The sequence below is a fragment of the Juglans regia genome, chromosome 10 (genome assembly GCF_001411555.2).
Source record: "Juglans regia cultivar Chandler chromosome 10, Walnut 2.0, whole genome shotgun sequence".
NCBI classification, from domain to species: Eukaryota; Viridiplantae; Streptophyta; class Magnoliopsida; order Fagales; family Juglandaceae; genus Juglans; species Juglans regia.
The window spans coordinates 20,203,191-20,275,279 of record NC_049910.1 but is presented as its reverse complement, the minus strand read 5'-3'; the positions used below and the strand labels follow the sequence as shown (position 1 = coordinate 20,275,279).

General features: G+C 36.9%; 2 protein-coding genes across 2 annotated transcripts; both read right to left on the bottom strand.

Annotated features, from left to right (window-relative positions):
* Positions 1 to 31,211: 31,211 nt before the first annotated feature.
* Positions 31,212 to 46,372, bottom strand: LOC108991167 (protein LIGHT-DEPENDENT SHORT HYPOCOTYLS 10-like). Its single transcript, XM_018965323.2, has 2 exons — positions 45,681 to 46,372; positions 31,212 to 31,468 (listed from the first exon to the last, which is right to left on the bottom strand). Exon 1 carries the CDS (start codon positions 46,303 to 46,305, stop codon positions 45,703 to 45,705), a length of 603 nt encoding a protein of 200 aa, XP_018820868.2. The 5' UTR covers positions 46,306 to 46,372; the 3' UTR covers positions 31,212 to 31,468; positions 45,681 to 45,702.
* Positions 46,373 to 55,616: 9,244 nt separating this feature from the next.
* LOC118349664 (uncharacterized mitochondrial protein AtMg00810-like) lies at positions 55,617 to 56,066 on the bottom strand. The gene has a single exon (XM_035695180.1). The coding sequence runs from the start codon at positions 56,064 to 56,066 to the stop codon at positions 55,617 to 55,619; it is 450 nt and encodes a 149-aa protein (XP_035551073.1).
* Positions 56,067 to 72,089: the final 16,023 nt, after the last annotated feature.

The window sequence follows — 72,089 nt, the reverse complement described above, 5'->3', positions numbered from 1 at the left end:
TTCCAGTTGGTCGATTCCCGATTCTCCTTCAGATCCTGTAACAAAATCTACCATTGGGGGGAATGGTAGTTGGGACTACCACAGGGAGATTTGATTACAAATCTCAGCAAGTTAACAAGAAACTTCCACACAGGTTAATGATGCATGCATGGCAGTAAAAGCATGAATGCATAATCAAATCATAAGTAATCATAGCATATCTTGACATACAACATAACATAACTAGCATAACTTAATCTGAAACTGAAGCTTAGCATGAACGTGACTTGAAACATAACATGGACTTGAAACATAGCATGAACGTGAACTTGAAACATAGCATGAATGTGAACTTGAAACATAGCATGAACGTGAACTTGAAACATAACATGAACTTGAAACATAGCATGAATGTGAGTATGACATAACATAAATGTGAACTTGGAACGTAATGTAAACGTGAACATAACATAACATGAACTTGAAACATATTCTTGTCTCATGATTGTGTGAACGTAAACCATGATTGTGTGAACGTAAACTTGAATATAACATAACGTGAAACATGACTTGAACGTGAAATGCATGAACTTGGAATCTTATTCAATAGACTTAATCATTAAAGTGACCATATGGGTGCAACACAGGTCCTCTTGAGCCATGTATTCCTGCCGATTACCACATCACATCACAGGTTTCTATACCAGCTGTGAGTGCATTAATACGTACTCCAGAGTTGTTGTGGCCCCACGTATTCTACGTGTCAAAATTGCTGTGTCTCACGTAGTGTATGCTCTAGAGTTGTTGTGGCCCCATACTTCATGTTCCACAATTGTTGTGGCCCCATGACTTATTTGTTTGTGCCACACTTACTGTGAACACATGTAACATAATGTGTGGCACCATCGGCGTTAGTGCCTAGCGCGCTCCGGTGACTAGCTAATTAGGCCCCATTCGCAACCTGTTGACTGTACTTCGTCAACCCAGGGAATTTCACACCTATTTAGACACTCCAGCGTAAACAAAGGAGTTCCACTAGGATATTACCCCATCCTAGCGCTTAGGGTCGTGATTGACATGAATAACTTAACTGGCATACATGACATTTCGTAACGTGACGTGACATGAACGTGACATAAAAGACAAAAGTCCTGATAAACGACAAACATGATATACTTTGAAACATAAATATAACAGACAACATTTTATAACATGACAGACATATAATAGACAATATTTCGTAACATGGCATAACATGTGACAATTAATATTACGTGACATGCAATACATATAACAGATGGCATACTTAACATGACATACTTGCAATGTATAGAAATGTATAGCAATACGTGACAGAATATCTTGTGTAACAGATGAATAATTTGTGACATAATAAATTCTGTGTAACAGATAAATATGTAATCACTTGGCATGGTACATATGATAACATGCTTACATAAACTTTAGTTCCCTTACTTATCACTCATACACATTAAACTGATAGTAAGTTAACAGCTAACTTACCTTGATCTTCACGCTTCAAGACAAAACTCAAGTGCGATCACGAGAAACTGAAAGTAGTGATTTCTAAAAATTAGAACTTAATCAATAATAATTAGGAATATGAAAAAATATCAACTTAGAGTAAAATTACCATTTTACCCTCTACATGTGGGAAAATGACCATTTTATCCCTATCTTAAGGATGTTGCATCGTAACTCCAAAAATCACCAAAATCAACATACCTTATGTAAATTTTGTCCTAAGCTCAAATATCAATTCATAAAAATTTATAACTAAACACAACCATTAAAAATCTATAGGGCCGAAACTTACAAAGGCTATTTCCTTTGATTTTTGTTGTAATTCTTTCAAATCTCAAAACTCATGATTAAACCAAAATTTTTCTTCTATTATACTCATAACATATTCCTAAGAATAATCATGTTTTGAATCATGAAAAAAAGTCATCAAAATCACTAAAACCATACTTGAACATTTTGGTTTTTCTTCTAAGTTCAAAATAGAATTTTGTTTCTAACTTATTTTGATCAACCTCTTGATCCATGACTTGTAAAGAAGTGATCTTCAAACCAAAACATCACATGGTTTAGAAATGTGTGCTAAAACAGATCCAAGCATCAAACTCAAGATCGCATGGTTAAACATCAACCAAAACATAAATTTAGCCAAGAAGATCATCACTTTGGCCTAACCGAATATCTTCTTGCATAAAATTTCATATCTTTGAAACTAACATCAAATATCTTCAAAATAACATTCTAACATGTATATAAGATGCTTAGGATCTTCCAATAAAAATATCAAAGCCATTAGAATAAGATTAAAGCATAAAAGATTTAAACTTTCTCAAAACATAAACTGTTTGTCCTCTTCCAGTTTCTAAGTTTCTAGACCTAAGAAAATATTTCACCAAAACTTTTAATCATGCAACAAATCATCAACCAATAATTATTTACACATGTTAACAGTACTCCATAAACATTTTGGACCAAGATCTATTCATTAACTGGGTCAAAAACTCCAACATATAACACACTCTCTAGGGTCTAAACAACTTTTGACCAATCAAATAATCTCCAAATGAATCGAATAAGATAACCACGTAAACTAGACTCCACAATAAACAACTTTCATGAAGGAAAATTTGCGAGAAAACACTTACAAAAGCTTCGAAACAGGGGTTCAAAAGAGGTACGAAAAACTGTCCGAGAGTGTCTTTTGTGCTCTATGAAGGAAAAGTGTAAAGGAGAGTTGCTTTTCATGGGAAGTGGACTGGAGAGCCTCTTACACAAGTTATGGAAAGTGATAGAACTGAAAGGAAGCTTGAGTGTTGCCCTTTTCTTCTCATAAAAATCAGTCCAAGATCTTTTCTCAAGGTGGAGTGTAAGAGTGAAAGAGTGAGGTGGCCCTTTAGCTTTGTATTTCAAGAACTTTCTAGGCCCTTCTTGTACAGATCTGGCCAGCCAAGTGGGGGTACAAAACTTAGCCATGAAGCAATGCTAATGGTGACAAATTTTGTGGGCCTTAATGGGCCTAAACCAAATGGGCCTAAATTTTGGGGTTTAAAGAGGGTTTGGTTTGCTATCAAGCCCAAATCCAATATCACTTGGTCCAATCAATTTTTCAAGGTTAACAAGGTTGGATAATGATGTTCTAACACAAATTTGAAGGATTAATAGCATGTGGAAGTGATTTAATCAAGTGATTAAAGACAATGCTAGAAATCGGATTAGAAAATGTTTAGAGGCCAAATTTAGGGTTTTGGGAAAATCGTTTATGGTTCCGAGTTCAACAATGTTTTTGGGCTTTCAATTGGATTCCCACCCTTTAGCATTTCACTAAGATTGAAAACCTCTTTGGTCTGGCACAATTTGGTTGATCAGATGAAACAAAGTTTGCTTAGGTGGCATGATCTCACACCTTGATTCCTTCAAATCCAACAAACGTTCCTCATGGTGCCAAGTGTCTAATATTATTCACTAAGTGTGGCTAAGATCTTGCCAAGTGTCCAAATAAAATTTATCTAATCTAATTTGGATATTCCACTCTGTGATTTTGAAACACTACAATTGCTTACCGAGGTTACTATTCACTCCGAAAATGTGAATCATAAACTTAGCACTAAAAATTCCTAAATATTCATATTAACCTATAGTGAAAATATTTTACCGAAATTCAACCTCGAAGTGCCCCTAAAAATAATTTCACAATTTTCAACAGACGTTTCGTCCGGAATTATGAAAATAGGATATTGTGCCATAAAATCCTAAATAATCCACTGAGTCTAATGGCGTAGACCATAATGCATTATGACACTTCTAACCACCTGAAATAAATAAAACTCATATTTCTAGCACTATAGTAAGTGATAACACTGATTATGTTGACAGAGTAAAACTTATGCGATTGGTCGATTCGTAAAAACTTATGGAGATTTTACGAGATTCTTAAAGTCAATAGAAATTCCACCAATGAATTTCTAGCGGGCTGTTACGACCCAATGCCAGGATAGGAGAATAGCCTAGTGGAACTCCACTGTCCACTCTTAAATAACTAAAAATGAAGTGATAACTCCTACGTTGACGAAGAAATGGCAATGAACTACGAGTCATTCTACTTTAAAGGATTTTAGGGTGTTGTCAGATTATGGCACCTAACGTTGGTGGGTGCCCATGTTATGAAAAGTTATGATCAATGTATTGAAATTTATTTGCACTGCTCTGATGACATTGTCTCAACTAAAAGTGGACAGTGGATATGGTAACCATTGTCTCAACAAAAAATGTAAGAAAATGCTATGGTAACCAGCAGGTACTCACGGTGCAAAATGGGAAGCCGTGTTGATACCATATGTTAAGTGAAAAAAAAGTGAGAACTGGATTGATAAAAAGAGGAAACATGTTAAATGTTCTCTTTAAGAAAATGTGGCTCTAAGTTTCTAAAAGATGTCGAGGAATCTGGATGGGAAAAAAATATAATCATTTTCTCTACATCTCATGCATTCATCTCATATCTATTATCTTTCATGTTTAGATTATCTCCATGAATGTTAATTGTTAACTTATTGAGATTTTAAGGAATCTCATTATATTAGTTTCAACTACCATTCCATTCGGGATGATAGAAGTTGTAGCTGGACCCGAAAATGGTGACGAATGCCAACCCCTGGCTGAGAATGATTAAGGAGGAGCTAGACCCAGACCGCCAGTTGGAGTTGATTATGATGTTCTTAGAGATGGTCCTACAAGCCATTCAGCGCATCTGAACAATGCTTTTAAAAAGTTCTGTTTTAAAACACCCCATCAACCATGACCTAAATAAGGAGATATATTCTCCATTTGTTTTACTATGTACCCACCTTATGTTACGGACTTTGAAATGAGGCATTAATGAATGTTAATGAAGTTATGTTTGTTTTTAGTTATTCTAGTGTAAAAACTTATACCAATCACATTTCTGCTGCGATTATTACATATTGTTAGAGGAATTAGGCTGCATTGCATGTTATTTGTCATGAACGAGGATATGTGACCATATGTTACATGTCTTGATGCTCCAAATCTCTGTTCCACCATTAGCGGAGGCCGGGGGTGTCATAGGTATTACCACTCCACCATTGACGGTGATGATTTGGGATGAACAACAATGATAGAAAAGTCCATAGAATAACTGGACTCAATCTAAGATTTGAGGTAAAACTCTTCTGTTGTACTCTGATCTAGAATTTTAAATACCTACACTGTAACACCTCGCCTAAAAAGCTCCTTAGGCCTTGACCTTAGTAACCTTAATCCTAGTTAATTAGGAGTTGAGTTATTCTAAAATAAGAATAATTTTGGATATTTGAGTTGGTAAGAAGACCTTATATTTTGGGTTTAAAAGAATTATTAGAATATTCTAGTGCAATAGTGATTTTTGAGGAAAAAGGAAAATTTTGGAGCTTGATATTATTTGGAGAATTTTTAGTGCTTATTTAATTTTGAGGATCAATGCTAAGAGGCCCATAATGGAATGATACATTGTGGCGCCCCCGACCCCCATGTATGGGAACATGGGAATTGAGACACCCAGATGGTGACAACACGATCACGCATCCCAACGATAGTGCAAAATGTGTGTATATGCAACAGTGTACAAAAAACAACGCAACAGATAATTAAAGTAAGCCAACTAAGTACCATACTTTTTAAACACAATTTAAACATCAGTAAAAGTGGTTTTAAAAGAGTTATACAGTCATCCCAAAATAAAATAAAATACAAGTCCAAATACAATACGAGTGATCTCATATCACTCCTCCGGTAGAGTCGAATCCTCAGGCTTGCCCTTGGCATCATCTTCATCGAAATCTACGTTACCATAAACAGTACTGCAGGTAAGTATAATCCAAACAACCACGAGATAAAAATGCATTAATGCAACCAACAATTATGCATGCATATGATGAAATATGCATTATGCCCAAAACATCATTATCCCCAAAAATGAATATGTTCCAACGCACGCCAAAATCCCATTTTGGCCCAAACATATCCGTAAAACATTTTCCCACATGCATATGATGAAATATGCATTATGCCCAAAACATCATTATCCCCAAAAATGAATATTTTCCAACGCACGCCAAAATCCCATTTTGGCCCAAACATATGCGTAAAACATTTTCCCAGAAAATGTTCCAAAACAATAATCCATCATTTTCCCAGAAAATGATTCACACAAAATCCTTATTCAACACACGTTATTTTCCTAGAAAATAGTTCAATAATCTATTTTACCGTATGCACCATGATCTCCCCTAGGGACCATCCGCACACCCTGGCTCCCTTCGCCACGCGAAGTAACAAGCGATGCCCAATTCCGCGCCCAGCGCATACATGGCCAAGCATCCTCTAGCCCCCGCCAGCAGAGGGGCATGGAGTCAGCACGAGAGCGTTACCATCTCGTCCGATCCAGTTGTCGCCCAGCAACAACCCCATGGGATGTTACTCAGTATTCCACTCCCGAGTGACCAGAGGAGCTCCACCGAGATAATGCCCCATCTCGGCTTGGGGTCATGATACACAGGCACCCAAAAATCCTTTTTCACATGAAAACCCAGTTTTCATAAAATACATATGAACATGAATTCAATTACACGAAAACCCAGTTTTGATTTATAAACATGAACATGCGTGCAATTATGCCATGTACATGAAACGACACCAATAACTAACAACCAACAATTGCCAACACAATCCAATCACATAAACAACTCCATTCTCCAATCCATCCAACCCCCTACTCCTTAGACTCAGTCCGGCATAACCAACCAGATCACAGTGAAATGAGTTAGTGCAAAAATACCTTTAAATCATGAAAGTTATTTCAAAAAATACTTACAGTGCTATAATATAATTTTTGAAGGATCTCGGAGGTGCAAGAAGTGGCAGCACATCAACAGGACAGTGCAAAATGCACTGTGGCCGTGGGACAAACTACTTTTGAACGGGGACAAACCAAGACCCGAGATTGATAGGCAAGGGTATAAGGATGTCAGTGAAGCTAGTGGTGGTGGTGGTTGGTCATGGGTGCTAGCGTAGAGGGCGGTTGAAGACCAAAAATTCCAAAATAGAAATGGAGTTGGATGCACTTTACCGGTGACAGATCGGGGCTGAGAATGGGTGCATTAGGTTGCTATTAGGTTGAGGATGATGTGGTGAGAAAATGGTGGCTGGAGGTGGCGCGACGGCGGTGCAACGGCTCAAGGAATGCCGCGACTAGAGGCCGTGCGCGGGAGCTAACGGCGGCGTGAGAGGAGCTGGGAATGGAGGGAGGTGATCGCCGGTCCATGGGGAAGGGAATGAGAGGGGTGGTGTCGGTCACGGCGGCGCGCGGCGGTGGGCTGGGTGGAGAAGAAGAAAACGCACGGGGGAGAGGGGAGGGGTGCAGCGCGCGGGAGAGGAGAGAGAGAGAGAGGAGAAAAGAAATGGGGAAAAAGAAAAGGAGAAGAAAGAAAAAGAGAAAAAGAAAAATGGAGGGAAAGAAATGAGGTTCATTCCTCACATCTTGGGTCACAAAAATGATCCAACGAAGAAGATTTCAAAACAACAAGTTAAATAAAATAATTCAAACATAATGATTAAATGAAAATAAATAATTAAATCCAAGAATAAAATAATTTAAAATAAAGAGAAATTTAGATGCATAACAATAATAATATTAAGAAAGCATATCAAAATAATTTTCACAAATTAAAAATCATAAAAAATAAACCAACTAAAAATCTGATAGACTTAAAACAAGAGAACTAATATTTAATTTAATAAAAATAATCCTTCAATAAAAATACACTAAAATACGGGGTGTTACACACATGGCATATTGGAGGGTTGCCACATTAATGGACTAAGTAATTTGGGTTAAATATTTGATGGAATTGGAGAAGGTCCAAATAATGGTTTACTAAGGCTTATGAGAGACACTAAGGTATTAGGCCCAACTTATTAAGTATGAAGGATTAGAGAAGTAAGCTCGTCAGTGAATTTAGTGAGGCTTTTAGGACCTTAGAGCATTCATGGGCCTAGCCCAAGAAGCCTTGAAACAAGCCCTTAGGAATTCAAGACTAGCTTTGGCTCAAGCATGAGGATGGCATAACGCCTTTGGACCAAGCTTAGTATAAATTTGACCCATGGCCCAATTAGGCCAAGTCAAATCTTTTCAAGCCCATCTTAGTGGATATTGAGGTTTCTTTTTGACCCAAAAGGATTTGGTGATAAGGCTTCTCATTCAAGCCCAAGAGCCATGAGCCATGCACACACGCATTTGGCCCTTTTAAGCCCCCCTTGGCCCAAAGCCATGTTTGGGTTTATTTCACTATTCAGCTTAAAATCCCAATACACTATACCATTAGTTGTCTTATACCCAAATCATACCCTTAGTACCCAAAATAAGTTTTGAAAATTGGAGTGAATTTTAAGCCATGCTTTGAAGGTTAATTGTGCTTAATATTTTCTTAAACCTTTTAATTCAAATCATCTTCAGTTAATACTCCATTAAACCATGATTAGGCCCTGTTAATATCTTAGATAAATCACCCCACATATCATTAAGAAAAATGACATAACAAGACCAAACCAGGTTTTGAGTATTATCCTTTGTAATGCTTGGATTGTTTTGCCCTAGGACCTAACATTTCTGTGGTTTGTACTTAAGGGTAATATAGTCCTTAAACACCTCATGAGACCCTCACAAACCCAATTTGGGCCTTGGACGAATTTAGTTGCATCAAACCAACTCAAAACACCAAACCAATTGCACCTTGGAAGCTAGTTGATTGCAAACTGTTTTGGTTGAGTTCCAACAACCCATTTGCCATGGTTAAAGCCACCACCCCACCCCATGCCACCTCCTTCTCCACCTAATCCTCAAGGGGTACCATGACCATCATGAGAGTTTTAACTTAGTTTTTCCCACCCAAAATAATCAAAAACTGAAACTCAACAAAAATCTGCCAAATGGAAGCAATGTGAACCCGTCGGTTGCAAGGGGAGATTTCATGACTTTTTTGTCAACCAAATCATGTCCACAACCTGACCACCACTGTAGGACCATTGTAGCAATAGTAGGGATGAAATCATGGTGGTTTTAGGCCACTATTCCCTCTCCACAAGAAGACACAAACCAATGAAGACAATTGGAAAATTTTAGCAAACACCTCCATTGCATCACCTTATTTCGAGCTGCACCTTCATGATCACTTGGCAACCAACTTTCCATCTTCTACCACTAGAAAAAGTCTTCAAGAAATGACCTTTCTCTTGCATAAATCAAGCTTGATGATGGTTCAAAGAGATTGGTCAAGACAATGATCAAAATCTGCCAAAGGAAAAATCAGTTGAACCCGTCAGCCCCCTTAGGTGGTTTTGATGATTTTTCTCCCCTCTCCTCTGCCACACAACCTGGTCAGCCTCCATAGGAGTAATGTAGCATCCATAGAGGTGAAATCATGGTGGTTTAGGGCAGTATTTTGTTTTGCACAAGTGACACAAAGTGATGGAAGCAAATCTGGAAATTTCAGATTCATACTCCATCTTCCATCAATCCCTTTGACCAAAGCCAATGTCCCCTTCCCCTTGGATGCCTATAAAAGTCCCCCTCACCCCCTTATATCCTCCATACCTCATCTCCAAGCTTCCTCTTGAGCCTTGAAGAGCACTTCCCTCTCTTAGAGATCAAAAGAGTGAAACCGAGTGAGTTCTTGAATGTTCTTGTGTAAGGCTGTCTTGAGTGCTTGGAAGGCCTCGCACTTTGTAATATTTCTTGCTTTTGATCTTAGTTAGCATGTCAAGGTTTGTTTCCATGTGTTGGTGCAAAATTTGGGTGAGTTTTGGGAAGGTTATCATGCTTAAATCAAAATCGGGTCAATTAAGGGATGATTTGATTAATTAAATATTTTTAAGTGAGAATTTAGCTATGGCATGTCTTAAGTATGATTTGATATGATTTATTATTGTATTAACTTGATTATGGAATTTTTAAATTGTGGTTAGAAGCATGTCATGGTAGGTTTTGAATCTATCTTGTTTTGATCATCAAGTATGAATTGGTTTGAATGAAGTAGAGACTAAGGATATCTTAGCCATGATTAAGTGTTGGGATGAACTCTATTATCCTAGAATTAGTCTTCATTATGTCATTAAATATGTTAGTGATCACTTGTGATTAAATAAAATCTCATATGCATGCATTCATAGGAGCCAATAGTTGAAAATACACTTAGGCATCAACTAGAGTGCATGCCACAGGTTGGGACCATTTGGGTAAGTTCCACACTGATTTTTGAAAATCTAAGGGCATAAATGGTTTTAGAAAAATTTTTGAGGGTCTAGGGGTATTTTTGTAAATATCCATTTTTGAAGCCTTTGATTTTGGACCTCACCCATAGAATTATTAATCCTAACTTAGTACGTAGTTGATTTACGTTTGTAAGCTGTCCTCTAACTTACACCTTGATAGATTATTTATGAATTATTGATAAATGTCTCATTCATGTTTCAATTATCACTTTGAGCATAAAATATCATATTATATGATACGTTGAGTGTATATTTACATGAAAAGTGATATATCTACCATTTTAGCATAATGCACATATAAATGTCATTTTCACTTGAAAAGCTTGCTATATATGCACATGTCATAAAATACATTTTTCAAGCATAATATGAAAATGAATTTTTTTACGACCCTAAAGGCTAGGATGGGGAATTATCCTAGTGGAACTCCTCTGTTCACTTAGGAGTGGGAAAAAATGGAGTGTTAACCCCTGGGTTGACAAAGAACAGTCAATGGGCTTCGAATGGATTCTTTTTAAAGAACGCAGGAGCGAAATCATATGTTATGATAGCTAATGTTGGTGGTGTATATGTTATGATGTTATGATGATGTTATGTTATATTACCAATGCATTGAGAGCGATGTCTGCAGACATTGATGCTGCACCAACATGAGTTGTGTTACTGTCACTAGCAAGTGCTTATGGTGCATATGGGGACCATGTTGCTACCAAACGTATGTTAATGATGGCTTTAATAAATGATGAAATGTTATGATTTTTGAAAGAAATGAAGTATGAAATGTTCTCTTTTGAAATGTCATGTTTTTGGAATGAGAAAGTGAAAATATTCTGTAAAAGCGAAAGTGCATCAAGATTTTTCTAAAAATGTTGAGGATCTGAATGAGAAGCACATGCACATTTTTTTGCATTTCATGCAATTTATATTTATGATTCTTCATGCATAATTTATCTCTATGCAAGTTGGTTGTTTAACTTACTGAGATTTTGAGTAAATTTCACCCCTTGTGGGACCACTATCATTCCTCCCAGAATGATAGAAGTTGTGACAGGATCAGTAGAGGATGAACATGATGGATCGCTGGATGCAGATGGTTGAAGAGGAGTCAGACTTTGAACGGAGACTAAAAATAATTTTCATGCTCATAAGTACTGACTCTTCAAACTTCAGAGCGTATGAAATAGTTAATCTAACCATAAAAATTGGATTAATTATTTTTTATTAAGGAAATGCTATCCTTAAGTTTGAACTTATGATAGCTATTAATGCTATTGGGATGCTTTTAGTCCATTCTGGCATGAGTTATAACTAATTATCCTTATTCTGCTGCGATTATTACATACTACTAGTTAGGGCTGTACAAGAAATCGTTAAACCGGCCGGAACCGACTCAGATCGACTGCCGAAGCACGGAAGCTGCCGAAACCGACAGAGAATCGGTCGGCTGGCTGCAGGAATTAAGCAAAATCGATGTTGGTCAGTTTGGTTCCTGTTTGACCCAGGGCAAAACTGCTGAACTGGCCGACGTCAGCTATCTTAATTTTTTTTTTCAAATAGACGTATAAGAATCGATCTCGTTTCACTCAAATACATGAAACAACATCGTTTTGGGGATGCAGGTTGTAAAAAAATAAAGAATGCAACGGCGCCGTTTGGCTTAAGACAAACAGTGCCATTTGGCTTAAGGCAAACGACGCCGTTTTGAATTAGGGTAAAAGACCCCTGCAAGCCTTCTTCCTCATTCTTCATTTCGAAAGTTTTTTCCCTCACTTAGATTCTCCCCAGCGGCAACCACCCCCCTAGCCTCCCTCTCCGATGCGGTGATGCCAACTCCCTCTCCGATGCAGCGATGCCATCTCCTCTCTGATGCGGTGATGCCATCTCCCTCTCCCTCTCGGTCTCTCAGAGCCTCTGTCAGCCTCTTAGATCTCCGTCGCTCATCTCGCTTTTGTCTCTCTCTCTCTCTCTCTCTCTCTCTCTCATGGGACAATTGATGAAATAAACTTGATGCTTATTGTTTGGATATGTATAGTTGATGTTTGATGTTGAATCTGTATTGTTGAGTGCTGAGAAATTTGTTGAGTGTTGGAACCGATATTTAAGCCGATGAACCAACGAAAACTGGCCGAAAATATGTTGGCTGGTTTTACCACTTTCCAATGACCATTTACGGTTGGTTACTCAACCCGTTTTTCACACATCGGTCGGCGTTGGTTTTGCCCAAAAACTGCATTGAAGGGGTCGATTTTCACCCCTACTACTAGTTACACTTATAGGATGCATTGCATATTAACTATCATGTACGGGGGTATGTAACCTTGTGTTACATGTCCCAACGCTTTAAGTTTATGTTCCATCCCAAGTGGAGGTTGGGGGCGTCACATACATTGGCCATGAGTCCTTCCATTCATGGACGTGTTTCGGGTCCTATCTGTATCTCTACCGATGAACCACCAAAGACACACGATTGCATGTAGCCCCTGCCTCATTGATTGCTGCAAAACTAGGACAAGGAAGCCACGCCGCCCCATGCCGTCTAGACCTACACAGTGAACTAGCATGCACCCTGCTCGGTATAGCTCTTTGTCACTCTTGACTACGCGCACACACACACACACACACACACACACACACTCTCTCTCTCTCTCTCTCTCTCTCTCTATATATATATATATATATATCTTTTGCTCAAAATAGACTTAGGCTATGAGTGCTGAACATTTTGAGAATTTATGCATGCTACATGTATGAGATGCTCACTAGTTGAACACATAAGGAGGATACAAGAATACAAGCCATATGTTGCAGGTTAATATCCTTGTTTGGTGATTACAGATTGATGATTATATGGGGGATATGTTCTTGGGTCATATAAGTAGAGGAATATATATATATAAATATATATATATATGTGTAAGGTCCCACTAGTGCAAGGGAACAAACCACCACTAGAGTTGAGTGGAAAGAAAGATGAAGAACACTCCATTGGTTTGGTGAAAAATAGCTGTGGATATTGCAAAGTGAAGCTTGTCCAACACATGGGTGAGCAAACACCTTGTAAAAGGCCTGGAAGACATATCCCAACGCTAGGTGGAGATGGACGTCTTGCCTTATGGTAGGCAAGCAAGAAAAGTCACCTACTATGAAAGCGAGAACAAGGAGCTATAGTGTAACACTCGGACCCAGTCAAGCTCATTTTATTTATTTATATTTTTTTTACACGTTAACTTTCCTGCATGTTTGTTTTTTTTTTTTTTTTCCGTTTATTTTCTGTAAGGCCCAGCCTTTTTTTTTTCTAAGTGGCGGAACCATGTCTGAGGGCCCAGCCCGTATCTTGATGGTGCGAGCGACGCCGTTTTTGAGGTTTGTAATTCCCTCCTCAATTCTTCTCTTGATTTCCTTTCCCCCTCTTCCCCTTACGGTTTCTGTTTCTTTTCTTTTTCTTCTGGTTCTCCTGGGTTTCTCTCGCGCAGACGGACTCCCACAGGTAAACCAATTTCGCCGACCGTCTCTCCTTGTTTGCTTTGGGTTGATTTCGTGAGTTTGAATCACTTGGCTTAAACTTCCTCTCATGCGCTGCATCTGTTTCAGTGGGTTGTCGATTACTGCACTTCCTCTTCCTCTCCTTTTGCTTTTCGGTACTCCCTCTACGAATTAGTGAGCATCATTTCTCAGCCCTTCTTTTCCAATTGGTAAGGGTTCTATTATCATCCCTTTAACCCTTCGAATTCCTTATGCTGTGAAAACGTGCGGGTGTTCTTAGCATATGTTGGTGTTCCTCATCTGTTTTTTTTTTCCATTTGCAAGTCAACCCGTGAGCCTCTATTTCAATTCTTCCTGTTAGTTTTTCTACTATTTTCGACTCATACTTGTGTTTTATTTACATAGGTTCTTCTTTTCGGTTTGGTCATTCATTGTTTCGTGTACTATATCTTTGTAGTGCTCTGTTTTGCCATAAAAGCCATAAGCCTCATCTGTGCATTGGTGGTCTTGGTGCTTGCCGTGTTTGCGTCCTCTGTTGCTTCTCGTTGTTTCTCAGTTCCCTTGGGTAGGTTCTTGCTATTTTCATCTCTTGATTTTGTTCTTGTCTTGTGGGAGTTTAAGAGGGAAAATACACGTGTTGGTGTTACTAGTGTTGTTTTGGGGTAAATTGGAGTAATTGTTTGGGATTACGAGCCGCTGAAATAAGTGTGAGTTAGTGATAATTTGAGATGACATTGGTTGTGGTGCTTGTATTGGACAATATTGAGTTGAGTATAGAATATTTTGGGTTGAAGTGTGGGCTGTCCAGATGGTTACTTGGTTGTTTGAGTTGGATTAACTTGCTGAGTTATGGACTAGAAATGGGATCTTAAGTTGTCTAAGACCAATTTTGTGTTATTGGGTTTTAATATTCAGTTTTAATATTTTATGAATAGGTGATGGGACGGATAGAGATCGTATTCAATGTATAGATAATACGCGGCAGGAGTCAGGTAAGCGGGGTTCCTATGCTGGATTTTATACAAGTTAATAAGACTGAGGTTGATTTTATGAAAACTTGCATAATTTGTGTTGTGTTGGGAACTTGTGAAAATAAAGATCAACCTCGGTCACTCTTCTGCATTATTCATGAAATCTGTGTGAAAAAGAGAAAAATATGTTCTGACATGCATTGTGTAGACATGAGCTAAATTCTGTCATGTGGTTTCTGAAATCTGGAAAAAGAGCGATATTGAGAATATGAAAAGTTGTGCATTTATTTAGAAAGATGTTCTGGCTTTTGTGTTCAGTGTGTGTAAACTGTCTGATTCTGTTTTGGTACTCTGTATTATTTTAATATAACATCTGAAAACCTTTGGCATGGTGTACTGGTTTTTGTATTTGACTCTGTCTCTGCTTTGCTCTGCTCTCATCTGTTATGCTCTGCTCTGTTTGGGTTGGTACCAACTTCTCTGTCTCTGAGTGCACCCACTTTGGAAACAAAGTGGTTTTCTTGTGGTCTTTCCTGTGTGCACACTCGGGGCTCCGAGAAGAATAAAGGAAAGATTTCACCTCTGTCTCTGCCTGGTTTGGCCATCGGGGTTCGCACAACCCTACCACGGGGGTGAAACATGGTCTCTGCTCTGTTTGATGCTTTGTTTTGATCTGATGATGATACTCAGTTTATGTTATGCCAAAGTACTATGGGTTTTACTGTCTTAAAACCATCGCTCCATTACTTTTGAAAAACAAGTTTTGTTCTACATGATAACTCTGGAAAATATTTTGTTCTGCATGCTCTACTTTGTAAATGCTCATGTTTGCACGCTAGCATATGATTTCTGCTTACTGAGTTGTGATAACTCACACCCTATCATGATAATATTTTTCAGATGATGTGGAGGGTCCAAATGAGGACCTGGATTAGATTGGTGAACGTGGTTAAGCTGAGGAGATGTGGTTGGAAGAAGGACTTTTGATGTTCTTAGTTTTAATGCCTTTGAGTTTTAATTATATGTTTGGGTTTAGTAGGACCTATGGTGTTATCAGTTTGGTATGTTACTATTATCGGGAGATTGTGGACCCCTTTGATTTATTATTATTGCATTAAAGTTTGTGTGGAGTTTGTAATGAGATTATTTAGAAGACATGAGATTGATTTCACTTATGAAGTCTTTGGAGATTATTCTTTGGATGTGTTGGGAGACATGTTTATAAGTGACAGGTAGTAATTCTCCAAGCCACCCGGGTTTGGGGCGTTATATTTTCCACCCCTAGAGTTTTCCATACGTCCACGGCATGCATGTTCTAGCATGTCTCTTGTTTTTTTTTCCTCTAGGGTTTTTGCCATCCACGTCTCCTCCTTTAGGGTTTTCTTTTCATGTTCAATCACCTATATATATATATATATATGAAGAAAGCTCACGCCACTGACCTCCCACACAAAACCGTAGCCCAGCAATTCCTCCTCTTTGCAACCAGCGCACCACCCTCTAGCTAGGTCTCGATCCACCCAGTCGCGGCTCAGCCAACTGCCACACAAAACCAACCTCCACAAGCCACAAACCATGCTGTCCCAACATCACCGTAGCCTGTCCTCACCCATTCGAAAAACACCACGCCAACCTAATAGGAAGCCTCTGCCTTCCTACTCTACATAACGTGCATTACGTTGCATGCCGTGTGAAGCCATCGCAGCCGCCTTCCATACGAACCTAGTCTACACCTCCATAAGCCGCCGTGAACCCACAAGGAACCACTGCTGGCCATCACCGAAAAATAAGAGAGCCTCTGTTTCTCCTCTCGAAAACAGAGCATCACCACAAATCCGGTTGGTCGCCATTGTACGACGGGAAAATTATCGGGCTAGCCACAGAATCTGCCGGTTGTCACCTTTCTGTCAGCCTCGAGCCGCCTCAGTTTTTCCTTGTCCCTCGCGGTGAGCTTTTGCCAAATGCTTGCACTGCTTCTCCGTCTTTTTTTTTTTGTTTCTCTCTCGCTGTGTGCACTTATTGTTTTACATCTCTCTCTCTCTCTCTCTCTCTCGTCCAGTGCATAGTCGCCGAGTTCACCACCTCCCATCACACTCTGCACCGTCGCACGTAGCTCCTCCCTTCTCAGTGAGTACCTCATGCCCCTATCCTAGCCGACTATTGCATCGAAATCGCATGAAGCGTTTTCTTTAAAGTCTACATAAACCTTGTTTCGCATAGTATTTGGATATGGATTTACAGTTTTACCCTTATTATTGGATGGTTTCAATTTTAAATTTTTGTTTATATTAAATCTGTTTTTACATGATTTATGTGGGAAGTATAAGAAATTTTGCAGAAAATAAATAGGATTTCCAAATTGTACTAATGGTAGCATATTATTTTTACAGTAAGTATGAAATTTTATTTTGAACATTTTAATTATGATTACAGAAAATCACTTAAGTATTTTAACATGTTATTAAGTAAAGTTTTATTTTAAGAGTAAACAATATTGGAGTAATGTTGTTTTTACACTTTTGATATGATTTAGTCTATTTAAAGATAGTTATGGTTTATTTTAAAATATTTTTGGAATAATTATATTATCTAGTGTTAAACTTTATAGTTTGTTTTCAATAATAAATAAGTCTGACTTTTAAATTTTTGGTCAAAGTTATTAAATCAATGTTGATGATTTTAGAAAGTGATGATTTGTAATTTTAGGTTTTGAGGAATTAAATAGGTTATTTTAGAAGCTTAAGATTAAATATCGAATTAAGTGATTAATTGGAAATTTACGAGAATTACGTGATTATTTTATAGGTGATGAATAATTATTGTTCGACATTTTTTAGGAAAAGTCTGAAAAAAGTTAAGAAGTTCAGATAAGTGGGTTTCTTATGCTAGACTTTGCATTAAAATAAAATTAGTTGAGGTTATTTTTGGAAAATATACATATTTGATTATGAAAACAAATATGAACTACCTCAGTTGTTTGTTTTGCATTACTCATGAGATTTTGTTTAAGAATAAATTATTTTCTGTCATGACTGGTGTATACATGAGCTTATTTTTGACATTCTGTTTCTGAATTGTGAAAAGAGAGCAAATATGAAATTTTATGCATAAATTATGTTGTGATATGATTTTGTTCTATTTTGAAGATTTTCTATACTCTGATATGATATGATGTGATTTCTGAAAAAATTCTGGCATAACATTCTGTTTCTATTTTTGTTCCATTCTGACCTCACCACGGGTGTAAAACTGTGGCCTCTGTTCAGGTTGGTACCAACTTTTCTGTTTCTGGTGCACCCACTTTGGAAACAAAGTGGTTTTTTGCGTGGTCTTTCCTATGTGCACACTCGGGGCTTTGAGAATGAATAAGGGAAAAATTCACATTTTGTTTCTGCTTGGTTAGCTACCGGGGTTTGCACAACCCTACCACATGGGTTAAACATGGTATTTGTTCTGATATGATAAGATAAGATGTGATATTTCAGTTTATGCTATGCCAAAGGGATTTTGATTATGAATATTCTCAAACTTTTGCTCTGATATTTTTGATAACATGTTCTGACGCTGCACTTTGAAAACATTATTTTGATTCTGCATTCTGAAAGAAAATATTTTTGTTCTGCATCCTGAACTCTGTAAATGCTTATGTTTACACACTAGTATATGTCCTTTGCTTACTGAGTTGTTGATAACTCACCCCTTATCTCCATATAGTTTTCAGATGATTTCGAATAGTCCAGCTAAGGATCAGGATTATGGAGCATCGGTGAGATGATTATTTAAGCATACTGGATTACTCATAGAAATTTTTTGAGAATTAGCGGATTGTATTAAGAGATTTTGTAGTATTCTGATGACTTTATATTTTGGAGTCTGTAAATATATTGATGAATTGTGAGTTTTAAGTTATAGGGAGTAACTCTTCGATCCCTGCGGGATCAGGGCGTTACATATAGAGATAATGATTTTGATGAGACAAGAGTTTCCTGCCCAAGCGAGCAACGGTTACCCGCCTAAGTTGAGCAACAGTCTAGGAAAGACTGGAGCAAGTATGGGAGTATCCTACGCATAATCCCACACTCCATCTAAAGGGTCACATCCGAAGTGGCTTTGCAGAAGATGGTACGATTTGATTGGTCTTAAAGTACGAGAATGTCATTCGTGAAAGGAATGAGGTTGGGCATTCGGACCATGCCTTGGGCATCTATATCTGTCATCTTGCAGTATGATAGTTGAGGCTAAATGACTCCTATCGAAGCATGCCTTGAGTTAGAAGGACATTTGGTAGTCCGGCCCAAGAAAGGGATTTGGCCATGGGACAAAATCACACTTTTGAGATCTTAAACACCTTAAATCTTGTGGAGCCGAATTCTTCAAAAGAAACAAGGAAGGAGTGGCTTAACAATGTAGTGATCCCGACTCTGAAAGATAGTTTAGCTTCTAAGATAGTTCTAGGGAATGTGGGGGTGGATGTTGCATGTAAGAGGCATAGGCATATTTTGTACCTTTCTTCCTTTTTTGATCATGAATAAATCTGATTTTCGCTATTATATTTATCCATATATTTACTCCTTGATTACTTAGACTTTGGATGTGTTCACTATTTTCATTGATTCATATCTCTGTGTGAGAAGCCATTATCTCTGTGTGAGAAATCATTATCTCTATGTGAGAAGTTTGTAGTATGTGTCAATCATCATGGGACAAACCGGGAAATTCTCTAAACCATTCCTACGAAATGTTGCGACAAGCTTCATATAGGAAGGAGAATTCCCCATGATGATTGGGGCGAAGCGATATAGTGTTTGCCTCACCTGATAGGCGGGAAAGAGAATCCCCCAGATATTTCACGTGCAGTGTCTTTGAGTTGGTTGGCTGGGTAGATGTTTCTTCTATGCAACTTGTTATCTCTGTGAGACATTTGTATGATGACATTTGTGCCTTTGAAAGAAACATGGTTTTATGAACTTTACATCCTGGAGTAGAGGTAGATTTCTCACCTTGGTATTACATATGCTTTAAAATACATTGTGTAGAGGGTAACTCCTCGGACGGTGGTTCCTTGCCATACTTATATGTGTGTGTGTGTGTGTGTGTGTGTTTCACAGAGAGTGGTTCCTTGCCATGTTTACGGATCCATGTGTCTATGCCAGAGAGGGTGATTTCTCACCATGCATACATATGTGTTTTTCTACTGTTTACATGAAACTATTCATTGCATCTTAAGGAGCATTATCTCTCATTATTAGTTTTGTGATAGCTACCTAACCTACCTATGGTTTCATTCTCAAAACCATACACTTTGATGCAGAGTTAGATCCAGGGGTGATGCTCGAGGAGGAATAGCCGATTCTGCTCAAAACTTGAGAATGAAGGCTTGTCTCTGTTGTAGGAGTCATCTAACATTTTGAATTTACATATTCCTTTCAAGATGGAAACCACTTGTATTTGGTTTGCCACCCTTTAGGCGATGAACAAAGTACTTGGGTTGTATGTATTTCTAATAATGAAATTAATAAGGAATGACATTACTTGTTTCTGTGATGTGATTTAGCCTTCTGGTTCTACAAGGTCTTAACTACCGACTAAACCTCTATCATTTTCTGCTACAATTTTATAACTATAACCTCACAGGTACACTTCCATCTAGACTAGAGACCAAACCCTAGGTGTTGACCTACAGGTCGGTATCCTTGGTACCATGGATCCTCGCAAAGTCCCTTACCGAGGAATGGGGCACCATAACTTGGTATCAGGGCGCGCTTATACACAACTCTAGGTAATCCTATATGTTATGTAGGAAAATACTAGAAATGTAGGAGTTAATCTTAGTATTATAAACTTCATATTTTAAGAATACTAGGTTTGATATACATTTAGGAATGAGAGATGTTATAGAAAGTAATAGGTTTGGGTTATGTGGCAGGATTTGAGTAGGGTGCGATCGAGAGCCTGGCAAGGAGAGTAAGAGCTAGTGAGAGCGCTAATCCATATTCCGGATGTGTTGGAGCAGCAACATGAACTATACTCACGTCACTTGGAAGTTCATGTCACCTACAAGTGTTGGAGAGCTCTAAACTCATGTATGTCACAAAACATAGAATCTATTGTAGTGACAAGCATTCATAAAATATTAAACATAAATATATAGTCCTTAATTGGTATCTTTGCAAAATTCATATATCAATAATTTGTTTTAAGTATCTTTCACTATATATTGACATTCTAGTGCCATGGTGAAGACAAGGCTTTGAAAAATTCTATGCACCATACTATCATCCTATTTTCATTCCACTAAGTATGATGTGACACGTTTATCACCATTAAATGATCATTTATTGCATACTTCTTTATCATCTAATGGTGATGAATATACCACATACCACTTAGTATAATCAAAATAGGATGAAAGTGTGATGTATAGTATTACTCCAAGGCTTTATAAGGATTAAATTATAGTATCCTAGATTTGTGAATTATTGTAATGGAATTGTATGAGTGGTGAGTATCTTATTTCTTTTCTAATTATGTAGAATTAGGCTTGATTTATAAGTGATTTGAATTAGCTTTGATTATAATTGAGAGTAGTTTTCTCGGGATATAGCATATATATGTGGCTAATATTTCCTGGTTTCTGACATATTACTAGGGTTGTAAGAGGACCGGATCGGACTGGAAAAACTGATCGGGTCGAATGGTTCAAACTAGACCGATAGTCTTATTGGTTGATCTCGGGGTGTGGTTTTTTGGTCTGGACCAGACCGAGACCGACCGAATGTATATATATTTTAAATATTTTATGTATATAATATATATTATTTTATATAGTAGTTGTATAAGTTAATTATGTGATTTTCATCCAAGTGATGAACATTGACCATATATACAATGAAATTATTTAATATTCATTAACCTTATATAAAATGTTAAAAGAGATCACTTAATTTCATTAACTTTATAAATACAATGAAAAAAGATGTTCAAGGACCGAATCAGTCCGAATGAATCGATAGCTAATGGTCTGGTCTGGCAAATATGATGGACCAAAATTTTCGGTACATGGCTCCCCCGTCCTTGTGGTGGGACTTTTTATAAAATGATTTTGGAAAACACGACGGGAATTATCATTCGATTTAAAACGTTTTACTTCCATACAAGGGTGCAAGACTCTACGTTATAAAATAAAATGTGCTTTTGGAATAAAAGAGGTTTACAATGAAAAACATCAATTTTAATAATAAAAGGGCCTCTCATACATTTAATGTAACACCCCGTATTTTAGTGTATTTTTACTGAAGGATTATTTTTATTTATTCAAAAATTTATCCTCTTATTTTAAAATTGGTTGGATTTTTAGTGAGTTTATTTCTATGATTTTTAATTTGGTGAAAATTATTTTTATGTGCTTTCTTAATATTTATTTATTGTTGTGCATTTAAATTGCTTTTAATATTTAAATTAATTACTGTGAGATTTAATTATTTCAATTTGACTTTACCATTACGTTTAAATTATTTTATTTAATTTGTGGTTTTAAAATCGTTTCCGTTGGATCATTTTTGTGACCCAAGTTATGAGGACTGGACCTCATTTCTTTCCCTCTATTTTTCTCTTTCCTCTCTTTCTTCTTTTCTTTCTCTTTTTCTTTCCTTTTTCTTTCTTTTCCCCCCGTGCGCGAGCCCTCTCCCTTTCTCTCTCCCCGTGCATTCGTCCCCTCTCCCAGCCCGCCGCCGTCGAGCCGCCGTGGTCGACACCGCCCCCTCCATTTGGTTCCCCTGCCGCCGGCAACCTCACCCTACCAACCTCACTTCCATCCGAGCCACCGTTAGCCTCCACGCATGGCTTGAAGCCGCGGCCTTCACCTCCTTCGCGCGCCGCCGTTGCGCCACCATTGGCCACCATCTTCCTACCACTTCATCCCCGATCTCTTGGCAACCCATTGGACCCAACCCCGGCTCCGATCCGTCACCGGTGAAGCCCCACCAAGTCCATTTCCGATTTGTACATTTTTGGCCTTAAACCACCATTTGCGCCGTCATCCACGGCAAACCGCCACCACCATTGGCTTCACCGACCTCTCTAGGCCCTACCCTATCATTTTGGGGTCTTCGTTTGTCTCCGTTGAAAAGTGAGTATTTGTGACCCACGGCCACAGTGTATTTTACACTGTGGTGTTGCTCAGACGTCGCCTTTTTCAGCTTCGTGATCCTTCGGAAATTATCATATAGCGCTATAAGTATTTCTCCAAAGAATTCTCATGAATTTTATGTATTTTTACACTAACTCATTTCACTGTATTTTTTGGCATGCCGGACTGAGTCCGAGGAGTACGGGGGTCGGATGGATTTGTGATTGAAGTTGTTGGTTTAATTGGATTGGATTGGTTATTGGTTATTGGTTATTGATGGATTTTGGAATGGTTGGTTCATGTGCATTTCATTATTTCATGCATGTTCATGTTTGTAAAGGAAAACTGGGTTTTCGTGTATTGCATTCATGTTCATGTGTGATTTGAAAGGGTCATGATTTTATGCGAGAATATTTATGGGTGCGTGTGTATCACGAACCCCAAGCCGAGATGGGGTATTATCTCGGTGGAGCTCCTCTGGTTACTCGGGAGCGGAATAAACTGAGTAACGTCCCCTAGATTGTCGCTGGGCGACAATGGGATCGGACGAGAGATTCGTGCCGACTCCGTGGTCCTTCTGTTGGCGGGGACTAGAGGATGCTTGGTTATGTACGCGCTGGGCGCGGAACTGGGCATCGCTCGTTGTGTAGTGGATGTTTCCCACTAACGTGTTGGGCACGAAAGTGGGCATCGCTACGAAGCCAGGGTGTGCGGATGACCCATAGGGGAGATCATGGTGCATACATTAAAAATGGACTATTTTCTGGGAAAATAGCGTGTGTTGGATTTTGTGTAATTCATTTTCTGGGAAAATGTTTTACGGATTATTTTTGGGCCAAAAGGGATTTTTGGCGTGTGTTGGAAAATTATCATTTTCGGGGAAAATGATGTTTTGAGGAAAAATGCATATTTCATCATATGCATGCATGTTAGTTGTATTAAATGCATTTTATTCCTGAGATTTTTTTTCGGGTTATACTTACCTGCGATACCATTCTGTGGTAACGCAGATTTTGATACAGATGAGGAGGAGGAGGGTGAGCCTGAGGAGACAGCTCCGCCCGAGGAGTGATCTGGGATCACTAGCTTGTTATTTTATTTTACCCTTTTGTATTTTTGGGACATGTGTTAACTTTATTCTGGATGACTGTATAACTGCTTTTAAACTTCTACTGATGTTTACCTGTATTTAAATTCTGGTACTTAGTTGACTAATCCGCTGCGTTGTTATTGTACACTGTCGCTTGTACACACACTTGGCACTTACGTTGGGATGTGTGACCGTGTTGTCATCATCCCGGCATCTCGATTTCCGTGTTTTCCTTACATGGGAGTCGGGGGCGCCACATTTAAATACTCATGCCTAGACTTACGTGCTCTTCCCCATAGGCTGTGTCCGTCCTGACGTGTACTTCTCATTCAGTTCCTATGGGGGGAGGGGCATACATAAAAACTAAAATGAGTCGAAGACTCGTAAGCATTACTTCATACAGTTAAAATACAATAACATAAGTTTTCATTCATGCATTCATCATTCCATATATATTATACGTACATGCATACATGCTTACGTGCGTTCGTTTGAAAACATCAATGGATGGGGTTTTTCTTTAAAAAAGGGTTTTCTTTTCGTAAACATGTCTCCCGTCACTGCCTTCATTTCTTAAAGAGTTCGTGCATTCATGCATTCATGCATCCATCCATTCTTTCTTATCACTTTCATTGGCCGGTATACACTGTTACGCCCCATGTGTTGGGGTTAGCGGTCTTCCTTTGGATCCAGACTTCGCCCGAGACCACGGGTTGGGAATCCCTTTCATGGGGGGCAGCACTGGGTGCACTACCAGTACTACTTACCCGGCATTGCAATTTGCCCCATTCATTGGTACCCTTTCCATTCATTCTTATGACCATTATGTATTTTCATACATTAAACGTTCAGTCCATTCTTTCAGTTCAGTCCTTTCATTCAGTCCAGTTCTTTCTTTCAGTTCAGTTCAGTTCTTTTCATTTAGTAGTTCATTCATGAAAAATGTCATTTAAAAGCATGGGCTTAAACATCATCTTTTGTGGCATCCATAAAGCATCAGTTCATAGGGGCATTTTAATATCCATTCATAGGGACTATTTTAAAACACTTTCTTCGCGTCACTCAAAACATATGTTTAAAGTTCGAGGCACGGGCCTCGACGTTTCTTTTATTTTCTTAGAAAATACAAACAATAGATACAACGTATAGTCATTCATTCATGAGTACAATTAATACTTTTGGGTGCGTAAAAAGAGACTGCCAAGGAGGGGCCGTTACATACTTATACCTTTGAACACTTAGCATTTCCTTTCGTAAAGCATCGTAAAGAGAAAGCGTTTCCTTTTCATTTCTTGTATTTTAGAAAACTCTGGAAGAGTATGAACGTAATACTTACTTGGACTCCATGCTACTTTCATATCATGCAGTCCATTCATGTGCGTGTCAGATGGCAACCTACATGCATACATATAGCCTTAACTTCATTCTCTATCTAGTACATAAGCAACTTAAACTAGAAATAGGGCTACACTTCAATTGGAACACTCTCATTCTATCTAGTGCTCTTACGTGCCCTTTACTATGCTAAAACCTTCGGGATCTACTTACGGTCACTACATCCTCCAAACTCAAGGTCTTGCCTCAAGTGCTCATCCACTAAAGTGAACCCATGATTCACCTTATGATTAAGACACTAGGACCTTCGTCTTACTCTTCTTACTAACCACATTCCGACAGACAGAATCACGCATCCCAATCCTAACAATACACTCATCACTGTCTCCATGCATCTTAGCCCATACTAAATCCTCATTCTCATCCATACAAGCCACACGGCTCTAAGCCAACTCTGAGACTTAAGCACCGTGTAACTGTGCTTAGCACAGAGTACCCATTACATATGGTGAATCCCTCCGGTACATGTGTCTCACCAGATTACACATGTACCGTACCCCTTTTTTACATGAGACCAACATATAACACGTTGATCACTTGCTTGTGTAAACAAGCACCATACTCCGATACCAACCTTCTCTTAACCCTGCTAGCATGACTCTTCATGCTACCCATCCCTTATAACAGTTCATCCCAACAATTAACACAACAAGACTCTGTTCACCTCTACAACTTACGTCACGTCATATAGCTTGAGACTACTCCCAAGCTAAACTGTGACCGTGTCACGTCACTTGACATCCCGCTACGTCATTTCTACACTAACTCCTAACTCATCACGAGTACAGTCCCTCACGTACTCCTGTCACATCGTGACATCTCGTCATTTCTATACTAACTCCTCACCCATCATAAGCACGACTGCCAATAGTCACGTCACTTCATGTCATTCCCCAATCATGCTTCCGCTGCGCACTCTTACACTTGTTCTGCCACTTCACACATACTCCCAGCCATAAGTCCAACACGGTGACACTTGTCACCTCAGACTACAGGCCACATCATAGCTACTTCGGGACATTAATCCACAATTCCCGACACTACTCATCACGCTCTACGCCCATCAATCACACAATCATCCTTATCTCTACGACATGCCACACAATGTGTTGCTGCACCTCTTGGAGTACACTCCACGTGTACTCCTTCTCACACGCTATGCCACATCACCACTATGGCGTACATGCCATATGGTGCATCGCTGTACCTCATGGAGTACATACACTCCACGTGTACTCTTCCCAATCCACACAACGCCATGCCACCATTACAGCACATACTCCACAACCACATTGCACAGCACAGTCCATAACACTTCACAGCACACTTCCCAACTATGCCCAACACTTCACTACACAGCACATCACAATATAACAAACTCCACAATACTAACAGCACAATCCACAACCTAATCAATCAACTAATAACATAATAACGATGGATAGAGGGTTATAGCATCGACGGGCTAACCTGCACGTTGGATAGCTAAGTGTGGTCTTGGAATGTCTCATGGTGGCCTTGTGGTGGCGGTGAGAGGCAGTACATAGCGTATATGGCCGTGTACAGTGGCTGCCTTGGCCATTGGAGGTGGCTAGGGGTGCGGGCCTAGGCGTAGGAGGGTCAGGTCATGGTCCTGGAGTGTTGGTCTCGTGGGGATGCTGAGGTGGCACTCGTCGGAGACACGGTAGCTCGTGGAGGAGCTAATGTGATACCCCGTATTTACGTGTATTTTGACTAGGTAAATTATTATATTTATTAAGATTATGATCTTTCTTGTTTTAAAATTTTAGATGATTTACGTGATATTATTATAAGATTTTTAATTGTTAATTCAATGTGTTTTCTTGCTATTAATTATTGTTCATTATTTAAATTGCTCTTTATTTTAAATTAATCTATTGTGGGATTTAATTAATTATTTTTATTTTAATCATTACGTTTGAATTATTTTATTTCACTTGTTGTTTTAAAATCGTTTCCTTTGGATCATTTTTGTGACCCAAGATGTGAGGATTGGACCTCATTTCTTTCCCTACATTTTTTCGTTCCTCTTTTCTTTTTCTTCTTTTCCTTTCTTTCTTTTTTTTCTTCCTTGGCTTCTCCCGCGCGCGACCCTTCTCCTTTCTCTCCCATACGTTGATCTCTTCTCCCCCAACCCTGCCGCCGTGCACGACACCGCCCACCCATTCAGCTTCCCCACCTGCCGGAGACACTCCCCCTCCATTTCCAGCTCCTCCATCGCCGCCGATAGCCCCCACGAGCAGCTTAAAGCCATGGCACTCCTTGCGTCGCTGCGCCGCCATTGCCCAGCCACCGACCACCATTTCTTCACCATTTCATCCTCCACCTCCTAGCAACCCAATGGACCCAACCCCAGCTCCAATCCGTCACCGGTGAAGCACAACCATCCCCATTTCCGTTTTGGGTATTTTTGCACTTCAACCACCCTTTGCACCGCCAACCACGGCCAACCACCACCACCACTAGCTTCATCGACATCCCTAAGCCATACCCTATCAATTTCGGGTCTTCGTTCGCACCAGTTCAAAAGTGGGTCTTTGAGACCCACGGCCACAGTGCATTTGACACTGTTTTGTTGCTACGTTGCCACTTCTTGCACCTCCGTGATCCTCCATAAATTATTATATAGCACTGTAAGTATTTTCCAAAGAACTCTTGTGATTTAAATATATTTTTTCACTAACTCATTACACTGTATTGAATTATTGATTGGTTTTGCCGGACTGAGTCCGAGAAGTATGGGGGTCGGATGGATTGGAGGATGAAGTTGTTTGTGTGATTGGATTGTGTTGACATTGTTGGTTGTTGGTTATTGTTATCATGTTGTGTTCATTTCATTTGCACGCATGTTCATGTTTGTAACTGAAAACTGGGTTTTCACATGATTGCATGCATGTTCACTTGTTTATTTGAAAACTGGATTTTCATGTGAGAAATAATTTTGAGTATGTTTGAAATGTTTGGATTGACTGGTTTGAGAAAAATGGAAAGAGACTATAGGGATGGTGGTAAGCAGGGATGAGGGTAAAGTCCCGCCTGTGATTCCCGCCTATGGTGCACGCGGTAGGGATGGTGGTTGTGTCCCGCTTGTGATTCCCGCCTACGGTGCATGCGGTAGGGATGGTGGTAAGCATGGATAGTGGTAGAGTCCCGCCTGTGCTTCCCTTCTACAATGCTCTGATATGTATTCATTGTGTGGAAAGGAACTGTAGGGATGGTGGTAAGCAGGGATAGTGGTAGAGTCCCGCCTGCGATTCCCGCCTACGGTGCACGCAGTAGGGATGGTGGTAAGTAGGGATGGTGGTTGTGTCCCTCCTGTGATTCTCGCCTACGGTGCACGCGATAGGGATGGTGGTAAGCAGGGATGGTGGTAGAGTCCCGCCTGTGATTCCCGCCTACAGTGCTCTGATATGTATTCATTATGTGGAAAGGAACTATAGGGATGGTGGTAAGTAGGGATGGTGGTAGAGTCCCGCCTGCGATTCCCGCCTACGGTGCATGCGGTAGGGATGGTGGTTGTGTCCCGCCTGTGATTCCCGCCTACGATGCACGCGGTAGGGATGATGGTAAGCAGGGATGGTGGTATAGTCTCGCCTGTGATTCCCGCCTACAGTGTCCGATAAATTGTTGAGTTTTGTGTAAATCATTTTCTGGGAAAATGTTGGATTTTACGTTTTGGCTAAAAATGAGATTTTTAGCATGTGTTGGAAAAATACTCGTTTTCGGGGAAAATGAGTTTTTGGGATCTGTTAGTTGGTTGCTTTAATTCATTTTTATCTCGAGGGTTGTTTGGATTTTTACTTACCTGCGGTACCATTTTATGGTATCGTAGATTTTGATGCAGATGGGGATGTCGAGCCTTAGGGGTTGGATCCGTTCGAAGAGCGATCTTGGATTGTTCTCATGTGTTGAGATACATTTTATCCCTTATTTATGTATTTGCCGTTTGCAATATATTTTGGGATGACTGTATAACTTTTAAAGGTAATTTGTTTTGGATATCTGTATTAAACAATTCTAGTACTTAGTTGACTTATTTATATTATCCCCTGCGACTTTTGTTGTGCACTTTTGCATATCGCACACACTTGAGCACATTTCGTTGGGATGCGTGACCCGTGTTGTCATCATCTCGACGTCACGATTCTCGTGTTCCTGTACGTGGGAGTCAGGGCGTCACAGCTAAGGCCGTGGGTCTCCAATAGGGGAAATCGGAGGGAGAGCTTGGCTGGCTTGGAGGAGCTCGGGGAGGAGTCATGGTGGCCAGGGGAGGTGCCTGGTGGAGCTAAAATTGGCGCACGGCGGTGCTAAGGCCGTCGGTGGCCTTGAAGCCGTGTGACGGAGGGGGAGAGGGAGGTCCATGGTGGTTGGGTTTGAGAGAGGCGGTCACCGGTGTGAGGTGGTGGAGGTGCGGTGGCCTAGGTAGCTGCGCATGACGGCGCACGGTGGGTGGATGGGTAAGGAACCCGTGAGTGTGAGGGAGAGAGCTCGTGCGGTGGAGGGAGGCTATGGGTCAAGTGGAGGAGGAAGGGGGAGGGAAGGGGAAGTTCATGGCGGTGCTTGGTGGCCGTGGTTGGTCGCATACGGTGGTGCAAGGAGGAGAAATGGGTAAAAACCCATTTCGGCTGCTTATTGTGGAAAGGAGAGGGAGGCTGCTCGTGGGGGCAGTTGGAGGTAGCTAGCTTGTTCACCGGTGTGAGGGGATGCCAGTGGTGGTGGCGGTGGCGGCGACGGTGAGGCTAGGTGGCGTGCGGCGGTGCCAAGCTGGGCCATGGAAGAATCGGGCGAGAGAGGGGGAAGGCATACGTCGTAAGCGTGAGGGAGAGGGAGGAGGGGGGGGGGGAGGGAAAAGTGAGGAAGAAAGAGAGAGGGCTTCAGTATTTAATTCAGACCCCTCATCTTGGGATCCTCAAAACGATCTAATAGTGGAGGAATAAAACATTGATTTAAAATGCATAAACCTTAACTTAAAAGCACTAAGAGGAATTAAGGTAGAATATTATTTAAACTAAACTTTAGTTTATAAAATAATATTCCTTCATCATTAATAAAATGATGAAGTCTTATTTAATATCTTTAAGGAATAAAATCATTTAATTCAATTAAAGCTTTCAACATAATTTAAATCTTATAATATTTTAAATAACTGAAATCATTTTAATAATTAACATTAAAATGATTTCCGACAATTATAATATTTTTGGAGCTCTTCAAAAATATTATAATTGTCGTGTTTAAAATTAAACTTAGTTCAATAACACTGGAAATACCTGATATAAATATTTTCAGTGCATTTAAAACACTGGGCGTACTTTAGAAATCACATAGTATCTTTGAAAACACGCTATCGGGGTTCGACATGCATAACGAGGCTCGAAGTCGCTTAAGAGAAGGGGCGGACTATTGTATAATTTCTGCCCTCAGAATTTGCTAACATAAAAAATAAGAAACCTTACGTCAGAAAGAAAGAACGTACGTCAGAATGATTGAGCAGGGTGTTACAATGGTCGATCAGCTCTCCGCTAAATGCAATTAAAAGAAGCTTTTGGGAATACTATGACAAGGACGGACGTACGTAGCACAATCCTAGAAACCTTAAATGTAGTAAATTAATGATATTATACCGCTTGAGGCTTGAGCTTACATTAATGAAAATATTGCATATGTACGTGCAAGGTTTAATTAGGATATTGAAGATCACATTTCGATCATTTAAGAGGATTAATATATATATATATATATAGAGAGAGAGAGAGAGAGAGAGAGAGAGAGAGAGAGAGAGTTACATACATGAGCTACGGGTTTGCAGTATATATAGCAAGTGCTTTTACATTCTCCAAGAGGTAAATGAAATATAGACAGACTTTCAAGACCAGCAGGCTGATCACAAACAGTACTGAATTACTTCCTAATTAACTCGAAAGTTAAAAATGAGTACGTACTCATGTGGTCCAAGTAAAGACGACAGAAACTGATCCAATGCATGCAGTAGTATCTTGATCTCAACATTCCTTCTGATTCAATTTTTCCCCCGTGACCCTGCAAGGTGTTAATAATATAACAAGTTCAAAAAGTTCACACAAGCTGATCACTGCCGCCTGCTAACAAACAAAACTTAAGAGAGACGTACGTACAAGAAATTAAAGAAATCAAAACAGGAGTCATCAGTAGTACTATTAATACATATATAATCTCTCTCTCTCTTATATATATATATATATATATATATATATATATATCCTTTAAAGAAGATTTCTTTTTGATGTTATAATATATATATATATATCAATAAGCTGTGATGATCAGCACATTAAAACCCTGCAGTACTACCACATACAACTACATATCATGCATGTAAATGACGGTTTTCAACTACGTACCGAACATTGGGTAGAGCGTGCTTTTACTTATATATAAAGACTATATTATTAATTGAACCAACAAAATAAATTGTGAGTAAGTGTAAACCAAGTGCAAGAGATTATGAATATATATTAATTTCCAGGAAAGTTAGTTAATTAAATTAGATGCACTTAATTAAGATCATCATCAGACTTTAAATCTTAACTATTTCTTCACTTGATGAGAATTACTCAAGTAATTTTAGAGTTATTATGAAAGTACTGTTATTGAAGATAAACTCCATGGACCAATATTTACCATTGGAAATTGAGTAATGATACAATAAAACCTTACAATTACTCTTTTTATAACTCTATTTTAAATGGTAAGTGGTTATATAAAATCTGAGTGGCATTATCGTATTTGTTAGATGTAAAATAGTTATATGAGTATAATCATTCATTGAAATTAAAGCACATACTTCAGTTAAATAGTAGCAACTCAACTAGTTGAGATAGTATTGAGATGAGATGAGATAAGCTGAGATGGTTTATAAATAGTAGTAAGATTATTAGTTGAAATTAGATGAGATGAGATGAGGTGAGTTAGTTTCATCTCACTGTATCCAAATGGGCCCTAAGTTTTTTCTTTCTAAAACATATCCAAACCAAAATAAGATAACTTTACAAATTAAACCTTCCATTATCCTAACTCAGCATGAAGTGGTATGATCATAGATTGTTTTGAAAATTTTATTTGGGTGTGATGTGTATTTGTAAAGAACAATGTAGCAGAAGAAGATATATATATTGTCCTTTGCAATTAGGCAGAGTTCTAGTGTTTTGCTTTTTGTCACTCAGATTTTTGAAGGAGAAAATTACAAATTTTGAAAGGTTAAAGCAAACACCTTCCTTTGGTCTAAAGGGAAATGTGATATCATAGACATGAAAGGTTTAGTGGAACTTGCAAATGAGAATCAACTTAAATAAATGCACAAAAAAAAAAAAAAAACCTTGAAACAAATAGGGTCAATAGTGCCAAATCTTTCTCAAAGCTACAAAATGGAATATCTTCTACTATTTTCCTTATAATTGTTAGAGAAAAAATACAGAACAAAATCTTGAAAAACTTATTTACAGTATGGGACTTTCAAGGGGAGAACATGATGGCAATAATAATAATATTATACGTCAAAGCTACGTACTGAATAAAGAAATTAAAAATCATTGAATGTCACTAATCATTATATCATGAATATTTATTATATAGGAGAAGACTTAAAATCAAAAGATCATTACAAATTAAAGAACCTCGATAAATTAGTTGTTAAAAACTATTATGACACATATATAGTAGTTGCTGCAACAGAAGATCAATCAGATCATGAATTGTCTAGCTACTAAATGATTGCAGAAAGAGTTATGAGCTCTTTGGAGTCTAGCGAGAGAAGATTAAAGCAGACTGAGCAAATTAATTTGTTGAGACTATTATAAATCAAATCTATCTTAGTTTAAAATCTCAAAGATGCATGATTGAAGAAATGCAATAATTGATTGGAGAAAAAGAGTCATCATTTAGACCAAAAAGGGAATAAGTTATTCAAGAAATTAGAAGAAAGAGAACAAATTAAACCAAGAAAAAAGTAGTACTATTGCGCGCCTCGAATTACTCTATGCCTTCAGCTTGTTAAATTTGTAAAAAACCAAATCATTCTTCTACTCTCTATATTTTCGTTTCATGGAAGGTTTTAATTCCATCCCTAAAAAAGTTTGTCTATGTAGAGAAAACTGAAGACTACTTAATTAAAGCAAACAATCCAACATGCAAACTGCAATGAGAACATGATGCATGCAGGCCGGTGGAGGAAAATCAGTTTTCGCTTGCCCTAATTCTTCCATTCAAGGCTAGTGGATGATCTAGAACACAATATATAGTTAATTAAGACCTTGATATATAATTGTAGCGGTCGCATATATAAAAAACAAATTGAAAAAAATAACTGATTCTTGATATAGATATTATAGTTAGTTTTAGTACAGATCGATTGCATGTGCAAGCCAATGTAAATTAGGAAGTATTGACATAGATCAGTCATCAGGAACAGGACAGGCATGCAAAGTATTAATTTCTTGATAATTTGGTAGTAGTCGAAAATGGTAATGGTTGGAAGCTAAATTCAATATTTCATAGTGACGGTAAGACAACCGAAAGTCAGTATCTTTTTCATGATCTTGAAAAAGGCCGTAACAGTAGTACTACTAGGCCGTATCTATGATAAAAGCAATCAAAATATTGTATTACATGCACATACTAAGATTCATGATATATGAAGACAGCACTTTTCTCATCAAGTACTTATGACGTTGCAATAATTCATTTCTATTATTGATAACCTAAGTTCACGAGGAGTATTATATATATAGTGGTCAACTACAGCACTGCATGAAGATTTTATCATCTAATTTTTAATAGATTAAAGTACTTGCTCAATCGATTTCAGGTGTTAAAGTCAAACAGCTTGGAACCTTGTGAATGATGTATATGAGTTGGGGAGTACTAATATCGATCACTCTTCAGATCATAAAACTCAGGGGGAGCAAAGAATTAAGTCGTTGGAACATAATTCATATATATTCGTGTGCGTGTGTGGAAAGATGCCAAGTCCTCTAGATGTGCATTGATATATATATATAATCTGTTCTTTTTTATTGAGAAGCAAGGTAGCAAATTACATATATTCAATGTGATAGGGGATTGAAGATGTGGTAATAAAAAAATGCGACGAATGAACTACGTACAATAGTTAGCTAGAAGATTATTAAGTGGCTTTTTCTCTCAACAATTTAAATGGCATTGCCTTTGAAATTTGCCAGATATGCAAGTGTGATTGGGGATGATAAAGATTAAGATAAAAAAAGATTATTACTCTAGTTAGGATCAAGTTTGGTACGTACCAGCTGCTTGCATGTGAATGATGTATAATTGTGAAGCAACATTGATCAGTATACGAACAAAACTCATGGAGTGCAAATAATTCATTAAGTTTATTGACATTGTGATGCAGTGTGTGAAAATAGTTCCTTTGTCTCCTTACTTATTTATTCTATGTGCTGAAGGTCTTATTTCTTTATTAAAAAGAATAGTTGGTAGGGAAGTTGTAGAAGGTTTCGTAGAGGAACTCCTAGAGTAAATCATTTGTTGTTTGCAGATGATAGTGTAATTTTTTGCAAGGCTGATGGGATTACTAATGCAAAGATTCATTCTTTACTGAATAAATATGAGAAAACATTGGGCCAATGTATAAACAAAGAAAAGACTTCCATGGTATTTAGTAGAAATGTTAAAGAGGATTTGAAAATTGAGATAATGCAGTTGTGGGGTGGTAGCTTTACACAATAGTATGAGAAGCATTTGGGCCGGTCTAAAAAGCAAGCTTTTTATGGTATAAAACAGAGGTTGTGGCATAAATTACAAGTGTGGAAGGGAAATTTGTTATCACAAGGGAGAAGGGAGGTGCTTATTAAAGCTGTTGCAATGTCCATACCAACTTATGCGATGAGTTGCTTTTTATTCCCTAAATCTTTGTGTTATGAATTAGAGATGATGATGATGGCTAATTTTTGGTGGGTAAATCAGTCTAAGGGGAGTAAAATACATTGAGTTAGTTGAGAGAAGCTTTGTGTTTCAAAGTTTAGAGGAGGGATGGGGTTTAAGGATTCAAGACTGTTTAATTTGACTCTTGTAGCAAAACAAGGATGAAGACTTTTAAGGAATGAGGAGTCTCTTTTACACAGAATTTATAAGGCCAGTTACTTTCCTAATAACAGTTTGTTTGAAGCAAAAGTTGGTGTTAAGTCATCTTTTGCTTGACCAACTTTTGCTTGGATGGGGATTTGGGATGCTGTCAAGTATTTGAAGGGAGGATGTAGGTGAAGAGTGGGGAATGGAAAGTCTGTTAGAGTTTTTAAAGACTCATGGATTCTAGATTGTATTATAAATGATGTGCATCAAGAGGTTGATGAAGATTTGAGAGTGCAATCATTAATAAATGAGGAAACTAGGTGGTGGAAAGTGCAAGTTTTGAGAGTTCTATTCAATCCAAATGTCGTTAAGCAGATTATGAAGTTGAATTTTTTAAAGTATTGATGATGCTTGGTTTTGGGTACATGAGAAGAGTGGATCCTACTCAGTTAAGAGGGCTTACAGATTGTGACAACAAGGTCAAAGTCAGTCAGTGGGGCAGCATTCAAGAGAGAACTGAAACAATTTTTTGGAAATGTCTATGGTAGTTGAAGTTACCGAAAAAGATGATGATTTTCACATGGAAAGCTTGCCAAGAGAAGTTGCCAACCTATCAGAATTAGAAGAGGAAGCATGTTTTAGAAGATGATTTCTATGTTTTCTATACTCAAGATTGAGAAGAAGCTGCTCATACACTTTTTTACTATTCAAAGGTTAGAAACACTTGTCTAGAATTTTTTCCTCATATGGGAACTGTGGAAGTTGAACTATCTTTTTGAGATTTGGCTAATTTGGCTTAGGATAGAGGCGCTGACGAGGCATTGAACAGATTTATATGTATTGCTTGGGGTCTCTGGTATAGAAGGAATAAATTCATTTATGAGTAGGTTTCTTTGAAAAATATAGTGGTTAATTATGCTTTTTCTTTACACTTAGAGTATAAATATTTACAAGTTTTTGATGTTTCTCATAAGGATATAATCAAAGTTGTGTGCTGGAAAACACCTCTTACAGGATTTCTGAAGTTGAATGTGGATGGGGCTACCTTTTTTTTATCAACAAATCAGTTGGGATTTGGGTGATTCTAAAGGAAATGTCTTAGTGGCTTATAGCAAAATGGAGAGGGAAGTTCTTCCACAGAATTTATTGAGGCAACAATTTTGTTAAGGAGTCTTCAATTATGTGCACAATGGGGAGTTCCAAAATTATTGTTAGAAACAGATTATTTGATACTTCTTAATTTTTTTAATAATCTATGAGTTTTTAACAGATTTTGAATTTCTTCTTCAAGATATTCAAAGGATGATGAGGGGTTTTCAAGAAGTTCAAGTCTTGCATGTGAATCAACTAGGTAATATATATGGCTGCTCATCAGTTGGCAAGACATGAATGAGGTGTCAAAGATATTGAGATGTGGTGGGATTTTTGTCCTTCTTTTGTAAGTCATGTTATTTGGCTTGATAAGATCAATATTTGTAAGGACTCTATTTAATTTCAATGAATGATTGTTTGGTTATATATAAAAAAAAAAAGTTTATTAATACTGATCATATGTGTGGAAATATGCAAATTTCTTTTGTCGGTCAGCATATATAATCGCATCTTGTTAATTATTCTTGTAATGCCCCATATATCCCAAGAAAATACGGGAAAAAAATTTATTATTGAAATAAGGGCCAAAATGCACCTAAGTTGAAAAGTGGAAACAAATGCTTTAATTTGCTACAAAATAGTGAAACGATAAACGGTCTTTCACGAATACCACCTAGCAAGACTTAGGGGATGCATAGAGAATGAGATGAGATGATAAATCTGTAAATAGTAATGAAATAATTTAAGTTAAGATCTTAAATGTTTTATTAGGTTTCAGAAAATGAGATAGAAAAAGTTAAATAAAAAATTTATAAAGTTAAAATATTATTAGAATAGTTTTGTTTTAATATTATATTTATAAAGTTTGGGAAAGTTGTAATGATTAGGTAATAATTAGATAAAAAAGTTAAAGATTTAAAATTGAAAAATATATATATTTGGGAAGGAAATTATGAAAAATTCTAAGATGAGATGAGATATGTTTCCCAAATTAACAATCCCTTAGGGTACATTTGGATAATAAGATGAGATGAGAAATTCACAATACTTCTCAAAACTACTCACAATTTCCTTCCCAAACATTAACACTCAAATACAAAATACTTTCAATTTCAAATATTCAACTTTTTTCATCTAATCATTACCTAATCATTACAACTTTTATAAACTTCAAAACAAAATTAAACACTACAATCAATACAATTTTTTGAAACTTTAAAATAAAAATGAGAAATAATATTATTTACACTCGGGTGTACAAGCCTCATGTTTTGAAAAAAGTTGGTAAACTTGGAACCCATATGTATGAAGAATTTATTTTTTTAACAGTGAACTCACATGCTTTCAAAGGGAGTGCAAATGACTTATATACTTTAAAACTGTATCTAGTATTACTATTAAAAAATTATATTCAAACAATTTTTTAATCTTATAATATTTTTATTCAATATTTTTTCTCTCATTTCTCAAAACTCAATGAAAACATCTTAACTCAAAACATTTCACTACCATTAACAGAACATTTTATTACTATTCACATAATTCTAAGATACTCCTAACATACAAACGAATCCTTAACTAGGCATTGTTTGGTAAACATTTTTTTCGAAAGCATTTCAAGAATTTTCAGACTTTTTCTCAAATTCAATCTAAATATCTTTCAAGATAAAAAAAGAATCATATTTCATCATATAATCTTCTAATCATCAATCTAGAGTACTAATATAGTAAAAAGTATAAAAGTATAAAAATCAAGACAACTTTTACAAAAACAGAAATTAAAAAAAAAAAAAGTACATGCAAATAAGTTTTCAAAATTACCAATTGACTTTTATAAGTCCCAATTATACAATACATATTCTAAAAGAAAATCATTTAAATTTGTTTATCTAATTTCACAAAACACAATAAACAGTACGGTGTTGCATATAAGAAAGTTTTCATGAAATGTAAAAGTATTTATGGAGATAGTTGTGTACAATTTTTTTAGATGATATTTTGAAAACGTTTTAAAAGAGTAAAGGCACCCAATTAAAGCTAGCATATTCAGTTGTGAAAATATTTTAAAGTTTTTGAATGATACAATAAATAATTTAAAGAGTAAAAAACAAAAAGCACAGCCACCTCGTGGTGGCTGCCATGGGTGTTTAGATTAAGCCACCACCAATGGTGTTGATCACAGATAATGGACAGCCTGATTTTGGGTCGACCATGGCAACATTTAACTACTAGAAGCGGCCAAAATGGGGTCATCCTTAGAGCATTGATATTGGATTAGCCAAATGCATTTTCATCTTCAAATTTAACAAATATTAATGATTAACTAAAAGTGAAAAAACTACATATTAGTGAAAATTTAAATAATAGAATAGCCAATCCAATGTTAATGCTATGCTGCCAAACACTTTGACCACCATGAGGTGCATGCATGGGCCACCCTATGGTGGCTAGGTTGAGTGGCCTAGATCAAACCGCCCATTGTGGCTCCTAGGCGCGCGCTATCCCAAGGTAGCAACAACAATGGGGTGGCTGCTGTCTTATTTTTATATAATTATTTTTTAAAATATTATTTGGAAGATGGTTTTTTGAACTTTTATTGTTTTTGAAAACTTTGAGGGGTTTTTATTATGTAGATGTGTATGTTTTGGAATGAAAACATCTTTGACTAAACCATCTTTAATTAATTGATTTTTTTGAGTGGAGGGGGGTTTAGTTGCAGAATATATATAATGTCCAACATCTCAGATCAAAATCTTTCAAAATTTCTCTAAATCAAAGTAGTACATACCCTAATAAGTTTCCCAGGGAAGGTAGTTTTTCCCATTAGAAGAAGCCCTAATCTTATGGTGGAAACTTTAGCAGTACTGCTAAGACATGATCTAGAAGATAATCAAAAGGGGACCTAGAGATTATAGGATGAGGTTAGGGGAAGATAGTTCTTGGAGCCAGCTATTCATAACTAGAGGAGTAGATACAAATTAAGATCATAAGTCTCCTAGTTAGCAACCGTTGTAATATCCAAAATATTTAACACTAGGGTTATTCAATAATTATATTACTCGCGATCGATCCCTAGCTTGATGTTCAAAATAGTTTGTTGAGCTTTTAAACAACTAGTTTTAATACAAGTGGAGAGATTATACATAGGGAATTAGAGGAGGAGATAGACCAAGCCATGGCGCAACAATGTATAAAAAGTTATTTGCCTGACGCTTTTATATATATTGGATTGAAAGCTGCCATTTCATTTTAATCACGTTCATGCCTAAAGTATGATTCTGATCTTTCATTTACATGATTTATCCTAGCCAGCTAGAAACTACATCCAAGAAATATGATTTGAAATATATATGCATTAATAAAATAATAATCTTGTGATAATTCATAAGTTATTAACCCCTAGCTTTGATAGCTTAACCATCCAGATCAGGTCAAGTAGAGGGTGATCATGATACGATCGAGTTCGTAACAAACTAAAGAAGAAGACCACGTGACCAAAATTGATGAAAACTTGAAGATAACTTAGGGGTTAATTATATATAATATGCTTATGAACACAAAGATATTAGACTAGCTAGGTAGGAGTGATACCGTTTAACATACCCAAAATCAAGTGGCATATATATGATACTATATATGTACGTACTGGGCTCTCATCTATCATATATGATACTTGTAAAAGTTATTGCATTTACTTTGAAAAACTAGATCAGAAAACTATCTAGTAAAGAAAGGGTTCATATATATACTAGCCTAGCTACTTAATTTGTTAGTGTTCACTTACCATGCATGTCATATAACCCTATATTCACCTTTAAAATTTTTGAAATAGTTGAATCTATAGGAAGAGGAAAAGTTCCTTATTGACCTCTAGAAGATCAGTACTACCTTTACGTACGATCAATCAGCTTTGTCATGATGGCCTTTTGATGATATCTTTATTATAATACCTAGCTAGCTAGCTAGTTAACTACTTTGGTATTTCCTTAATTGGTCTTATTATGTTAATGTTGTTTCTCATTGTTATGGAGTTATAATGGTTTCAAGGCGAGCAAATGAAGTACTCTAACCTAAAGAAATTTAGTTGAAGATTTTCCGCTCCAACTTAATTTTATTGTAGTGTGATACTGTAGTAATGACTGATGGATAACTGACATTATAGAACAACTTTGGTCGGAATTTTACATTTCTAGAAGATAGTTGTGTATGCTTTGAAGGAGAATTAGGAAAAATTTCAAACATATATTCAAAAGATGAGAAGCCTTTCTGAAAAGCAAAGTGACAATAGTATCAAGATCATTGGAAGTAACTCGTATCAAGAATGTTATTTGAAGGGGCTATGACAGCGAGTATATGAAATTGACTTTTCCAGCGATTATTTTGGGTTCAAATTGACTATATATACTACAGAAAAATTAGAATAATTTGATCTAGATGATGGCATATGGAAAATTAGCAACTCACTGCATGTTGGTTATAGTCAACAGCTAGCATTTATTTCATTAACTAATCTAAGAAATTGACCATAGGGTCTTTAGTTAGAGGATATTCACAGTACTACATATATGAGCTATTACCAAATCATTAAGAATAAGGTTCCAATAAAAACTTGAACTATTACCAAATCATTTGTTTGACGCTTCAAAATTAATTTGCCGTATGTAACACCCTGTTCCTCAATAGAGGGCGTACATGCATAATATTTTTATAAAATATATGTCATTTACTGTACATACGTGTAAGGGTATGATCATGTTACTTACCTCGCAGTGTTAATCCAATATTTTCGGTATAAAATCGATTACATGAACTAGAAGGAGAGAGAAAATGTGAGGGATGTTGTGAGAGGAATGAGACAGTCGACTATTGGTGTGGTGAATGTGGGACACGCACGGTGCTGGATTGGGTAATTGGGTTTGGCTGTTGCACTTATGGAGGTTTATGGTTTTTTTCTAAATAACATAAGGAATAGAGATATTTATAGAGAGATTTGGAAGAGGATGCCGACAAGTTTGAGTTTGAGTTCGAGTAGAACTCGGTCGCGATTATTCAAGAAGAGAGTTTGAATATAAAAATATGATTTAATAGTTCATTCAATGTAGGATTGATAGTGACTGAGACTACATAGGGTACTTCAATCAGTGATGATTTTAAATTAAAATAAATTTCTAATGTCCCATTTTTAAATTCTAAAAGGAGTCGAACTCATTCAATAAATAATAAATGAGATTTAACCTAGTTATTGAACCTAATTAAAATTATTTAAAACTCCTATCAACTTCAATAATTTATTGCTCGTGGGCTTATCCAATATGGTCCATTAAATATAATTTAGGCCCAATTTAGAATTATTGGACCGGGTCGTTACAAACTCCCCTTCTTATAACAATTCCGTTCTCGAAATTTGCTAAACCTCAGATAACTTACATACTTATCCGCCACATGCTTTCCATATCTCTTTACTCTTCAATCATTTAGTCGAACTTAATATTTAGAAATTCCGATTGTCTCATATTTTGGTCCAATGCCTCACTAATCCTTTAGTTGTATACATTAGCACGCTACATGTCAACCTCCATACACTCTAAATCGAATTCAAGCCTAAACAAATATCAACCTTAACAATGTGATTGATAAATTCATCCAACAATTATCTTAACTGTACATACAATAGTAACTAACAATCTCCACATAAATAAAACTCTGCACATGAAATAATAACAATAACATTCTCCACTAAAAATAATAACCTCAATAAATCATAACCTAAACCTTTCCAAAGTTTGAGTCCTAAATCTTACAACTCATACTTGGCAATAAGATCGCGTTCCCTATAGAACATAAGAGTACCACCAATCATCATGAAATACCATACACCATACATAAATCTATGTCATAACTTCAAAACCCACTAAATGCATTCCTAATTTCTTCAAATAAAACTCTACAAAATATAAGACTATTCCCTCATGAATAAGATGCATCATCAATCTTAACACCAAAGGTTCCTAACCTCATATTTAGAAACTTCCTTACCTTATATGCTAAAACCGTTTCACGTATAAGTAGGTGCATTTTGACATGCATGTATCTAAAATTTATCATTTTTAATTTTCATTAACACAATAAATAGTAAAAGTTAAAAAAAAGAAATACTTACTGAAGACATGCCCTAAGGATACCTTGGCCTAGATTTTTTTTTTCCACTTTTAATTTTCAAAATTCATTTTTCCTTGAAAAAAGTTTATCTTTTTTTGCAAGAATTTTTATCCTCTTTTATTTTGAAAAGTCTACAAAATCTTTCGACCTAAACTCTGATACCAACTGTAACACCTCGTTCCCCAATGGAGGGTGTACATTTTTAATACTTTTATAAAAGACATGCCGTTTACCATACATACGTGTAAGGGTGTGATCATGTTATTTACCTCGTAGTGTTAATCCTATATTTCTGGCATGAAATCAATAACATGAACTAGAAGGAGAAAGAAAATGTAAGGGATGTTGTGAGAGGAATGAGGCAGTTGGCAATTGGCGTGTTGAATGTGGGACATGCACAGTGCTGGACTGGGTATCTCGGGTTCGGTCGCTGCACCTACGGAGCTTTATTATTATTTTCAAATAACGCACGGAATGAAGATATATATAGAGAGATTTAAGAGAGGGTGCCGACGAGTTCGAGTTCGAGTTGGACTCAGTCACGATCATTCAAGAAGAATGTTTGAATCTAAAAACATGATCTAATAGTTTATTCAATGTAGGATTGATAGTGACTGAGACTGTGTATGAGACTTCAATCAGTGATAATTTTAAATTTAAATAAATTTTTAATGGCATATCTTTAAATTCTAAAAGGAGTCTAACTAGCTCGTTTAATAAATAATAAATGAGATTTAACCCAGTTATTGAACCTAATTAATTAAAAACTCTAGTCAACCTCAATAATTTATCACTCATCGGCTTATCCAATATGACCATTAAATATAATTTAGGCTCAATAAGAATTATCAATAATCCGACTTTAGAATCATTGAGCCTAGTGGTTACATTGTAGCTAGCATTTGTTATTCTCACATTCCTCACGAAAAAAGACTAATCTGAGTGATAAAATTAAGGGAGATGTACTATAATTTGTTGGCTACAATTAATGGATAAAAGACATAGAATTTTTATATAATATCAGAAGTAAAGGCCAGTTAACTGTTAGCCGAGATGCTATTTTCAGTGAGGAAACTTATTGGGATTTGAAGGAGAAGAAATTAATTATATATATATATATATATATTTTTGAAATGCTGAATATACTCCAGCCGGCTGTAGAATTGAAGTACAGAAGCTCCGGCCTCCATATATAGTCACATGAAATGGCTCAATCAGAATATTCAATGGCCAGTTCGAAAATATCCTCACCAAAATTGTATCTGATCGAGAAGAATGCAAAAAATGAACAAGACATACGAGTTTGCCATCGAATCAAAAGGCTTCGAAGAAGCGGGAAAACAAGAAGAATTGGATGAAGAGATAACGAAAGATCGAAGAGATCGATTGACATAATCGAAGGGATTGATTAATCTTGATTCACAATTAATAAGATTACTCAATCAAGAATATGATATATAACGTTTGAAATTATAAAGCAAGGGTTGTGTCCAATTTAAGAAAAAAAGACTTTCGTATCCTAAAGATCAAACTCATTATATATATATATATATATATATATATATATTTATGTATATTTGTTAAGAAAGTGATTATGGGGAAGTGTTGAAAATTAATGCACATGCAGAATCTTCCATACTCATTAAATATATATTACTCCATATATAAGCATTAATAATGCATCTATTTAATTTGTGTCTAGATTGAACTAATTAAGTATATATATTTAATGGTTCTAGAATTTTCGAAGGAGCATATATAATAAACACATGATGAGTACTTGCAATGCATTTTAACGCTAAGAATACTAATTCAATGCCAAGCTGGATTTCTATATATCCAATCTAGCTAGCTACCAACTTAATTTATACATAGATTGGTCTCAATTTGTATGTAAATCATGTCAAATTTCTCCATTAAGAGCCGGTAGTAACATGCAAGATTCAACAATTAACATATATATATAAAGCAGCTAGTAGATCAAGAACCCATTTTGTAACAAATCCCATTTGAACAAAATAACTTAATTACTTTATCACGAAATCCAGTTTTGGATAAAACTATGAAGACTCAGAATATAAACATTTTCTTTGCATATATATATATATACATATTATGCACTAAAGCGCCAGAAGAAATTAGTATATATATATAGATTTAGAACAGAATATGATTGCTACTTAAAACTTAAATAGTCATGATCATTTGTTTCGCTACATAACTTATGCTTAATTTCTTGAATCAGTAAAGTATAAGATTGAAACTATAAATATCTCACTCAACCCATTAATTCACACCATCGAGCCCAAAATCAACATAATCTAGCTAAAAGGAGCTAAACTAGGAAAATGTTAAGATTCAATTAATATTTGATTTAACTGATGCACCTGCATAATGTTTCAAGAAAGATAGAGGGGAGAGGGAATTAGAGAAAGTATTCATCACAATAACACGAAAACAATATGCATGCCAATCTTTGTAGTCTACTTTGAATATAGAGTTACTGAGCTCAACTCCATCCAAAGGACTAGTACCATATTTAATTACAATCTTATAAATATATATATATATATATATTGGTGATTATACCATTTTTTGTTAGGGGGGTGTTAGTAATTTGAAGGTAAGATAATTTGGGTTGCAAAAATAAATTTGTAGTGCTTGCACATGCATAGTACTAATTTCTAAAGTCCAAATCTATCCATATGATGGTTATCATCTATCAAATCATTCACTAAATATTCATGAGTTTCACTAAATTTTCTCTTAATAAGTCATGCTTCATTCTACATGTGAAAAATGGATTAATGAGTTTAGTACCAGCAATTGATTAGTACTCCTCTCTGCAACAAACATTATTAATAATAAACTAAAGCAATTGATCAGAAATATATGTATATATATGTATAGAAATTACCACATTGATTTGGCGACACGAATCAAGAGAAGTGCGTAGTAGAACTCTCTTCATTTCCCTTGCTTTGACTAGTATTCTTCTTTTTCTTCTTATATGGGATCCCCCTTGCTTTAGCTTGACACTCCCTTACCTCTCGAAGATAAACCCTGATCGCGCTGTTAGCAAAGGGATTTGTTTCTATTGAGCCTCCGTTCTCTTCATAAGCAGCTCTAAGCCGCCCAATGAGGGAATCTAGGCTTCCCCAAGCTTGTCTAAGTGGGCAGGTACAAGGTGAAGGTGGCTCCGGCTGTCCATAAAATATACACCCTTGGAGGTGAACTTTGGTCTTTCCAAACTGGTCAAGATATCGAAGAAAGTCCAACACATTGTTGTAACTGCACTGGGAGAGTGGAATTGGGGGCCTTTGGTTCTTTAGGTACTGCCCAAAGGTGTTCCAGTCCCTTCTTTTTTGCGACTCATAACGGCTTGGTATTGTTTGCTGCTGGTGGTGCTGGTGATCACTGGGAGAGCTTGATGATCCTTCTGCAAAATTCTTCCCGCTAGACATCTTCAGGACTAATGAATGAAGATTGGAAGGACTGATTTTAGTGAAGCTAAAAAAAAAAGAAGCAAGAAAACCGATCATGTGGGTGAAAGGAATAGGAATACAAAGCGGAGAAAGATGAAGATAATCACATCATGAGGCTATTGAGTAGACATGCCATGGGCCATATGAGTTGGTTGCTTTCTGTTCACTTCATGTACTAATTCTGAATATTAATCCCTTTTTTAAATAGAAAAAATCAACAATAAGTATGAACTTCCTGTTTAAGTATATATATATAATATGGTATGTTGTTAACCCGATCAAGCCTCAATAATTGAATTAAATCAACAGCACATTTACGTACCATTATTACCCCCAGACAGTACGTACGTATTGCATGGGAAACCATTTTGTATATATATATGTAAGGCTAAGTACTGTTACTTTATTCGAGGAGAGAGCTAGCTGTCCTAATTGGGAACGTCCAGAACTGTCAAGAATCGTACGTACAGACTCCAATTTTTTCATGTTTCTCCTTTTCTTTTTGTTTTTGTTTTTTGATTTTTTTTTTTTTAATCTTTTTGTCTTTGATGATCATTCGTTTCCATTTGCATACATCCCCCCTCATGCCAGCCCTTTTTGGAGTCCCAGCAATTATGGCCCAAAAATGTGATGAAAGTGCAGCTAGCTAGCATGTGAGAGCTGGCAATAATGTCGCTGTGTTCCTTTATTTCTTTCTAGATACCGGTGGTTTCGTCGACATCATGAAAGTGCAGCAGAAGTCCAACCTATTAAGTTAAAAAGCCCTTATCTGATGAAGAAACATTAATTATTTGCTCAGTTTGAAGTTTGGTAAGAAAATGACATTAACTATCTGTAGAGAGAGTTTTATATATATTTATACACACAGAAAGTGTAAGATTTCCAAGAATTACCAGACAGAAAGAGCAATATATATATATAAACGTACACCCAGGAAATTTACCCTACCCAGTATGTTGCAGCACGCACAATGTACATGACCAATAAGCACCAAGAATATCAGTACTGGTTCTTATATATTTAAACAATAATCACATTTGCCACTCTTCTTATATGCCCTGATATGTGTGTGTGTGTGTTAGCTGTGGGAAACTCAGCAGTTCGTTACCGACTGCACAGTGCAGCAGAATAACTCACTTCACATGAGCTCAAGCCATACTCAAATTAAGTAGAAATACAGAATCTTTGTTATTCCAAACTTCATGGGCATTGAGCTCTTTGAGGGTTTTTATGAACGAAAAATCAAACTAGAAATTTCAACAAAATAAAAAAATGTTAGTCCTTTATGGCAGTAACTCTCAAAACCTGGAAACTCGCAACTGTTAATGTTGAAATTCTCAAGCCCTAGTACTGTTGTCTCTCACAACCTTGGATCATAAAGAAATAACCATTTTATCTTCGCTATGTCGTCTGTAGATACGGATCCAACCAGTCCTAAGTACAGCAACCTTCCATAACCATGAGGTCAAAGAGATTTCAACGTGGACAACGCTCCGAATATCTCGATCCCAACCATGCACATAATATATGTAGCACAAATCATCTAAGATGTTTTAAAGAAGACAAAATCAGATAATTTGAACTGAAGTTTTTTTCCTTCTTGATAGTGAATCTCCTGATATAATATATAAGGCGTGACTAGAGGAACAAAATGCCTTTTTTTTTTAATTAATTATTATCATCGTCAAAACACTTATCTGCGGAGGTCAAAACTACTGGCTACAACTTCCTTCTAGTTCTAGCCATGAGGTCAATCATGAGAAGTGAACTTAACGGCGTATCTATAGCTAACAAGTACGAATCCAACAAAACAACTTTTTAATTAATTCCAAGTACGAGGAAACTGCTTCAAATCTTAAATAGAGCTGACCACCCTGATCATCTCGCGTACCCCATAAATTTACTAAACATTGGGAAACAAAATGAGAGAAAATTAAGTGAATATAAAATTGCTTTATCTACACTAAAATGTTAATTCTAATTTCTTCAGGCATAAGTTTCTGAATCTCTAACCCGAATGTCTAATCTGTTTTGACTTGTGAGAACGAACTCGGATTCGGCCGGACGCATATGAACTCGCGAGGACGAACGATTTCTCTGTCTCTCTGATCTCTACACAAACGCACACAGAGATTGTCTGTGGAGGACTTTTGTCCAGATATCATAAGATCAGGTGGAATTGTTTCTTAATCTTCGGATGATCTTTTAAGGCCCTCCCCGCCCGCCTGCTCATGCCACGTTAAATTAAAAGATGAAACTAAATAGATTTTATGTACTTTAATTTCATGTCCAAGACTTGCCACGACGGAAACCATCTCGCGCGGCACAGTAGAATTGAAGCGCGTACGTGCACGTCGAAAAGGAAACCGGCCCCGCCCGTACGTTCATTTTTGAAGAATCTCATTCCACAGATGATCTGTTTTTTAATTGCTCAGTCTTTTGTCTTTGCTCTTGATGTTTTCCAGCTAGCTATTCAATATTCCAAGTGTACTAATAAACACTTTAATTTTTAGTAGTAAATAATTAACTTGCAATTTGTGCCGTTTCCCACGTACGTCTATTTACTTTACAGCTTTGCATTGCTTTGTCCACTTATACTTACCAACCTCTCCTGCACTAAAGATATCTTGCATACGGGTGACTTGGTAACTATTCATAATTAACATACCCGAGCCAATTACATGGGTGAAGGGAATAGGATCGAGGCAATCTATATAGATGCTAAGGAGATACTACTATTGGAAGCATTTCCCTATTGAGAATATTGCAATATATAAAGAAAAATGTATGGCACAACTAGATCATCTACAAGTCAAAGATGCTGAATACATGCGGCGCATGAAATCCATGGGCCAAACAAAAGGGAGATGAGAAAACCCAGAGCAGGAGATCACCCATGAGATCAGCAATATTGGGGAAGGAGTGATTCATCTCTCCCTGCCTAGCTAGAGGCTAGAGCAATTAAAAATTCAAAAGTTGGGGGAATCAAAGCAAGTGAGAGCATTTCAAAATTTCAAATAGCTGGTTTGTAGAGTGATGACATTGTTGTAGCATATTAAACCTAATTATCCATCCGATCACAAGGTTGATGGGATGGCCTAGTATGACCATTACCATTATTAATCTTTCCCTGACCCTTTTTCTATGAATCTCTGGTCAACAGTTTCAAATATATTATTGTAGATAATTAGATATAAAATAAGCATTTGGTTAAGTAGTACTAACGATTATAAACTGATTCAAGATATACATCTAGAATATGAACCTCTAATATAAAGCTTGTTAATTAATGAAGTACATGCATGTATTTAGTATTTTCATGTTGGTAATTAACAAAGTTTATGTAAGTATTCATGTTTCTATAGGGATGTGCATGTAAGAATTAAATGTGAAAGTGTTGGAGTGATCGTTAGGCAACACAATTTGATCAAGTTGAATAGAAAAATAAGAGTACTCTACAGCTTTTTCTTATCTCTTCAATTATTGTTCTCTTCCTCCAATCTTCCAACACAATTCTTTTATTATTATTATTTATGTTGAGTCAAGTATTATTGAAATCAAAACAATTATCTCAAATAAAATATATACCAAAACTTAATAGTAATAATTTCTTGTCAACCATGCAGCATATATAACGTATCATAGAAAATAAATCTATTTGTAAGCTGTAAATTAATATCTCAAACACTTAGTTAATATGGAAGTTTTTCACATCAACTTACACTAAAAAAATCATTACTTTGACATTCATGAGCACCCATTATTACCATCCAAAATTACCGGTAATCCTCTCAAGGGTTCTCCCCTTCTTAGAGGCCTTTCTCTTGTCTTGTACAGGTCCTTGCATGTGAACCATCTCTACATGCTTGCAGTTCATGAGATTAAGTTATGGATGCCAATTTGAAGTCGTTATGTCAACCGCTCTCTCTCACAGAACAAGATGCTTACGGTGGAGCCAACAAGGCTCGATGATGCTCTTGCGAGAAGTGATCGGTGTTTGATCTTCAAATTACTTACATCAAAACACTACAATAAGGATGCTTTTAAGTAGACAATGAAAAAGATTTGGCATCCCGTGAAGGCGGTAACAGTCAGTGATTTGGACTCTTCGCTATCATTGCAGAGTTTGAGGACCTCCGAGACAAAGACAGAGTTAAGCGGGATGGACCTTGGACTTTTGACAAGAATCTTGTGCAGGTGAGTGATGTTGAGGGACTCAAACAGGTGCACCAAATTGCACTAACATATGCTCTATTCTGTGGGTCCTAATCCATGACCTTCCCCTTATGGCCAGAAACGCATATATGGGCACTTATTGGCAAAGCAATTGGTAGAGTGGAGGAGGTCGGCTTGGAAAAGGATGAGATGGCATGGGGAGAATACATGATTGTTAGGATTTGTCATGATATATCAAAGCCCCTGTTACTTGGAAAGAAGATTTGCCTGGGATTTTCACAGCCCATCTGGCTAACATTCACTTATGAGCATCTTCCAAAATTCTGCTATCTATGTGGAAAAATTGGACACGACCATCGGGATTGTGATTATTGGAAAACAGAGTTGGAGCAGTTCTCTGTGAATGAGTGGCTTCATTAGAGGTCGTAAAGAGCAGTCGAAGGACAAGGAGAGACCACCGAAAAGTGGGAATATTCCAGGCGTCGCAGATCCTAGGGGATCACCTCTTAGGGATAGGAATCCAGTGCATTCAAACAAAGAGCTTATCATAGAGGAAATCACGGAAAATTTGAATGAGAATAATTCTCCTTCAGTTCTGTCGTTACAAAAGAAGGTTTTCTTGGAGGAAATCACGTAGGAATGTATGCATGCAGATAACGGAGGCTATAATTCAGGATATTTGAATAAGGTGGATCAACGGGGTTTATCTATGAAGGAAGGTCAAATTGGGGGTAGTGGTGTCATTACGAAGGAAGTGATTCCAAACTCAAAGGAAATTGGAATGGGGCCAGAAATAGAAGGCCCTCTCACTAATTTGTCTCCCTCTAAACTATCTGGAGGCCCTTGCAAGTGGAAGAGGAAGTCTTAAGGTGCAGCTTCTTAATGCAGAACTAGTTGTGGGTATGAAGAGGGTACCTGAGAATGAAGAGGAGGAAGGGAGGAGTTCCAAGCGTCTAAAAATGGGTTGAGAGAGAATGTTAGCAACTCAAACTATCATTGTTTATCATCGGTGGAGTCTGGTTCCCAGCCCCGCCGGGAGCCATGAAACTTTTAAGCTGGAATACCAGGGGGCTTGGGAACCCCCGTGGTATTAGAACCCTTCGTGATCTAATCAAGAGTGAAGATCCTGATATTTTGTTTCTGCTACAAGTCACAAATAGCCTTTTCCATAATATTTATAGGGCTAAATATTTCCCAACAGAAAACTTGCTGGATGCTCCATTAGGTACGAACCATTCTTATACTTGGAGAGGGATTTGGGAAGCAAAGAATCTTTTGATTAAAGGGGGGTAGGTGGAGTGTAGGAAATGGCCTTTCTATACATATTATGAAGGATTCTTGGATCCCAGGCTTTCAAAACCTGGAAACAGAGATTGATAGTAGGAGCATGCTGTGTAATGGAGAACCTGCATTAATTGATGGGAAGGTTGTAAGTCTGATTGGCAGTGATACAAAATGGTGGGATGTTAGTAAGGTTAGAACTCTATTAAATCCAAAGATTGCTGAAGAAATCTTGAAGTTGAATCCAAGTCCTGGTAAAGGGGTTGATAAATGGAGTTTGAGTCATGAGAAAAGTGGTAAGTTTAGTGTGAAGAGTGCTTATAGATTTTTAAAAGCTGCACAACTCAGATAAATGGGGAATCCTCGACTGCTGGTTTACAAAAATCCTTTTGGTCTTCTCTTTGGAAGCTAAGGGTTCCACAAAAAGTTAAAATCTTTGTTTGGAGAGCATGTAGGGAGGGACTACCTACAAATGACAATCTAAGAAGAAAACAGATCAATATGGATGGCCAATTTATTTTCTGCAAAATCCAGTGGGAAGATTTGCCACATGCCTTGTTGTTTTGCCCTTCCATTTATGAATGTTGGGTTAAATATTTTCCTGCTATTCAAAACATTGATCAGAATAGATCTTTTCAACAAGTGGCAATGTCTATCAAGGAACATGGTACCAACGAGAAGCTGACAGAGTTTATTTTGATAGCTTGGGGATTCTGGTTCAGAAGAAATAAGATGGTGCATGATCAAGTTTGTTTGCATCCACAACAGGTGATTGGGTTTCCTTTATCAAAGAGATGTATGTCTGATCCATTGAAGCATATGCAAGGGGTTCAACAAAAATCTAATTGTAAGTGGTCTTCCCCACTAGCAGGCCATGTTCTATGATCTAAAGAAGGATGGAGGGGGAGTTATTTTGAGAGATTCAAAGGGTGATGTGGTGATGGCTGCTAGCAAGTTGGAGGAGGAAGTCCAAGAACCAGCATTCATCGAAATCTTGGCTATGTTTAGAGGACAACAACTGTGTGTGAATATGGGAATCGAAAATTTATCCTTGAGAGTGATTGTTTGATGATGGTTGAAGAAATTTAGAATGGTAGTGATTCTTACACCCCTCAAAGAACACTTGTGCATGATACAAAAAGATTGATGCAGTGTTTTAAGGAATGCAAAGCACAACTTGTGAACAGATTGGCTAATGAGGCAGCCTACAGACTTGGAAAAAATGCTTGGAACATTACTGATATTGAAGTACGGTGGCAGAGTGTGCCCCTTCATGCAAGCCATGCTATTTGGTTGGATAAACTTTATCTGTAATTGTTTGTTGGTTTCAATATGAAATGCAAATGTTTTCATATATAAAAAAAACAAATCATTACTTTGACAATTTTTATGGAAATAGTATTGGGCCCCACAATAAGTAGTGTTACCCACCATGCATGTTTATAGATAGCACGACTCTATCAACATTTGTTAATTAGGATCAATCAAATTATTTCATTTTTCAACAAAATGTATCGTCTAATTCACTACAAGAAAATTGTTTATTTGTGATCAGTTAATTCTTATTAAAATAATTATTTTTTATCTAAATGAGTCTATTATCGTTATAAATAGTCATTCTGATCGCAAATAACTCATTATAAATGTGCATCTGTCTAGTAGTACCGATACTATACACTTTGAGTCTGCACGGAATTCTCATTGGTACTATAATTATTGTTGGTATGACCTCCTCCAGTACTATGAGTGTTAAACATGCCAAACTTATTTGTTGTCATATTGGAAGTGACCATTTGGAACATTGTTTACGATCTTTGTTGTAAAGTAATAAGAAAATAAAATAGAATAAGCAAATAAAGAGACGGGGTGGAGGAGAATGTGTCAAAGCTGATCTATTGGGAAAACAGCTTGGGATATTGTCATTAATCTTTTTCTTTTTACTGTCGCATTAGAGCCTTGAGTTCGTGCCCTAGCTAGCTTCCAATATAAGTGATTATTAGTAATAATTTTTTAGATGCTGAGAGACATGTTTGTTTTTGGGTGACAAATGTGCATAGAAATACAATCATGATAACTTGCCTTTTGAGCCTCCTGTTATAGATGCATATGACCCACTTAATATATATCTATGTTAGAAAATTAAATTTAATGGAAGAAAATATGTGAAGTTAGCTCCATGCGTACGTAGTAGATGAAGATTCTCTGAAATAAAGAAAAATAAGAATTACTTCATAATGGAGACGACTTATCAGAGTCATTTGATTGCGGAATATTGAAAATAAGAAACATGCAGCAATATGCATGCATGCACGTATGTACAGCTATTTCCTGAATCATTTTGATTATATGATATATTGCTGATCTTTTGACCAATATCCTCTCAACTCCCTTGAGGTTTTGGTTAAAAAGGATTTTGACACTGCATGCATGCTACCTAAATACTATACATTATACGTACGTACATACCTACATACATAATTCTTTCTTCTATATGTGAATTCCCAAACCCTATTATTCCCTTTTAATTGCCTTTTAGTCAAGAGAGCATAAATATTAATTCAAATGGTTATCAGATTTTAAGTAATATTGAGCAAAGAATGGATTAAAGTCTACACGCGCGTTCTCTGAATACCAGCTAGCGCTTGTATTGATCATCATGATGCAGTTTCGTCTAATTTACTTATTTCGTTGGTGCTTTTCCCTAATTAGGGAGCTAGTTTGTGCATGCATGCGTACGACTGCTCCAAAAAAAGAACGAAAGCGATCAAAGGGGTTACGTTTAATGACGTACCTTTTAAGTTTTTACTGAAGCATGATTGATTTTTGCTCTCTCTCTCTCTCTCTCTCTCTCTCTCTCTCCTGGCTTTTTTAATTAGGGGCTTTGTAGTTGTTAATTAATTTACTGCAATTATGACGATATTTCTGCATGCTCTTTAATTATTTCCAACATGTTCGTTCCACTTATTCAATTTACTCGATGATTGGAGAGGTTTGGAGAGGCCGGGCCGGCCCCTAGCACTCGTGCAATTAAAGCTAGCTTATAAACTGCTATATATGATCATGAGGAGTAGCTAAGCTCATGATGAAGTTAAAAAAGCAGTAGTTTACTCTTTAAGTAGTGCACGTGATGATCCTTTTTCTTGGAAAACTTTTTAATATTCCATGGCAGTTTCAAATTAATCTAGTAGTATTCATAGAGAATCATAGTGTACGTCTCTTTTTTTTTTTAAATAAAAATTATATTTACAGTATACAGCGCATAAATATTGTGTATTTATTATTTTTAAAAAATAAGTAAATATAAAATTCACATGAAAATTTAATTGTTTAACGGTGGACCCTTCTATTTTTCGTTGAGGAGAATATCAACCACTCTTTCAGTTTGTTCTTTCTCTTATTAATAAGTGAAGTTGTTGAATACAGATATAATAGTTGTAGGACTCATAACAAATATTAAGAAGGAAATAACAATACATTCTTATCAAGATAACTACGACTAATGAGATTGAGTTTCTTGATCTTCTACTGACGTTATCTTCTAGTCTTCTACGGCTTCTATAGCATCTTTATCTTCTTCAATATCCTTATCCTTAACATGCCCCCTCAAGTTCAATGAAGTGGAAACTACATTGAGCTTGGAACGAAGTGTTGCAAACCTGAATAAAGATAGAGGCTTTGTAAAAATATCTGCAAGTTGATCTTTGGAGGATAAAAACTTGACTTCAATAAGTTTCTTGGCTACCATATCTCGCACAAAGTGAAAATCAATCTCTACATGCTTTGTTCGAGCATGAAAAACTGAATTTGCTGATAAATATGTAGCTCCTATGTTGTCACACCATAAAGTAGGGGAGTCGAGGCTCTAAGGCTAAGTTCTTGCAGTAGGGATTGAAGCCATTGGAGTTTAGCGGCTATATTGGCGAGTGCTTTATATTCATCTTCAGTGCTTGAACGAGCAACTGTGGCTTGCTTTTTGCAACTCCATGAGATAAGGTTCGGCCCAAGAAACACACAAAAACTTCCTGTTGAGCGTCGATCATCACGAGAACTTGCCCATCAACATTTGAAAAAGCTTGTAGAGTAGTGTTGGCTGACTTGATAAAAGAGAGACCATAGCTGATTGTTTGTTTTAGATACTGAAGTAGACGTTTTACTGCTTGCCAGTGATCAAATTTTGGTGAGTGCATGAACTGGGATAATTTATTAACTGTGAAGGCTATGTCTGGACGAGTGACTGACAAGTATTGTAGGGCTCTAACTGTGTTGCGAAATAATGTGGGTTCATTGAAATCCTCACTGTCAAAGGCATTGAGATTGGTGGAGGTGGCCATGGGAGTACTAATGGGTTTGGCTTCATGCATTTTTGTCTTGAGGAGTAAATCCATAATGTACCGACGTTGAGATAATATAAACTGCCCTTTTGAATGTAGAGCCTCAATACCCAAGAAAAAATTCAAACTACCCAGATATTTTATTGCAAAGTCACAATATAGAGTGTTTAACATTTCATCAATGGCATGCTTGTTGGAACAAGTGATTAGGATGTCATCAACATAAATAAGAATATACATTGTGAACTTGGATGAAGTGTGAATAAACAAGGACGTATCAGACCGTGATCCATGGAAGCCTAAGTCTAGAAGTTGATTACTAAGATGTGAGAACTAGGCCCTTGGGGCTTGTTTCAGGCCATAGAGTGCCTTTTTCAATTTACATACATGGTTTGGAAATTGTGGGTGAACATCCCCTTGAGGTTGGGTCATGAAGACCTCTTCCAATAGAGTGTCGTGTAAAAATGCATTGTGTACATCAATTTGTCTAATCTCCCAGCCTGAAGAAATAGCAATTGATAAAACTGTCCTTACTATTGTGGGCTTTTTCACTGGACTGTAGGTATCAGAGAAATCTACACCAGCTTGTTGAAGGTAGCCCTTGGCTACTAACCGTGCCTTGTAGTGTTCCACATCACCATTCATTTTCTTTTGATCTAATAGACTCATTTTGAACTAATAATGTTTCGGGCATTCGTAGGGGGTACAAGAATCCAAGTACCATTTTTAAGTAAAGCATCAAACTCTTGGTTCATGGCATTTCGCCATTGAGGATGCTTGGCCGTAGTTGTATAATAGGATGGTTCAACCATCACAGACTTTGTTTCGGCAAGGAAAGCTTTGGGTAGGAGGTATCTGATGGTGCCGTCGGTGTGGGTTTTTGGCTTGGTAATATTGTTCTTCAATCTAGTGAGCATGGGATGCTGGGATGGCTGGGTATTTGAGGTTGGTTGAGAGGAGAGTTCAGGATTGGGAAAATTGTTTTTGGCGGGTTCGGGATTGGGAAGTCGTTTCTAATATTGAGGGAGATGGTTCAGGGGCGTAAGGAGAGGAAAATGGATGTGTATGGGCTTGATGGGCTTGGGTACTTGGACGGGATGAGTGTGATGGACTGGATGCATGCGTGGGTTGTTCTGCTACACGAGGAGAGTAAGTGTTGGGCCTCAGAATGGGTATCACAAACAGTACTGAGGAAGACACTTGTGGGGCAGAAGGGGATGAAACCGAATGTGATTGAAATGGAAATATTGATTCTTCAATGACGACATCTCGAGAGATAATGATCTTGCCAGTAAGAGGATTGAGACATTTATAGCCTTTGTGGTTGTGGCTATACCCAAGGAAGACACATTGAATAGATCGAGGTTGTAATTTGTGATGATTATATGGTCGTAGGTTGGGCCAACAGGCATAACAAAAAATGCAAAGGAATGAATAATCGGGATCACTAAGAAATAGATGATTGAAAGATGATGTGTTGTGAGAGACTGGTGATGGCATCATATAATTAAATAACAAGTAGTATCAAATGCATCATCCCAATATTGAAGAGGGACATGACTGTGATTTAGGAGAGCTAAACCGGTTTCAACAATGTGATGGTGTTTACGTTCAATAGTACAATTTTGCTGATGAGTGTGAGGGCAAGATCGGCAATGAGAAATGTCTAGAGAGACTAGTAATGAAGATAGTGATCGAAATTCACCACCCCAATCAAATTGAAAAGCTTTAATTTTATAATTAAATTGTTGTTCTGCATGGGGCTGAAATTTGCGAAGGTAATAACATCACTTTTGTAGGTTATGGGATAGAACCATGTGTATCGACTGTATGGATCTAGAAAAGTAACATAATATTAGAAACCATTATGATAAATAATAGGAGATGGGCCCCAAACATCACTGTAAATTAATTCAAGCAGTGCCGAGGCACGATTACATGAATCAAAAAATCGTAATTGACAACTTTTAGAACTTAGACATGCAGGACATGATAGTCTAGACTTGGACAAGACGACTGGAAGAGAAAATTGTGATAAGACTCGACGAACAATTTTGAAGGCGGGATGACCCATTTGAGAGTGCCATTGGGAAAGCGATGCTCGTTCACTAATGAGTGTAGATGCAGAAGAAGTTTTATTGGAAGCTGAAATAGGATAAAGCCCATTCTTACTCGGCCTGTGCAGTAGAATTTTCTCTGTTGCTTGATCCTTCACAAAAAAATAAGAGGGATGAAATTCAAAGAAACTGTTAGTGGCGGCAATAAATTTTTGAATAGATAGTAAATTTTTGGTAATTTTTGGCTAATGAAGAACATAATGAAGAAGAAAAGAAATTGTGGGGGTAGAAAGTTTAGAGGTGCCGAAGTGTGTGATGGTTAAACTATTGTTGTTACCAACGTGGATTTGATCGGTGCCAATGTATTCTTGAGCAGTGATATTGAGGTTGGAGAGATCAAAAGTCAAGTGATGAGTAGCACCTGTGTCTGGGTACAAGTTGAGATTGTTGGACTGAGAGGAACCTGTAAAATAAGCTTGCATAGAAGCTGGGTTATGATCATAAGATTCATCATACTGGTGGTAACATCGTAAAGCAGTGTGACCTGCTTTATTGCACACTTGACAAATAGGTCGAGGGTCTAAGGAACTAGAACTGCGACCACAACCTTTGCCACGACTGGTGCGGCCAGATCCAAGCCCATAATTAAACCCAGATGCATGCCCAAAACTGTGAACTCCACGAGAGCCATGAGAACCATGTGATGCGAAATTAGCACTGGCCAGATGAAGTTTGTTTGACGTTTGGTGATGTTCCAGTCGAATTTCGTGTGCAGTTAAATGGCCATTAAGATCATCCATGGAGAGTGGGTCAACTCGGTTTGTCACAGAGGTGACAAATGAATCGTATTCATGTCCAAGGCCAGCAAGCAAAAAAGAGACCAGCTCAAAGTCATTTAGAGGTTGATCAGCCACAACCAACGTATCGGCTAGAGTAGTAAATTTGTGAAAATTATCCAAGATCAAGGAGCTATCTTTCTTGAGTGTGGCTAATTGATAATGGAGATTCATTGAACGAGCACGGGATGTGGAAGTGGACATACGTTCTAGTGTCGACCATGCTTGACGAGAGGTTTGACACTTTGTAACATGGGCAAGCACGGTTTCTGAAAGGGAGGAATTTAAAGCAGAAAGGATCAACTGATCTTGCAAGATCCATTGCATAAAGGCCAGATTAGCCACTATTTGGTTGGTGGCCGTGGTAATCATGGGTGAAAGGCAGATAGATGATCCATCAATGAAAGAAAAAGGTGTTGACCTTTGAGGTAAAGGACAACCTACGCTTTCCATAGCAGGTAATTGTCTCTTGTAAGTTTAATAGGAGTGAAGTTAGAAAGACAAGAAATAGGTGCAGGGAAGGGATTTGATGTAAATATGGGTGGGAAGGGAGAGGAGACATTAGTCTCTGATATAGGGGTATTAGGATCTGCCATAGTTGACGTTAGTCCTACGCTCTTGATACCATGTTGAGGAAAATATCAACCACCCTTCCAGTGTGTTGTTTTTCTTATCAATAAGTGAAGTTGTTGAATACAGATATACTAATTGTAGGACTCATAACAAATATTAAGAAAGAAATAACAAAACATTCTTATCAAGATAACTACGCGACTAATGAGATTGAGTTTTTGATCTTCTATTGATGTTTATCTTCTAGTCTTCTATGGCTTCTACAACATCTTTATCTTCTTCAATATCCTTATCCTTAACATTTTTCAAAAGGAATGCAAGACACTTACACAACTTATAACTGTATTTAATATTACTCTTTCACTTCATTTGATTACAAAACTAATTATGAATGAAAATCTTCCCATCCTTTCCTGCAAATATATATATGTATATATATATGAAATGACAATCCTAGCAGTGCAAGAATATATATACATACATATATATATATGAAATGACAACCCTAGTTGTGTAAGAAGATTTTGCCTAGTTGCTTTCCAACACTAATTAATGTTTGGAGAATTAAATGAGATGTGAATTTTGTGAATAGTAATAAGATAGCTTGTATTTTATGAAGTTTTAAGAAATGAAAGATAAAAAGTTGAATAAAAAATATTATAAAGTTAAAATATTATTAAAATATATTTTTTAATTTTAATTTTATTTTGAGATTTTTAAAAGTTAAATTATTTTTCATTTTTTATTTGAAAGCTTTAAAAAATTGTAAAAATTAATTTAAAAATACTTTTATTTGAGTGATATTTGTAAAAGAAATTAGATAAAATGAGACCAAAACAAATTCCAAACATTTCTTTTAAGACCCGTTTGAAGAGTTATATAAAGACTTTAAAATAATAGAGAAAAAGATAAGCATAATTAATTTTCAACAAGCTGCCAAACCCCTTGGAGAGCCCACTTAGGAAGCTATTCAAAATCTTCTTAACAGAAGGAGATCAGACAGGCCACGATGCATGGGAGAACCTAAACAATATTTGTAGATCAGAAATACTAAACTCACTGAAACTGTCTTGAAAGTGTGTTTCCAATTTTTTTTTTTTTTTTGTTACTTAATGATTGAAGAAATATTTTTTAATGATACTGTAAATATTTTTTAAAAAAGAAAAAGAAGATAAAAAAAAAAATATACTTTTCAAGATATATTCAAAATAAATTTTTGATAGATGTAATGTTACTCTTTATAGATCAGAAAGTCAGTCTGATGGAATAGTAATTCTATTTATGATGTCTTCCGACTTTCCGTAAATTGTTTTCTTGGAATTAATTTTTGTGGCTTTAGTTTCAGTACTGCTGATTTCTGAATCTTTACAACATGATGGGTAAAGCAAATATATATCGTAATACTTGTCTACATTGCAAAGGCCACTAGCTTGGCCCCTACTATAAAAGGAGAAAAAGGTCGAAAAAAGCGTACAGTATATATACTGCTCATCCAGCTTGTCAGTACGTGTTGGAGGTGAGCGTGAATTCGAGTCAAGAATTCAATCAAATAAAGATTAATTAATAGTCCTAAAGTTTCTTTTGGTAGCTGGCGACTTGTACGTACTTATAAGAACCATTAGTAGCAAGAGTCCAAGTACAATATAATAGAGTTCCTAATATATAAGAAGGCAAAGTGCTTTTACGTTCCCGAAAGGCAAATAATATAAAATGGAGACCTTTTATGACCCGGCTAGGGAGAGTAAAGGCGAAACTTCAATATATATGCATGGTATCTTCTTAACAATCTCGATGTTTATGGTAGGTTTAGGTATTGAGTTGATATCAGATGTTTTATAAATAATAATTAAAAATAATAATAAAATATTGATTAATAATAAATAGATTCACTTCACTACCCAAAGATAGTCGTCTCTTCCATCTCATTCATTTGTTAGGTTCCTGCAAGGAGTTAGCATAATAATTTTTTTAGTTCTTCTTTGGGTAGGTCTATGATCATATAAAAGGAGTTTATGGGACACCAATAATAAGATGACACTTCAGTATTGCACAAAGATGAAGCCTAACCCTGGTTGCAGTACCATAGCAAATTTGGGGCAATTAAATAAATCCCACTTGGAACAGAAAATCTTCACTCGTGACTCCCACAAAATTCCTTCGACAGAAAACAACTGCCACCCTGCCACACACTGAAAGCCTTCAATCGAACGCCGCATGCTGAGAGAGAGAGAGAGAGAGAAGCTTAAAGGAGGGATAGAGATGGAGTTCACAGCATATAAAAATGGCATACATTTTTGTACGCTGTCTCTGGTTTTATCTACGAGCATTTGATCTCAAATAGGGAAGCTACCTTTGGTTGCCCCTGGCCTCTACCATTTTTTTTATTCAGCAAAAAAAAAAAAAAAAAAAATTAAAGAATATAAGCACAAAATCCATAACCTTATTTTGCAATTTATGATGTAATCAGCGTTTGATGTGGAATTTTGCTTCTGAAGACCAGTACTTTTCCTTTTCCGGAAAATATTTAAGTAATTCTATAATTGTTTGAGTCAAATACTTCTTACAATTCGAATATTGATAGAAACAATTTATAAATCCCACAGCCATAAATATTGCTGTACATGGGCAGTGTGCAAATTAAGCTAAGCAATAAATTGTTGAAGGATTGCTTGATATATAAATATATATATATATATATAACAAGAAATTTATAAAATTCTAACAATTTATGGTTTATCAAATTAGAGTTTAATTATCTATCTCTCAGTCTCTGTACAAATGAATATTTTCTCTTATCCCGAATAGATTTTTTATTTGAGTTCTAATCATATTTTTATCTATGCTTTATCAAGTTTAAACCGAGTCACATGTTATCCATTTGATATTTGTGATTTATGATGTCTTCCTTTGAATTTTGGGATTTAATAAAATTTTTCTTAGTAATGTTGTTCTAGACATTATTTTTTTTATAGGAAAACAAATTATCATTGATAAAAGATATTACAGACATTTATCAAGCCAAATAGCTTGAGAAATAAAGTTTGAAAAATAACCCCACCACAGATCTATGTTTTCGACGTTCCAAGCATTTTGGACAAGTCTATGTGCTGCCACATTTCATTCTCTATAAACATGTTGAACTTGACATTCTCCAAACAAAAGTTGGATTTTTTTTTTTATTTCACTCATCGAATATCCAACATAGCAGCAGAATTTGCTTCCTATTGAAGTGCTTTCACAATCAACAAACAATCACTTTCGACTATTAGCTTCTGGACACCCATATTAGCACAAAGCTGTAAGCCTCTGAAAATAACTAATAATTCAATAGCTTATTGGATCCGCAACTTCATTTTCCACTTTACTAGCAGCCATAACTATGTATCCCTTGTCATCTCTAAGAATTGCACCAACACCAGCTCTATGAAGATCACAAAACATGGCCCCATCCACATTTAGCTTTAAGAAATCTGGAGGTGGAGGTTTCTAGTAGTAGAAATCCTTTGTCTTGGTTTTAGGCAAAGCGTTGAGATCTGTAAACATCCTCTGCATCGACATAGCATGTTCAATCACTTCATGTCTTGGTTCAATGTAATCCTTGTCATGCACCATATTGTTCCTTTGATACCAAAACCCCACGCAATTGAGAAGAGTATAGACAATCATCAGAGTTGCCTTCTTCTTTCACTTTCATTGCTACATCCCTGTCTATCTTTCCCATAATAGGCACATATCTATCCCAATAATCTCTGATATTGGGGCAGTTGAAGTGCATGTGAAAGATCTTCTAACCTTTGATTGTAGAAACATCACATCCCTTTAGTAGTCACATTCGTCTTCTGTAGATTCTGTTGAGTAGGAAGCCCTTCTTTGCAAGTTCTCCATGCAAATGCCTTTATTTTATTAGGAACTTTCATCTTCCAAAGAGCATGTTGTCTGCTAGCATTTGAGCATTCACTTGAGTCACTGCTAAACTTTTCTTTAATGAATCTGTAAGAGCTTCCAACACTGAATTTCCCATTCTTCTCCTGCATACCCATTTATCAATTTGCTCTCCAGGACATATCATGATTTTTAGAATATCTACTACTACACTTGGATTGAAGAGAGTTCTTATCTTCTCCACATGCCACCAACTTGTGTTTCTATCAATAATGCTAGCCACTGTGTCTTCTTTGTTTTCAGTCCTTATGTCAATGCCTTCCATTTGTAAGAGATTGATAGCCCGAGATCCAGTGATCCCTCCAAAGTTTAACAGTCTCCCCATCACCAATCTGCCATCTACAACCATGACTCAGCCACATTTTTGTTTGCCAAATACCTCTCCAGGGGTATGAGGATTATTCCCCAATCTAGCTTCCAAAAACTGACCATTAGGAAAGTATCTAGCCTTAAGAATTTTGTACAGCATGGTACCCTCCTCTTGCAAAATCCTCCACCCTTGCTTGGTCGATAAGGCTAATTTGAAAACTCTTAAATCTTTAAAGCCTAATCCACCTTTAAACTTTGGTTCACACATTTTCTGCTAACTGACCCAGTGAATCTTTTTTTTTTTTTCTTTCCTGACTCCACCAAAATTTTGCCATCATTGATTCCAGTTCTGAACACAAGGCGCCAGGTAGTAAGAAGCAACTCATAGAGTATGTCGGAATTGAGAGAGAGCTACTACCTTTATTAGAACTTCCTTCCCACCTTGAGAGAGCATTTGTTATTTCCAACACTGCAATTTTTGCCAAACTTTGTGCTTTATTTATGAAAAATCCTTGGATTTAGATCTACTTATAATAGGAGGTAAAGCTAAATATTTCTCATACTATTGTGCACTATAGACTCCCTACAATTGCATTATTTCATCTTGCATCTCAGACTTCACATTACTACTAAAAACCATAAACGTTTTTGTAACGACCTGATCCTATAATATTATTATTGATAAATTATAGATAATTTTATCAGACTCAATAAATGAGTTAAAGCCCATAAAAGAATTTATTGGATAGATTATTTTTAATTGAACCTAGAGTTAAGGCTCCATTTTTATTATTATTATTTTCAGCTCCAAGCTCATGAGTGTTAGACTCCAAACACTATCACCATTGTGGTCTCCCTTTCATAATGAAACTCCTAATGGATTTCCTCTATTAACCACAACCATACACGCCTCTTTCTCTAGGATTTAATTTTTTTAACGTTCTCTATCACCTATATATATAGATGTATATACGGTTTAGACCCCGTTGCTTGTCCGTCTATCATTACATGCATGGCTTTATCGTAACTGTTTCCTCCGCATGCACGTTTGTCACCTCTAGGGTGTTATCAATTTTTTTGGTTTCTATATATATGCTTGTTACACAGAACCTCAAACAGCACCCTTCGTTTTAGCACTTCACAAACCACCTTCCCTCAATCGTCTAGCCGACCACCCACATGGCAACCACCAGGAAACTCGTCCACGTCTCCTCCCCTAGTCCAAGCAACACCACAGACACAAGACCCACGACCCCTTCCTTTCTCACGGCAAACAACATCCATGCATGATCAGTGCACCACCCCTCAAGCCGCCAGCCTGCACGCATAGAACCAGCCCTGAAGGAAAACTACACATCATAGTAGCCACGTCTAGCCCGTCACAACACCCACGCAGTAAATCACAAATGGAAGCCAGATTAGTGTTGTAGCCAAGGGAAGGCAGCCCACGATCGTCCGCCACTCTTTTTTTTTTCTCTCTGCTACTTTCGGCTTGATAGTAGACTCTCTCCCTATGTCGTACCACTACATTCAGAAGATCCTCTGGCTACTCCACCGTGACTCCTAGCCGACCGCCCAGACCTCACCGCCAAAGCAAGCTATGAACCCACGTCGAAAAACAACACACTCAACCTCACCGAAGGACCTCTATTCTTGCATCCAAAAACAGAGCATGACTCTTCCCTTCGCAAGTTGCCCAGCTCTGAACAACCCTCCACCACCATAACAATCAACATCGCCAAGCTTGGCAGCACCTCCTAAGAATGCGTGGTGAAAATACCACTGCCCTCTCTCTCAATAACCTGCCTCCTCTCCCTCATGCCCTGTCCTTTCCCTCTTGCTCACCTCATCTCTCTCACTCTTCTCTCTCTCTCTCTCTCTCTCTCTCTCTCTCTCTCTCATAACTCTCTCTCTCTCTCTCTCTCTTAGTTGCATAGTCGCCCACTCGCCGGAGTTGCCACCATGCCCAACCACGAGCCGCCTCTAGTTGTTGATCACGACGACCGATTATGCGCCGAAAATAGTGGATTAGCATTGCAAGGTAAGTAGCATGATCATACCCTTACATATATGTACGGTAAACTGTTTGTCTTTTATAAAACTATTATGCATGTACACCCTCCATTGGAAGCTCCTTTTACGTACCCAAAATATGATAAAATTATGAAAAATCCAATATATTACGTGAAGAATTATGTATTAAGTTATTTATGAAAATTCATGATTTTATGAAAGGAGTTATGCATCAAAAGATATATGAAAAGTCATGATTTTATTTAAGAGTTATGCATTAAAATAATTTATGAAAAGCCATGCATGATTTTATGTGAACATTTATGCATTACAATATTTATGAAAAGCATGATTTTAAGTGAGGAAACATGTATCAAGGAAATTATGAAAGAATGTGATTTTAACTTAAATGTATGATATGATATGAGAAGACATGACAAGAATGCATGCGATTTCTTTTGTAATATGTGATATGACAAGTATGCAAGTATGATTATGATAAGATATATAACGGCCTATATTATGATATGAAGACGGTACCTATGTTGTGGGCATATTGCATTGCCAGGTTGCACATGCTGGTAGTGCACCCAGTATCTCTTCCTTCTGTATGGATTCCATAACTTGCGGCCACGTGCTGAATCAGAATCAATTTAGATTCACTAATCCTAAATCACGGGGGTCAACAGTGGGTAACGACCTATGGTAAGTGAAAGATAAGTTCATGCGCATGTTCATATTTTTTACGCATGTATTTATGAGTATGCTTGTTTCTTAAGAAACCTTATGTTTATTATGTTTACTGTATGATGTGTTGCTTATTGAGAATTCGACTCTTTTTTGTATATTTTTTATTCTTTGAAACCACACCAGGTGATGACATTTATAAGGATGAGACTGCAGGACAGGACTTGACCCCGGGAGGCGTAGCAAAGGCCTAGACAGATTATGCTATGATTATTTTTATGCCTTCATGTTTAAATAAGTTATTCTGATAAGCACAAGAGACTTTCATACATTTTTAAATAAATGCTTCTGCAGACTCTATTTTGGAGTTTAAGTATTTATTAAATTTCTTTTTATTTATGGAATCTTTCGCATTCTGGCGCGTTGTTAAAAAGAAAAATTTTCAAGTTCAAGTTAAGTAGCACACTAGCTCCCCGAAAATTCTAAAATGTATATATTGGGGAGCGGGGTGTTATAGTTGGTATCAGAGCCTAGGTCCAAAGACTCTATGGACTTTTCAAAATAAATAGAGGAAAATCTTCTCAAAGAATTTTTTTTTAATAAGCAAAGAAATTTTGGAAAATAGAAGGATGGAAAGGAATGTCTAGGCCAAGGTCTCCCCAAGGCAGGTTTTGCTTTGCAGTAAGTATTTTAACTGTTACTATTTTATTGTTTTAATGAAAAATTATGAATGAAATATTTGTTCAATACATGAATGTTAAAGAGCACCAACTATGTGAAAGGGTTTAGCCCATAAGGTAAGGAAGCTTCTAAATATGAGGTCAGGAACCTTTAGTTTTAAGATTGACGATGCGTCTTATTTACGAGGAAATAGTCTTATATTTTGTAGAGTTTTTTTTTAGGAAAATAAGAATGAATTTAGAGGATTTTTGAAGTTATGACATAGATTTATATATGGTAGTATTTCATGACAATTGGTGGTACTCTTTTGTTTAATAGGTAATGTGGTTCTATTGCCAAGTATGATGTGTAGGATTTAAGGTCCAAACTTCGGAGACTTTTGGGTTACGAATTGTTAAGGTTATTATTGCATGTGATGAGTTTTATTACTCTATGTGGAGAGTTTTAATTACTTTTCTTTGGAATCCAGATAATCATCTAGTCAAATCATTTTTAGGCTTGTAACCGAATCCATTATCGAGGTTTACGATTTGAGGAGAATGTGGAGAATAAGTACATTGGTTGTTAAGGTCTATTAAATTCTGAGGACGGAATTTCTATAAGGAAGGGAGTTTGTAACGACTTGATCCTATAATATTATTATTCATAAACTATAGATAATTTGATTAGGCTCAATAAATGAGTTAAAGCCTAAAAAAGAATTTATCAGACAGATTATTTTTAATTGAACCTAGAGTTAAGACTGCATTATTATTATTATTATTATTTTCAACTCCAAGCTCTTGAGTGTTAGACTCCAAACATTATTACCATTGTGCTCTTCCTTTCATAATAAAACTCCTAATGGATTTCCACTATTAACTACAACCATACACATCTCTTTCCCTAGGATTTAATTTTTTAAACGTTCTCTATCACTTATATATATAGATGTATATACGGTTTAGACCCCGTTCCTTGTCCGTCTATCACTACATGCATGGCTTTATCGTAACAGTTTCTCCACATGCACGTTTGTCACCTCTAGGGTTTTTATTAGTGTTTTTTTGTTTCTATATATATGCTCATTACACAGAACCTCAAACATCACCCTTCGTTTTAGCGATTCACAAACCACCTTCCCTTAGTCGTCCAGCAGACCACCCACATGGCAACCACCAGGAAACTCCACCACCAGTCCAAGCAACACCACGGACACAAGACCCACGACCCCTTCCCCTCTCATGGCAAACAACATCCATGCACGATCAGTGCACCACCCCTCAAGCCACCAGCCTCCATGCACAGAACCAGCCCCGGAGGAAAACTCCACGTCGTAGTAGCCACGTCCAGCCCATCATGACATGCACGTAGTAAACCGCCAACAGAAGGAAGACCACAACTGGCCACCACTCTTTTTTTCTTCTCTCTGCTGCTTTTGGCTTGATAGTATACTCTTTCTCCCTGTGTCGAACCACCGTATTCAAAGAATCCTCTAGCTGCTCCACCATGACTCCCAACCAACCGCCTAGAGCACATCACCAAAGCCAGCCGTGGACCCATGTCGGAAAACAACACACTCAACCTCACCAAAAGACCTCTGTTCTTGCATCCAAAAACAAGGCATGACTTTTCCCTTCGCAAGCTGCCCAGCCGTGAACCACCTTCCACACCGTAGCAGTCAACATCGCCAAGCTTGGTAGCACCTCCCTAGAATGCATGGTGAAAACAAAATTGCCCTCTCTCTCTATAACCTACCTCTTCCCCCTCACACCGTGTCATCTCCCTCTCGTTCATCACATCTCTCTCACTCTTCATCTCTCTCTCTCTCTCTCTCACATAACTCACTCTCTCTCTCTCTCAGTTGCATAGTCGCCCACTCGCCAGAGTTGCCACCGTAGCTGCTCCTGCCCAGCCACGAGTCGCCGCTAGTTATTGATCACGATGACCGATTACGTGTTGAAAATAGTGTATTAGCGTTGAAAGGTAAGTAGCATAATCATACCCTTATACGTATGTACGGTAAACTGCTTGTCTTTAATAAACATATTATGCATGTATACCTTCCATTGTAAGCCCCTTTTTACATGCTCAAGGCCTGATAAAATTATGAAAAATCTATGATTTTATGTGAAGAATTATGCATTAAGTTATTTATGAAAATTAATGATTTTATGAAAGAAGTTATGCATCAAAAGATCTATGAAAACTCATGATTTTATTTTAGAGTTATGCATTAAAATAATTTATGAAAAACCATGCATGATTTTATGTGAGCATTTATGCATTAAAATATTTATGAAAAGCATGATTTTATGTTAGGAAACATGCATAACGGAAATTATAAAAGAATACGATTTCATTTGAAATGTATGATATGATATGACAAGACTTGACAAGTATGCATGCGATTTCTTTTGAAATCTATGATATGACAAGTATGCAAGTATAATTATGATAAGATATGTAACGACCTACGTTATGATATGAAGATGCTACCTATGTTATGCGCATATGCCATTGCCAGGTCGTACATGCTGGTAGTACACCCAGTATGTATTTCTTATGTATGGATTCCACAACTCGCGGCCATGGGCGGAATTAGAATCCATTTAGATTTGCTAACCCTCCCTAACGGGGTTCGACAGTGGTTAACGACCTATGATACGTGAAATATATGTTTATGTTCATGTTATTTACGCATGTATTTATGAGTATGCATGATTTTCAAGAAACCTAATGTTTATTATGTTTACCATATGATGTGTTGCTTATTGAGTATTCTACTCATTTTTGTATATTTTTTATATTTTTAAACCACACATGTGAGGACATTTATGTGGATGAGACTGCAGGACAGGACTTGACCCTATGTGGAGAGTCAGAGGCCTAGATAGATTATGCTATGATTATTTTTATCGATTAAGGTTTAAATAAATTATTCTAATAAGCACATGAGACTTTCGTACTTTTTTTAAATAAGTGCTTCCATAGACTCTATTTTAGATTTTAAGTATTTATTAAATTTCATTTTGTTTAGGAAATCTTTCGCATTCTAGTGCATTGTTCAAAAGAAAAGTTTTTAAGTTCAAGTTTAGTAGCACACTAGCTCTCCGAAAATTCTTAAATGTCTTTACTGGGGAGCGGAGGGTTATAGGTTGTATCAGAGGCCGGGTCGAAAGATTGTATAGACTTTTCAAAATAAATAGAGGAAAGTCTTTTCAAACAAATTGTTTTTAAAAAGCATAGCAATTTTGGAAAATAGAAAAAGGAAGGAAAGGAATGTCTAGGCCAAGGTCTCCCCAAGGCAGGTTCTGCTCTGCAGTAGGTATTTTTAACTGTTACTATTTTATTGTTTTAATGAAAAATTATGAATGAAATATTTGTTAGATACATACATGTTAAAATGAACCTACTATGGGAAAGGGTTTTAGCCCATAAGGTAAGGAAGCTTCTAAATATGAGGTCAGGAACCTTTAGTATTAAGATTGATGATGCATCTTATGTAACGCCCTGATCCCGAAGGTCTGGAGAGTTAGCTGTTGTAACCTAAATCCAACTTCCATAACATATTTAAAATACTCCAATATTCCCAAAAGTACAAATCCATTTATTCAAAATCGGAAAATCATAAACCTATTAAATAAGACTCTCCAATAAACTTGTACCCTCATGCACTTATTCCACTACGATCATCACACCTTACTAAAACTTCATACTCTTGTTCTCCAGCTGAATCATCAAAATAATCTGAAAAATATTTGGAGATAAGGGGTGAGTTATTAACAACTCAGTAAGCAGAGAACATATACTAGTATGTAAACATGAACATTTTCAGAATTCAGAATGTAAAACAAAATGTTTACCATCAAAATGCAGAAACAAAAACATTTACTTTCAAAATGCAAATATCAAAACATGTTACAAAAATATTAGAGTGAAACTTTCATAAAAACATTCTTATTCAAAAATCCTTTGGCATATCAAAATCTGAGACCTCATATTCATCAATCAGAGCATCACATCGGGACATATACCATGTTTAACCCCCGTGGTAGGGTTATAGACAACATATAACTTGTGGAAGGGTCGTATCCACTATTATAACCCATGGTTGGGCCGTATACCATGTTTAAACCCCGTGGTAGGGTTATAAACCACCATTATAACCCGTGGAAAGGTCATATCCACTATTATCACCTGTGGTTGGATCGTATACCATGTTTAACCCCCGTGGTAGGGTTCTAAACCACCATTACAACCCATGGAATGGTCGTATCCATTATTATAACCCGTGGTTGGGCCGTATCCACTATTATAACCTGTGGAATGGTTATATCCACTATTATTACCAATGGCTGGGCCGTATCCACTATTATCACCCGTGGTTGGGTCGTATACCATGTTTAACCCCTTGGTAGGGTTCTAAACCACCATTATAACCCATGGAATGGTCGTATCCACTATTATAACTCGTGGTTGGGCCGTATCCACTATTATAACCTGTGGAAGGGTTTTATCCACTATTATTACCCGTGGCTAGGCCGTATCCACTATTATTACCCGTGGTTGGGCCTTATCAGAACAAAACAGAATCATCAGAATTAGACTTTAATCAGATTACAGAATCAGAATCACATGCCAAGGTTTTCAGATTCCACATCATATCAAAAACCAGATACTGAACAACTTCAGATAATTTCACATGTTTGATCTAAACAGAATCAAAATATCTTCATTTATTCACAACAAAAACTTTTAGATCTCATGCATCAGAACATCTTTATTTTATCAAAAATTTCAGAAAAAAAGACTCATATTCACTCTTTTCCAGATCAGAAACAAAATGCACAAAATTAGCTCATTTATACACCAGTCATGACAAAAAATACTTTCTTTCATACAGCTTTCATGCATATGCAGAATACATATATGAGGTTGTTTTCTGATTTCTTTTCAAAACAAACATGCATATT

Bases quoted from the DNA above. Each gene is read 5' to 3' on its own strand.
- LOC108991167 (XM_018965323.2), bottom strand. From the start codon at position 46,305: ATGATCGGTTTTCTTGCTTCTTTTTTTTTTAGCTTCACTAAAATCAGT.
- LOC118349664 (XM_035695180.1), bottom strand. From the start codon at position 56,066: ATGCATGAAGCCAAACCCATTAGTACTCCCATGGCCACCTCCACCAAT.